This window comes from Rousettus aegyptiacus, unplaced genomic scaffold (assembly GCF_014176215.1).
Source record: "Rousettus aegyptiacus isolate mRouAeg1 unplaced genomic scaffold, mRouAeg1.p scaffold_m13_p_6, whole genome shotgun sequence".
Lineage (NCBI taxonomy): Eukaryota > Metazoa > Chordata > Mammalia > Chiroptera > Pteropodidae > Rousettus > Rousettus aegyptiacus.
Window position 1 is genome coordinate 52,120,179 of NW_023416309.1, and position 72,089 is coordinate 52,192,267.

A 72,089-nucleotide genomic window follows, 5' to 3' on the forward strand; every position below is an offset into this window, starting at 1 on the left:
AGGGTTTGTTAATTTAACGTATCATGAGCTTGAAAGGGTATTTAAAAACACAAACCAATGACTAGTTTTTGGGGGGACCAAGGAATGAATGCAAGCATAATGTATCTCTTTTCCTGGCTCAACAAACATCATTTCGATGTGCTAATGACCCCTAGCAAAGGCAGTAATTTTCAGTTAAATAAAGCAAGCCACTAGTCCAAATGCAAACTGTCCACCAAGATGCAACCTGCTCTTCCCATGAGTCAGCCAGTAATAAACACTAATCCAATATCGTTTGTAAATGAAGAACGTAAAATAAAGTAACATGTGTAATACAAAAGCTCCTGTCCAAAATGTGTGTAATGGAAAATGGAAAAAGTTCAAAAAAAAAAAAAAAAAAAACCCTACTGATTCAGGAACCAGAAGACAAGGATTTGATTCCAGCCTCCAACACCCATTAGCTCTGTGAAATCAGAAAAAAAGGTCAACACTAGAAAACAGCCCATATGGCAACCACAGCCGAGCCTGCCTGCGCTGATCCTCAAGTTTCGCGTCTGTAAAATGGGGCGATGTTCCTTACTGACGACCTCGCAGCACAGTGAGAAATGAGGCTTACCATGAGTAAATTATAAAGCGCTATTTGAAATGCGAAGGCCTTCGATTTTGATAAATTAACCTTCAGGGTGGCGACAGAGATCGATCCGGCCTCTGTGACTGTCCAGGTAAGTATGTGACCTCAAGAGAGAAGAGCCAATTGGGTGAAGGTAAGTGTTAAGTGGGTCTGTGTCACACTGTTTTTTTTTTTTTAATTGCGGCAAAATACACATAACAACAAATTTACCATTTGAACCATTTTAAACTACACAGTTGGGTTGCATTTAGTACACACACAGTGTTGTGCAACCAGTGTCACTATCTAGTTCTGGAACATTCTCATCACCCCAGAAGGAAAGTTTTCATCACTCCTCAAGCAGTTGCCCCCACCCCCTGCCCCCGCTCACCTCTCTCCAGGCCCTGGAAGACTTTAACCTCTTTTCTGCCTTTGCGGAATCGCCTATTCCGAACAGTTCATACTGATGGTATCGTATAATATGTGGTCTTTTTGGGTCCGGCTTCTTTAACTCAGCATAGTGTTTTCGAGGCTCACCCACGTTGTAGCGTGTATCAGTACTCTTCACACAATTTTAAGTTGAGTATTCTTTAAGCTGTATATCCAAAATACACAGCTAATACAAATGTTTTTGAGCACTTACAATTTGCCAAGCATTGGCATGCATGATCTCATACAATCCTTATCAGACAAGCAATATTATTATCTTCATTTTATAGATGAGGAAGCTAAGATTCAGAAAGGTTAAATGTCTTGTCCAGCGTCACACAGCAATTAAATGGCTGTGACTCAAACCCTCGTTCATCAGATTCCAGAGCTCTTGCTTCTCATTGTCATATTTGGTACTTATTTGCACAAGAGGACCAGGCCACAAAGAGCTGGAATATGGCCAGACGGCCAATTATGGGGACTCCGGCAAGCTCTGAGGAGGCCCACAAAGGGAGACATCAAACAAAAAATGTGAATCGCCTCACAGTCTTGCGGGCTCCATCCTGGCTGGCACCAACAGCACTCTGGGAGCCCACCTGTTTGGCAAAGATGCCCCCAGGCACAGCCCTGCGATTGCCAGGCCCTCACGCCATATTCCTGTATTTGAATGTCCTCTCTTTGAATTAGGCATGGCAGAGAGCAGACACCGGACCACTGCAATGCTGTGGTCCTGTTCCCAGTGGTGCCCCTCCGAGGTCCGGGCTTGGCTGAACTAGTAACTCCTTGGTGCTGGGAAAGTGTTCTGTACTCGGCTAATTATCCTGTCAGCTTCATCTTTTGTGTTCTCCAGACACAAACACCACGAATCTCAAGACTACAGAATTAGGCCTCAGTATGTGACTTGAAGGAATACATCGAACCCTAACAGTTGTGGGGATCTTAAGCGCTGCGAGCGGGAACTCAGTCAATGTTCACCAGGACTCTTGGGGTACAAAGAAAGAACATGCTTCACTCCAAAAATAAAATTAACACGAAGTGTTCAGCACTAGAAAAATATCTGTGAACACCTTCCCTTTCATGTGCTAGTCCTGGATTGAGAGGAAAGAGCCCTCATCTTCGGCCTTCATCTTGTTATTCTTTAACTGGCCCAACTTCGATTACTTTAAGTGATATTGACAGAAACATAGATAAATGAAATATAAAGTATAAAGAGCATGGAATTAGGAATAAAAAGATCCTGATTTAAATTCAGGTTCCACCATTAAGTAAGTAAATGTCGCAAGGCCACGGATAATTCCTTTACCTTCTGACAGATGTCTGGCCTTCCAAACTGGCTTGAGGAAGGGGTTCATGACTGTACCCAGTGCCTGTCTTCCAAGACTGTCACAGCCAAGCTTTTAGTGAGGGTGTTCTGCTCCGATGCCTCGCCCTCTGAGTGTCATGATCTGCTGTCAGGGAGGACAGTGGGATGCCTGGGAAGGCACAGCGGTCCTCTACACACTTGCTTGGAGATCCTCAACACGTTAGCTTCTCAACTTCCTGGAGACCCAATTTGTGCATCCATGAAACGGAAATTGTGATTCCTGTGCCCCACCGCCCACCCCACCCGAGCCTTTGGGAAGACAATGCCATGACTTAGCTGTGGGCACCAGTTTCTGCTAGCACTGGTCAAAGTGTAGTTGGAAGATTGGGAGAAAGATGCTCCAGTTTCAGAGACATTTCAATAAATACGTCAACTTCAAGTGGGGGAAAAAGGCTTAAGTGGATGGAATGTTTAGCCTGTCAGATTAAGGCTCACCTCTAGGGCTTATTTATATCTAAGAGCATAATTGATTGAAGGGTATTGATTTAGGAGAAACTGATGTCTGAATTCTGTGGGCATTAAACAAAAATTAAATGTTTAACGTTAAATCATGACGTTAGTGTAATTATCTTTCATTTCGTTTATCTATCTTTGAGTTGCAAGAGAGACACAGACTTTACCTGGGTGACAAATCAGCTCAAAGTTTGGTCACATGTCTAACTTTCATTCTCATCTCCAGGAAATCTGCAGGAAGTCAGGAGAACCTGGAGGAAAGAGGTTGGGATTTGCAGTGAAACCATCTGGGTGTGAATCCCGGCTCCGGACGCTCACTTTCCGTGTGACCTGCGTAAATCACTTAACTGCTCTGAGCCTTAGTTTCTTTATCTGTAAAATGAAGCAATAATAATGCCTTCCAGGGTTATTTTGGGGCTGAAATGAGGGAAGAGATGTCCCATGTTCTGGGTTTAAAGCAGTGTCCACCCCAAGGAGTTTCGGAGCCCACGCCCCCATTTGGAGTCCAAGGCACTCTGCCAGGTGCTGTGGCGGGCAGAGAGACTAGCAGGGAAGGGGAGCAAAAAGCAGAACTTGGCACAGGAGTTTTTCAATTGTCCAGAGATATGGTCTCTTCAGAATTGTTCTCCAGATATGGTATGTCTTGTGTGTGTGTGTGTGTGTGTGTGTGTGTGTGTGTTCTGAAGTGGATGAAATTTGTCAAAAAGTCTTAACTAAAAATGGAACTTTTGCACATCTAATTGCAGAATTTTGCAAAGCAAAACAAAAGATATCTTGCCTGCCTGCAGGCATATCCGAGGGGATTAATTTGTCACTCTTCACAAACAGCTCTGTGGAGGGATACCCTCTTTGATTCTCTGTTCTCACATTAATTAGTAGTAAAAGAATGCAGCACACACTTGGTATAGGAGAAATAAATCCGCTGCCCCTCTCAAGAGGGAGAAACGGGGGAGCGGGAGAGGAGGGCACACAGCACAGCTGACCCCTGGGGAGCTCAGGGCAAGCCTCTCGCGACCGGCCTCCCTTCCAGCCTCTGCCAGGCCAATCAGCCATCAGCATCTGATAGGGAAGCTCTGTACACCGTTTAACACAAGTATTTCTTTTAGATCTAAACCCCAGCGACAAATGCTTTTGAGAGTAAAACGGACACTCGGTTGACTTGTTTTGTGTGTGTGTGTGTGTGTGTGTGTGTGTGTGTGTGTGTGTGGTTTTTTGTTTTATTTTGTTTTTTAGTGATTATATAGGAAGTTGACTATCTTGGAACCACACCCCAAATCAGATACCAGAGTTCGAGATTATTGTGGAGGTCAAGCATCAAATACTATCTGTACTTTGATAACTGCTGCATCGATTTGTCCCCATCAAAGTCTTTATCTGAAAGCATCTTCGTCTCAGATTCATCATTGATTGCGTGATGACATTTTTATGGATTTTTTTTTTTGGAATAACGTTTAGATGTGCTCCTAACATTTTATGTTGTTCAATACAATGTTTCTCCTTTAAAACATTTAACTATGTTCATCAATTTTCATCTTTTGAAAAAAATCAAAGTGATACTCAGGTAGTAGTTTTACTGACTGCATTCTGCCACTAAGTTGGGTACAGAACACCTGGGCAAGGTGGGCGGGTCCCTCCTTCAGTCCCAAGTGAGCAGATCCATGGAAGGCTGGGTGCAGACGCCACATCCTGGTGTCACCCGCTTCTCTGGGGACCAGAGGCTCCAGAAGCAGTCAGTCTCCCTTGTCCACTTATTTAAGTTAATTACAACATGTGTTTCTTCCCCGCTGGCTCTGCTGAGGCAGAAAAATACTTCATCCTTTACTTCAGTCATGAGAATAAAGCAAAAAATCTGGAACATAAACACCACTTTTTCTTTGCATTCAAAGGCCGGGCTCAGGGTGAGTTTCTGAATAATAAACCGAAGTTGGCAATCACGCTAATAACTATGAAGTTGCTGGGGAGAGAACTCCCGCCGGGGCCTGGAGCGGGAGTGGGGACCGGGGTTTTTGTCCCCTTGTTGGTAAATAACAGCCCTTTATTTACATAGAGTTGTTTGAGTTTCAAAAGATATTGAAAGCCCGGCTAGTTTCTGCGGCCACTTTACATGGAAAGGGCTATATCTGTGAATTTTTAAAGAGGTTTCACCCTAATTAAATCGATGCTGCTGGGAGAGAGTCGTAGGTTGCAGGGGAGAAAGGAGGCACACGTGACCAGCAGGCAGGCCAGGGCCGTCGCGGGGCTCGCTTTCAGAGATCAGAGTCCCCCCAGTGAGTCTGCACCCGCAGCCTGGGCTCAGCGCAATCCCAGGCCAGGCGGGCGCCTTTGGGGTTAAGAAGAGAATTTCTCCTCCTCGTGGCTGGGAAACGCATCTGACGTGCGGCATCTCCATTCAAACCCCACAGACTTTAAACACTTCCCGTTTTGAGCTCGTAGCAGTGAATCTGGTAATGAGTTCCCTACCCCCTTCTCCCCCCGCAGAAGTCCTGCATCCAGTTTGTCCGCCGTCAGGGTGAAATGGTTTACAAGTCTGAGAGGGGAAAAATCTAAAGGAATGCTCTGGAGAAGGAATGAAGCGCTATCATTGAAATCTTTATTTATGGGAGGAGAAAGGGCTAAAACATTACCTCAGAATGCTAGATTACAACATCAGTCGGATATAAAGTAAATGTATTCTAGTGGTGAAGCATCAGAAACCCATAATCCTTTCTCAAAGCCCTTTTGTTATTTTAATGTCCAACAAATTATGTTTTAAAAAAAAAAAAAAAGAAGGAAAACACTTAGATTTGAGAGGATTCTTTTGCTTCAGTAAAAGTAATTTCACTGGTTAAAAAGTTTTAATTTTCTGTAACCCAGTCTTCACTGTGCTGCCCACAAGGCTAAGGTAATTTTTAGCTTCAATAGAATTGGACACAGTGACCACCAAATCTGCTTCCAGTTGCTATAGCAACACTGGTCCTAAAAAGTACTTGAGTTAAGCAGGGCATGTTTGGTTGCTAATTTGAAACTTTTGCCTTTATAGTTTTTTTTTTTTTTTAAGTGAATGAGCATGGATGAGCAAATTGCTAGACTTAACTGTATTTTCTCTCTCTTTATGTCAGACTTCTAAATAACTTAAAAAAATAGTAAGAAAAACAAAAATAGTGAAGAAAAGTGGGCACGTGGTAAAAAAACAAACAAACAAACAAACAAAAAAAACTGGAAACTTCTCTCTCTGTAGAAACTCTTTCGTGGGACGTCCTCAAGGAAGTTCACGCGAGGAGGCTGGGCTGGAGAAGGGCTGCGGTGGTTACTGCCGGCCCCGGCTGGGTGCTGGACGTGAAGGTGAGCGAGACGGGGTCCACTCTCCGGGAATGGAAGTGACATGCACACTGACACGCTATCATGTGACAAGTGACGAGGATGAAAACACCTATCACACGCTCTATTTAAAAAATGTACTAACTACAATTTGAACTTTCCTTAATGACTCTGACTTGGAGGTCAACTAACATTTATTGAGCGCCTACTACATGCTCGGGCCACTGGCTCTATCGGGGTGGGGTGGGGGGGAACACCCTTGCACTCATGGAACTTATATTCCGGAGGCAGAAGTCAAACAAAAGTCATAAAAAATGATAGATAGATAATAGAGAGATAGATGACAGGTGATATATAGAGAAGTGGATAGACAGATGACTAATAGTATGTCCAGAAGTGATTAAGTACTATGGGAAAAACATAGAGGAAGCGTTGCAAGAGCTGGGATGGGGGATAACTGAGAACAGGGTGGCAGAGTGCGCCTCAGCTGAGCTTGGGGACATTTGAGCAGAAACCTGAAGCAGCAGAGATCTGGGCAAGAGTGTTCCAGGCAGAAGGAACAGCAAATATAGAGCCCTGGACACGGGAGGTCATTATGAACATTGGTTATTCATCACTCTGCTCTACAGCACCGCGAGCTTCGAGGGTCTACGAAGTTTATGAGGTTGTGCGCTCCTCCACTACGAGACCTCAGACGAATGCAGGCGAGAGAACGAGAGTGTTAAATCAAGCTACATTCAGAGACTGCAGTATACTGATCGGCTCAGCAGCCAGGCTACAGACACCTGCAGAACAAAGGAAGATTTCTGCTGGGATTACTAACCACCCCTTTCCCCACACGGTGAAGAGGAAGCAGGAAAGGCGGAGTCTTTAAGTGGCTGCCCTACACAAACAGAATCGTTTGTTCCCTATGGCTGAAACCATAGAGAACCTGTGGATTAAAGGCTGGGAACTGCCAGCCGGCCTTTCAGGCTACGTGTTCACCTTGTCATGCTACATACTCTTCTCCTTCCTCACTGTACGTCCGTATCAAAGGGAAAAGGTAACCGAAGTCTTTAAACTGCAACTCACGGCAACTAAAGAATGATACATAAACTGAACCCCCTGAACACTGGGGGTGCCCCTCACTGCATTTACTCTCAGTGCCTTGACTCTGTCTCTCTCACTGTCCTCGTCTCTACGGTCCCTGTCCCTCTGAGTCTCCCTTAGGCTCTCTCACTCTGCCTCTGAGAGGAGACCACGCTCTGTCCAGGCAGGGTTACCCCTTCTCGTACAAACGTTCCTTTTGACTCTAACTTTGGCGTGAGTGTTGAATTCTTTCTACACTCCCCACCCAAGAATGCTCTTCTCCTCTCAGTGCAGGGCTTGGCCTCCGCACCCCACCCCACCCACCCCACCCTGTCGGGGGAATTTGCCCTGTCCTGCATGAAGACTTCGGTGCACAAATTCCCGATTCTTCATTTTCTTATCTCTTTCCTTCAAGTCAGGCTCTCTTCTTCATTAAGTCAATTTTCCCTCGCCCCAGAAATAGCCTCTGCCTTCTCCTCATCTATCAGCTCTGAAGTCAGGCGATTTTGGAGAACAGACGACCAAACCTGTTAGACCTGGGTCTAAAGAAGACTGCCGATGCCCGGGGCGAGCGTCTGTACCATGAAAAATCCCGTGACTTTAATACATTCTGCATTTCTCTGTCTTCTATACTGTGGATCTCTTTAAGCCGGAGGCCACATGGTCTCACATCTGTATTCTTCGGTCTCCAGCTTGTACCTGGCACACTGTGCAGTAAGATTAGTAGATGTCCCACACATGCGTGAGTCAACTTGGAGAAATCTATTGCCTATTCAAATGCCTCTTCCCGTCCTTCACGGTTCCCATCGCTGTGGATGCCAGATAAGGAGTGAACGCGAGCACGCATGTTTGGAGCAGTGTTTTCCAGCAGAGCATGTTCAAACCCATTACCTCACTCGATGCTACTAACAACCCTCCGAAGTACAAAGAGAAAGTGCGATCGGCCTCCACTTAGAGATGGGTGGGCAGATGGAAAGCAGCTCAGTGACTCACGCCACAGTGACAGGCAGACCCCATTAGGTCTAGAGGTTTGTCTCCAAGTTCACATGTGTCCAGAATGGACGGTGACATCTGGGACAGCAGAGATTTGGAATTACTCCAGAAGCATGTGAACTGGAGGACAACCTTTGGTGGCAAAGCCACCATCAAAATGCAAATCACAAGCATTAACTTAGAAGTTAACATGATAGGTGTGGAATGTGTGAAAATATGCCCAGAAATGGGTGTGGAGGGCCTTGGAGGGTCTGGGGGTCTTGGCTCAGCTATCAGGCACAGCGGTTCCCTCTCTGAGCTCGTTTCTTAGGTGCTTAGAGGGAAGGACTGTCCTACCCCGCCTTTCTCAGAGTGTGGGGAGCGGGCAGGCGAGGTGCTTTCAGAACCCCTGAGAGAACACAGCACATTAGAGGCAAGTCCTGTGAGTGTGACTCTCTTTTCTGTTTTTACCCCTCTGCTCAGGCACTGAGGGCTCCAGGACTTGGAAGGGCAGCAGTACCTAGCTAAAATCTAGTAACGCCATTTTCACCGAATTTATTTTTTTATTTTCCTTCTATTTATGGCAAATGATGCTGATCTTTCATCTGTAGTAGGAATATCAAGATTCATCTTGGAATTAATGCTTAATTAAATATAGAAAATTATTAAGAGAAAAATGTTAAGTAAATAACATTAGAGCTGGGACACAGATGTCGCAAAGATTATGAAGGTGGTTAAGCTATAGACCCACCTTTCTTTCATCATATCCTCTCTCCTTTCCTTCCATCCTTTCTTCCTTTCTTCCCCTCTTTCCCTCTTTCTTTCCTCCTTCTCTGCCTCTTTTCTAAACCAGGGATAAATAAGTTTTATATCCATGTTTGCTGTTCGCTTCCAAACACAGCAAGTAGATTTCCCCTGACTCCTTCATTTAACAATTCTTGCTTTCTGAGAGGCATTTTCTTTCAGAGGTTGTGGGAGGTTGGTATCAGTTAGCGCTGCTGTGTAACAAACCACCCAAATCTCAGTGGCTTAAAGTCTCAATGATTGATTCATGCTCACGTCTGTGATTCTGCTGAGATTTGGCGGATCTCGGCTGGGCTCCACTGAGGGCCCTGCTGACGGCATCCGGCAGCTCTCACTGCAGGTCTGTTGGTTGGGGCAGCTCTACTCCATACGTCTCTCATCCTTCTTCGACTACCATCTCGACCTCTCATACCTAACGTGGGCATGTTTTTCTTTCAGTGATGGTAAATGTACCAAACGACAAGTGGAAACACGTACTTAGGGTCACAGCTGGCATGCTGTCATTTCACCTGTATATCATCCACCAAAACAAGTCACATGGCCAAGCCCACATTCAAGTAGCTTTCTGCTCATGGAGATAATGGAAGAGCTACAAAGTCACTGGGAAAGGACGGCTATGAGGAGTGGCAAAGACTTGGTAATGCAATTACCAATAATGCAATAATGCAATCACCTTTTGTGGTTCAAAGATAAACAAGAGATCTCTTGACTTGGAGTCTGCATTTAAGAATTCAAGAGTAAAAAACTAAAAAGGAGAAAGGTTGTCAAGGAGAAAAGTTCAAGACCTGAGTGCAAAGCACCTCAACTTAGCCCCTCCACCCTCTCTACTTGCTCAAGGCTTCACCCAGTTCTCTCGGAAACTGCTCAAGCCCACTATCATCAGAGCGTTTCATGGAGCCAGCCCTGTTCCAAACCACCAATTCTCGCTTTCTCCTAGTCTTGCAAGGAAAAACCATGCAAGGTTGATGATGTCCAACCACGCCAGATAGACCCCTCAGTCCGGATGTGGATCTGCCCTTACACGACTGTGCATGTGTCAACTGTGACTTCCTGGAAACGTCATCGTTTCGAATTGCAAGTACAAGTACCAACTGATACACATGAGCAGCTCCCTAATGGGCTTCCTCATGGTAATGAGCAGAACTTATTGTACAGACTAAAAATAGTTTCCCCAAAGGACATTCTGCATTCTGAACACATTCTGTATCCCAAGGACCTGGTCGGTCTCCATTCCTCACTGCCCCTGAGAATGGCACTCTCTGTCTGTTTGGGACACATAGATTTTTTTTGCTGAGTTCTTCAAAGAAAACCACATTTTGTGCATCGTGTGTTCCACCTGATCGGGAAGTCATGGAGGTTTCATGATAGAAAGAAAATTAGAGGTTATCTATTAAACTTCTGTAAAGGACCAGATGGTACATGTTTTAGGTTTCATGGGTCATACAGTCCCGGTTACAACTGCCCAATTCTGCCATTGTGGAACGAAAGCAGATACAGACAGTATGGCAAGAGGGTAGCTGTGCTTCAATAAAACTTTGTTTACAAAACACCTGGCAGGCTGTAAGTGGCTGAACTGTGCTCAAATCTAATCTCTCGTTTTACCTAGGTGGACACTGAGAGCTTGGGCCCCTTTTCCTGTCACCACTGGGTCTTGCGTACATCTACATGGTGGCAATGGGCTTTGGTGTCGCGCTTCTTTGAGGGGCTGTACTCAGCTGGGATGCCCCAGTGTAAGCATGTCGAGTGGTTGGTGCCTCTCTGGCTGTTAGACAATTTAAACGTCGCCCCTGCTCATTTTGTTTGCTTGTTTTTTAAATATTCAAGACTTCCTGTAAGACTAAGAGCAAACGAGGTTGGAGAGCTTGAGTCATTCACCTTGACTCAAGCTGGTGACTTCCTAGCTCAGGCCCTGGTGCATCGGAAGGCACAGTCAAAATAAATAAATGAGGCCCAGAGAAGAGACGTGATTTGACCAACATAATGTGTTGTAATTAGCAGCAGTACAGGGACCAGAATCCAGGTGGTGACGTCACAACCTCTCTGTTAATACAGTAATATCTGCCATTGGTTAAACAGAAGGCTGGCGAAGGGGTTGGAGAACCACAGGCAGGCTGGTTAACCCATCAACAAGGACCTCTCAAAGCCCCTGCAAGTTGGGAGGCCCTGTGCAAAATGCCACAGGAGGGCTTACCTTCGAGGAGGCTGTAGTCCACGGGGAGATGGGTGTGCAAAGAGCTCTAAGCCTGGTGGCTATCCCTATACCAGATAGATTCAGGAAGAATATGGTTAACTTCTCATTTTTACTTCTCTCTGGCTTGGCTCTCCACTGCATGTATAATTACACACACACACACACACACACACACACACACACACGCATGCGCACACACACATACACAACTAGATCATCATTAGAATATAGTGTCTAGTCCAGGGTTCTTGACCTGAATTTCTTAGAATGACTCCTCCCAAACTCCAAACTTTCCGGATCGCCCTTAAATTATATAAACATTTATGTGCATCTTTCTAAAATGGAGTCCATAACTTTTATTTCAGATTATTAAAGGAATCCATGATTCCCAAAAGCTTAACCCTAAGGTGACTTATGTTACAGTCTTTGATTAAGGCTGCTGGTGTGGCTGGGATCTGTTTTAACCCCACTGTTATAGGCAACAAAAGAGTGTATAAATCCCACAAGGGGGTCGGGGGAAGCCTTTTCTTTTACGGTGTTTTCTGATCACTGCCAATCGAGCGTGCCTGTTTTACATCAACTCTTGGGTGTTCGGACTCTGACTTGGAGACCTCTCGCCTGCTTTGGTCACACGGATTGAACACATCTGCAATGTGGTGGCGAAAGCATGAACTTGGACTCCAAACAGGCTGCGGGCTGATCCCAGCTCCCCATTGGCAGTGGTTCTGTAACTTACTGAACCTCTCTTGGTCCCTTTCTCCTTAACATCTCAGTTCACCTAGCTGTAAAAATGGGGGTAAAAATACCTACCCCACAGACTTATTGTGAACGTCAAATAAATGATATATTTTTAAGTGTCTAAAACAGCACATGATAGGTGCTTAGCCAGCTTGGCACATAGTAGGCATCTAGCAAACATGTCTTCTCTTTTCCCCATCCCTCCCCTCCTAGATTTCTCTTATCAACCCCCAATCCCTTCTCCAGCCTCCAAGGGTGCAAAGCAGAGGCTGTTCCCTCTGTGCAGAGCACTCTTCCACCCTTTCTTGTCCTGGTTCCCTCCGCCTTTTCAGAGCTAAGCTCCATTCTCATGCCCTCAGGGAAGTCTCTGGTCACCTTATTACAGCCCCTGCTGGAACTAGTAACTCCCTTATACCATTTACCCCAGGTCTGCTTTTTATCTATCTGGGTGACGCTTGGAAAAGGAAGTCTTTCTCCTGCACTGGCTGTAAGTTACAAGAGGGTAAGTGACTGCAAGAGGGAACACTGCATTCTTTTCTCTTCCTTTACTTTTTTAAAATAAATATTTTATATTTTTAGAGCAGTTTTAGGTTTACAACGAAACTGAGAGGAAGGTACGGAGAGTCCCCATATACCTCCCACCTCCACAGGTGCACAGCCTCCCCCGTTATCAACGTGCCCCCGCCAGTTGTAACATGTGTTACAATTGATGAACCCCCCCCCCCGACACATCATAATCAGCCCAAGTCCGCAGTTTACATAACGGTTCACTGTTGGTGTTGTACGTTCTATGGATTTGGACGAGTACATAATGACATACATCCATCATTATACTATCATTATACAATTGTTCTTTCATGGACGATACCTGGTGCTGTATCTGAAAAGGCTTCCCCATACCCAAGGTCGCCTAGGTTTTCTTTTATGTTATCTTCCAAGAATGTATAGTTTTGCATTTTACATTTAGGTCTACGATCCATTTTCAGTTAATTTTTGTGAAGGGCGTAAGGTCTATATCTAGATTTTCTTTCTCTTTTTTGCACGTGATGTCTAGTTGTCCCAGCACCGTTGGTTGACGAGACTACTTTTGCTCCTTTGTCAAAGACCAGGTGACTATGTTGATGTGGGTTTATTTCTGGGCTCTCTATTCTGTTCCACTGATCGATTTGTCTCTTTTTTCACCAATACCACACTATCTTGACTACTGTAGCTCTATAGTAAGTCTCGAAGTGGGGCAGCATCAGTCTTCCAAATCTGTTCCCCTTCAGCATTGTGTTGGCTGGGTTTCTGCCTCTGCATATAAACCAGTTTATCGATATCCATAAAATAACTTGTCTGGGATTGTACAGTCTCTGGCACATACTGGAACAGCACTAGTATTAAAGGTGGTGGTAACAGCAACAATAATGGTAATGATGTTAACCACCATTTACCATCCATTATATTGCTTGAGTCTCATAAGAGCCCTGACAAAGTACTCATTCTTATACTCACTTACAGATAATGAGCACAGAAAAATTGACCAAGGTTATACAACTAGTGAGCAGGAGAACCAGGCCTGGAACCCGATTAGGTGCATATTTCATTCTCCCAGGTCATACACCCACTCCCATCCCTTTATCCTAGGGTGTGTGGAAGTGAGAGAGCTAACTTCGTATGTGTGGCTTTAAGTGTTTGATGCCCCAGTCCATGGAATCGACCCATCTTTCTTCCCTGAATCGCTTCCTAAACAGGTCCTTAAGCCGGGCAGTAACCCCACTGGGATTTTAAAAACCACAGTGAGTGCACGATACATCACAGACTAACAGTAACTCTGTCCTAATCCTGACCTTACGCCCTCTTGCTGGGTACCTCCTCGTCCTCTTGTTGTAAAAGTCATAAATGTATCTCTAAAACTTGAATGCAAATGGGTTTTTGAATAGACTCATATTTTCTCCTTCCAGGTACTCTCCATTTTTATGTCCCAGAAAGTGTTCCTTAAACAGGTGTGATTCCCACGTGCTGTTCTCAGGTCCGTAAACCACATGCTTTTAGCTGCCTGCAAAGCTGACCAGAGGCAGAACGCCATTTCCCCACCTCTGACAACCATTCCTTGCTGAGAGAGAAACTTGCTTTAGAACAAAATCTAGCTTGGGGTAGGTCACAGCAGAGCGCTGAGAATATTATTTGAGCTGGATTGATGTAGAAATCTTGGCCTCAAGTTTCATAATGTCCAGAGGTTATCATTATGTCTTCGGCATTATTACTTTTGGCATGAAGAAACATGAGGTCAAGTGATGAAATGTTTCAGAGACGAGGTTTCAGTCAACTGTCGCTATCTTTAACATCCCGCCCAAGAGTGATCTAACCTTTGCTAAAGCCTTCACCCCGAATGCATTTTATTGTTAGGTCGCAGGGATAATTCTTTGTTGCGTTACCTTTCCTGTTTAAAATATAAATTAAAACAATCTAAGAAGGCAGATAATGTTTAATGGAAAAGGGAAGCGATGGTCTAATGGTTGCCTAGCAACCACTAGACATTGTTTTGCTGCTTCACTCTAGCGAAGCCAAAATGGCGGCTATAATCCTTCTATAGCCCCCTGGACAGTGTATGTGTGAGTGACAGTTCCCTCTGGGTCCAAATCGTTTTCTTCTTTGTCTTGGACAGTTGATCATTCTTTTTTTAGCTACCAAATGGGGAAAACTCAGTGCCTAATTCTTGAATACTCTAATGCCTACCTACACTTTCATCTTCGCAGAAAACCTATAGCTGAACTTTTCAGGATCTTCCTTTGGGCAGTTCCGCTCATGTGCTTTCATACGGTCCCCATTTCTTCCTTTGAGTTCCCCTGTCAATCAGTTACCAACCCTGGTTAAGCATTTTTTGAGGTCAAGCGAAGCACTTGACACAATTTGGTTTTAGGTCTTCTGTTGTCTTATCCTCCTTTCTGCTTCCAGAAGGGTCTTGTCTGCTCAGTTCCCTAGGGACCCAGGAAAGCTTGGTAGTACTTTAACCACCGGATTTTCTCACAACTAGAGAACAGAGGGGGAGGAGAAATATGCTTATAGAAAGTGTGTTTTCAGGATCATAAACATGAGTAGTAAGACTAAATGAACCTATTTTTACAAATAACATTTCCACTAGCTTATCTCAAAAATCACAAGTCAAATGTAAGGAACCCAAAATACCTCAATAGTTTTATCTTTTGCTACTTCTAATCACAAGTAGATTGGAAGTAGGTCTTGTGTGGCCTTGGCTAGAGGGACGAATTGCCACTGTGTTGTAAATTGTCCACACAGCTTGCTGATTTGGAACAGAAAGGTGCAACATGATTTCCTGGCCTTCATATCTTAGTGGGCTGTGTTCTCTAGAAAGGAAGCATTTAAGCAAGGTCCACTGGATGGGAAGGGTTTAGGGGGTGTGTGAATTGCTGGAATCATGTCAAAAACGGGGTGTGCGGGCTCACATGTGTATCCTTTCAGACAGAGGATCTGTCTGTAGCCTTCCGAAGGTTAAAAGCCAGTGGCAGAGAGAGAGATAAGAAAACAAGGGGCTTATCAAGAATCTTTGGATTTCAGAAAAATATACTGAGGACACAGCAGAGCAGAAATGTCTCTAAAGAATCAATGAAGGAAATAAGAACTAATTAGTTAGTAGGTACTTTTGTTCATGCAGTCAAAAATTTTTATTAAACACCTACTGTGTACCAGTCATTGTGAAAGGCCCCAGGGAGAGTCATGAAAAAGGAATGGTCCATTAAATCATGGTGTTGCAGCTTAGGGGACTGAATAATATTGGCTGAACTCATTATGTGCTAGAAATTTTATACACATTAATAAAATCTTCACAACCACATAAACTTCAAATTATTATATCATATTAAGCCTCAAGTTACATGTGAACGGAGACCTCTCACTGCCGGTATGAACTGTAGAAACTTGAGCAGATTCCTAGATTTCTCTGTATTTTAGTTCTTCTGAAAAAATAGGTATGATAATAGAGCTGTGAAGATTTTTGTTCAGTGCCGTATCCTCAGCACGTAAACAATGGTGCCTGTCACACAGCAAACCTTCAACACGTATTGAAACAATGGGGAAGGAAAATGGGGGACGTCCACTGCCTCCAGATTGTTACCTGCCCTTAACTGTGGAGAAGGCTCTAGCGCCACCCTCGAGTGCTCCCTATGACCTCTAGGCTGGAGCTGTGCTACTTACAAAGCTTTTGACCTCAAGAATTATTGGAGCTGGAGCCACTTCTGGTAATACATGAATTTCATAAAAATGCCTTCCAAGGTACAGAGAAACATCTGAAGACTTTAATTAAGCCCTCTGCCATGGGGAATGGAACTTTCATGCACATGGACTGGATTTTCTCTTTCTTTCTTCATTTTTGAGCACTGCTGGCAAGGAAGCAAATACCGAGCGAGGATTCCAATTGAGTTCTTTGACACGGAACCTTTCTTTTCTTTTTTTTTTTTTTAATGAAAGTGGTTGACTGAGTAGAGCCAGACTGTTTGGGGACCTGAGCATTTATATTAATGGAATTAGACTCAGTATTTATTCTACATGGAACACCTCCCTCTCCACGCTTGCGATAAGGCGTGCGTATTTTGTTGGCTTTTCTCCTTCCCATTCCAGCATCCCCAAGTAGAAAGGAGATGCCACTCCAAGACAATGATTCTTCAACATTCGTACGCATCAATCAGAGGACCTTATTAAATTGCAGAGTCCCAGGCCGCACCCCAGGGGGGAAATCTGAAGTTTACATTTTTAACAAGTGATTCTTCTGTTTGCAGGTAGTGCCTGGATCACACTTTGAGAACTCCAGGAAGAGGGAGAAAGAACAAAGTCCTGGCCTGGGTTCTAATCCTGACCCTTTTATGCTAAATAAATAGCTTCGGAGTTCTTTCTTTATTCTCCCAGCATCTCAGTTTCTTCATCTACAAAATATGTATTGGTTTCACGTGTATGCTGTGTACTGGTTTCCTGAGAGGGATGCTTTCAAGAGCATTGTAGGAGCAGTGTAATGAAAACATTTAGCTTTTCAACCTGTAAACTCTTCCATGATGTATGTAGAATTAAGGTGTCTCTTTAAGGCGAGAGCATATGCAACACTGAAATATCGAAGTGTAATTTTTCAGTAGAACAGTAACGGTTACAAGGCTTATGTTCTCACTCAGTCATGAATACTAATGAGGACATGAAGACCTCAAATGGTTTCACTGGAAGGACTAGGTATGTATCCACCCACTCATCCACCCCATCCACCCATCCACCCATCATCCATCATCCATGTTAAACACTGGCCCGCGATCCTGAGAGGAAAATCACCTGAGAACCTTAGAACAAAACCATTCCAGACCACATGTTCTGATATTCAGTTGGTCTGGGTTGGACTCAGAAATCTGCATAACATAAGGGTTCAGAGGATGTGATTTCCATGCCCTGAGGGCAGATGCTAAAGAAAACAAGGGAGTATGAGGATTTAAGATGAGTCTCAAATGAAGACCGGATTCAGCTGGATGGGGAGGGAGGGGTGGGGCGTTCAGCACTAACAGGAAGGGGGTCTGCATGGAGGCCCTTCCTACACAGGTTCTGGGAGCAAGAGGTGTCGGTCTCAAATGTGGCTATTCCACAGGTATTGTACAGTTGAATTTGTGTTTCCCAGAGTGTTGTGACTAAGTATGTGGATTGTTAATAAACGGTAGGTTGAAAAAAATAAAAATGACCTTATTGTTAAACAAATTTGAGAAGCATTGTGATGAACATAAACGGGGGTTTGTTTACTGACTTCTCGGAGCCCTTGATGTGCTGATGACGTGCAGTCACCTGCAGTCACCGTCACAGGGCGATGACATGCAGTTTTTCGACCACAGCAGCCGGCTTTTCTTAAGGAGATGAGGGTCCATGGAACTTCTTTTGGCAGACACTCCTCTCTATGTTTATATCTACATTTAAGTATCTATATGTAGATATATGTACTTACTTATCTACTTACTTGAGCATATATCCTATGGTAGTAGGTGGTTTGAATTTTTACCCCTTTTCTAGCATCCAAACCCTTGTTCAGCATCTGCTGTATGCAGTTTTAGGTGCTTGTTGAGTTTTTTTCAAAATCTATAAACAGCTCATTAGTTTTCAGACTGTCTCAGGGAGGGTTATCAAAAGGTTCCATTTATTCTTGGAATCAGTTGCCACAAAACTTATGATTTCAAATCCGGCAGGCTTTCATCTAGCACTATCGGTCATATCTATTTCTCATTTCATCATGACATCAGGCAAGGCGTGGATTACTTAAGGCCTTCCGACTTCAAGTCCAGCGCCCGACACTGCTCATCCAAATAACCTCCCCAGATGGCTCTAGGCCCAACAGCCTGCACGGTGCCTGCACACATCCACACTGGCTGTGCCCCCCTCTCCTGGAGGACAGGTCAGCGTGCTATCCTCCAGATGCTGTTTCAGCTGCCAACTGTTCACAGCTGCCCCCTTCCTGGAGCACCGCCCTCCACTGAAGGAGACCACCTTACCCAGGGACGTGGTGCCCTTCCGCCCAGAGGGAGCCCCCAGCCAACCGTCCGACCGAGACGAGGCTCTAAGAGCCTGGCCCCTTTGCTGCAAGGCGGGTTCACAGAGCCAAGACTCTTCCTTGCTAGGCTCCTTCGTTGGCATCACTCTCTCCCTTACAGGGTTTTCCAGAAGCATACGACTCTATAAATCATTTCACAAGTCATCTGACCTAAGACACCATCTATTGTGATCATGACTTGAACCTTCCATTTGGCCAAGATGACCAGGGCCCTCTGATGCTAACTCTTCTCAGCTGTCTTCCCACTGCTATCCTGCTTGACGGCTCAACAGAATTTGCTGTTGACGTTCCACCTTTAAAACCCCTCTCTTCCACCTGTCTCCTACAACAACCCCCCTTCTGACCTCCGGATCTCTATTACACTGTCCAGAAGTTATTCCATAGGTACCTGGACATGGAACGTCTAAGTATGACCCACGTTGCTAATACGGCATCACTAAATGTCTGATTTGACATGACCAAAGACGACTAAATTAGCAAACGTGACCCGCATCACCTGCCCTCTGCTGTCCTCATCCCACGCTGGCATCCGCAGGCGCCCTCCCTGGCCCTCACCAAGTCCCGTGAGGCCTCTCACCTGAACACCTCCGGACTCTCGCTCCCCTCTCCACTCTCGCAGCCTTGGCTCACTTCTCATGGGTCCTTCCCCAGGCGGGATAACCCGGCCAGGCTGTCGTGCTCTGCCTTCCCGCCCACCCTTCCTCACGTGCCAATGGGCGCGCCACCGCCCCCAGTCCACACTCCCCAGCACGTCTCGGAGAGCTGTGTGCAGGTGGGTTCCCGCCGCCCTCTCGTCATCGTCCTGCCGCCCGGACACCCCGCTGCCACGCTCCCCGCTGTGCCTCTAGGGCCATGCTGCTCCTCGGCCTGGGACAGGAAGTCCTCCCGATGACCCGTTATGACTTCCACGGAGCAGCGCCTCTGCCGCGAAGCCCTGTCTGACTCTCCGCAGGTGACAACCACCTTCTCATTCGGGCCTCGCTGAGCATATAATTCTATTTCGGCACTTATCATACACTGCAGATCCTTGGACCGCTACCACGCACATTACTTGGCTGTTTTGATCAGCTCTGTCAACACATCTAAGGAAAAATACCTACATCAAATCATGAACAGCACTTTGTGCTGTTCAACATCATGCCTCAGTAATACCCAGTTATTACTCCAAGGTCACATAAGACCGAGGCAACGGAGCAGGCAATGCCGGCTATTTCCTGAACTTTATTTCCTCTTCTTCCTGGAAACACAGCCAGTATTTCCCAGCCTCGCTCGCGGTCAGGTGCGGTGAAGTAATGAAGTTCTAGCCAGTGCAAAGCGAGCAGAAGTAATGGCTTCCACTTCTAGGCCAGGCCCACAACGCGCCATGAGCGCTCGTCCACACGCCTTTCCCTTCCGGCTGACTGGCCGGCGACGCCCAGGGCTACCAGGGAAAGGTGAGAGCTGCTGTCAGCCTGGGTCTCAGTGCCTGAAGAAAGCAGAGGCCCCTGCTGCCAGGAACATCGTCCCTCATCCCATGACAAGAAATAAACGTCCACTGTGTTTGAGTCGTTATAGCCGGGGATGGGGGCGGGGGGAGACGGGGGCGTGGAAGGGAGAAGTCATGTTTCCCACAGTAGTTAACACGACCCCAACATGGGAAGGCACTGTGGCACGGTCATTCTAACATAACGGACATGCTGATACAGTCTGAGATCAACTTTAGCTTAAAATTAGGAAGTATTGTACAAAACAGTTGTATTCATTCCTGAGTCTCACCCCCTCGATGACCCTCGTCTCTGCGGTGAGCCTAAGAAATAAGGTGGGACTCCGCGTGTCAGACCGGGTGTCAGTCCCCCTCACTGTGAGGCGAGCACATGTGGATCAGCCGCAAGGCGCTGGCAACTGCAGCCAGCTGCCCGCCTAGGACAAACGCATCCTGGAGAGAAGGTAAACCCATGCAAGCAAAATGTTTCAGTCTAGGTTACTTCCTTTCTTACATGTAGAATTATTACTTTGCTTTTAGCAAAGAAAAAGTCACTGCTTTTCTAACAGCCCACCTAAAAATCAAGTTGTCCCCACATGATCCACACTTATGTCCCATCACCCCATGCTCACTCATCGCTGCATCCAGTTTCCTTAGTGTCTGATATAGAGTAGGTATTTTAGTAAATGTTTCTCAGATATAAGGTAGAAAGTAATTCGAAAACATGCAAGGCTTCGTTGTTTCACTATTCCTGTGACATTCATAAATACTTCTCCCAGTATCACCCACATTACAAATGAAAACAGTTTTTATTCTGGGTAGTCGTAACTGTGCATTATCCATCAAACAATAAAATATTATTAGCTGACACACATTCAGCCTGAAGAAGTGACACATTAACTTCTTGATCAAATGCCAGGACTTGCAGATGAATGCGAAACAGACATCAATAATTACAGCTTGTACTCCAGCTGCTGGCTTCTAAACCTTTGAGTTCAATGAACAAGTAATAACTGGACAGACACACCCTTTAGAAATTAGAGGTGGGAAAAGATTACCTCATTCCATACCTGTCACACAGCAGGCCCCCTGCAGCGACTCAGCAAGAGGCAGCCCGCGGGCCCCAGGGGAGGTGGCTGGGGCTTCTAGGAGGATGCCACTGAGCCGGGAGCCTGGCACAGCAGGAAACCTGGCGCCGAGGGACCCAGGAGCGGGGGCTTCCCACAGGGTACCCTCTCCCTCCCCGTTTCGATCCTTTTCTGTGCTTCCTTAAGAAACCAGGTCTGAATAGAAGACGCATATACCTCATTTAAAAATCGGAGGCTTTTCCTACTTAAATCTAAAAAGGGGTGACTAATACTAATAAAAAGATAATTATCCCTCGGCTAATTCTTGATTTTATAAGCACATCTAAAAATGCAGCACACTGCACAGCAATTAATGGACCGCCCCACCAAAAGCCTGTATTTACGTTTCCGGGGATGAAGATCACAAAAGCCTGTGTGGTGGGAGGCTAATCTGACAATACCACCGTATTTGAAGAAGTTCTAGCGAAATGAACACACGTCTCCAGAACACTCACCAGTGCACAGGAGGAGGTACTGCTGAAGACGCCACATACCTCACTTCAACACGAGCGCAATGGTCTGGCTCCTCACTAAGTCTCCGGGAGGCCGTCCTGACCTGCTACAGGCTGCCCGCCATGATCTCGCAGGGAGTCACGACTCCCTTCCCCAGCCAGTCTCTGCGTAGGTCACAGCTACACCACCAAGAGGGCGTGGCGTGGGGGGAGAATAAAATAATAAGGACTAAAGAAGGCAGTTCTGCTCATTTTATCACAATCTACAGAGCACCCCAACCTCCAACATGGAAAATGGGTCTTCCTGTCTCAGCAAGCCACAGAGGTCAAGGCTAGATCCATAGGAACAAAATAACCTTCAGACAGTTTATTGAAATTCACTCGAACACAGGTTCTACTTCCCAGCAGCAGGTCTCCCACTGATTTAAATCTGAACCTAGGAGGTGCTCCGATTACTGCACAACGTGAAGTCATTCCTTGCAACGCGCTGCCTGGGTTTCCGGCGCCTCGGGCTTTTCAGGGTACTTTCCGGTCCATCACCACGTGAGAAGGCACTTATGCCACAAATACCAATCTACATTTGGTTTTGGAAAAAGATTTTCGTGTACATATTTTGTCCAAATATTACTATTTGTTTCATGAAAGTCAGAGCTAAGACTTTAGTAGAGTGTAAATTTTAAGCCAATGAATAAACAGTTGGCTTGAAAAAATATTAAACTGACATGAAAAGCATTTATTGCTCTGCCAGATACTAAAAATAAAAGCAACTTCTGCCAACATGGAAAAACTTGAATTGTTTCAGTTGGTTCTGAATTTGACAAGTAGGTTTCACTGTGTAATTTTTCCAAAATGGAGTCTGACATAATATTACCTTGTTTTCCTAAACTTTATTTCGTAAAAAAATAATATACAATTGGGATCTTACTTAAATATTAACCTGATACAATATTTTTTATAGTTTAGCAGGACATATATTTTTTAAAAACTGGTATCTTTACCCAACACATGGAAATTTGGATAGTTTGAAAATTAATCTTCATATTTTAAGGATTCAAACTTGTCTTAGAGTTAATAATAAGCTTAGTTATTAAAATATTTACAAGATAACGTTCTGAACAAAAAGCATCAGGGAAATAGGGAGATTTTAAATGTGAGGTGCTAATAAGCTGTTACTCAAAGTTCAGGTAACATTTTACTCCAGTCCTTGGCCCGCCCCTCCCTTAGCTGTCTCTCTAAAAAAAATAAGTGTAAAATATGGAGTTTGAGATTTATGACCAGTTGCAGAAACCTGTTTAACTACTGATTTATAGTTTTGGCCAAAGTATTTAACTCTGTCATCAGAACTAATTATAGCAAACCTGAGATTATATACTCAAACTCTCCTTTTGGTGAAAGAAATAGAATGTTCCGTTGAAAATCAGAAACATCCTGAGGGCTCCCACACAAGAATGCACGACCAACTCCACTTCCTTGAACCAGTGCCACGAAGCGCACAATTACCATTCTTTACTAAGTTGTTCTAGCCTGAAGTACTTAATAAATCAGTTACATTAATGCCATACTGACGGCCTGAAACATGTTAATCTCAGTTAACAGTAACTGACACTGATGTTCCTATTCTAATCCAGGCATTCTGGGGGTAGTAAACACACACGTTAAAGCTCCAGGAACTGAAGTTATGACTGATCATAATGCTGTGAGCAGATGGAGAGGACAAATGACTACACTTTTTAGGCAACACGGGCACTCTAAGAATAATGTTCCCATTTTACTGCTTTAACGAGTAAAATGTCTAATTCAAATTAAGGCTGATAAAACCGGTTCCAAATGACATGCCGGCAGAGTGAAACCAAGACAATCAGTCCCTTTCTCTGCTCAAATCCTCTCTACTGCCACCTTCTCCTGTGCCACGTTTCAGAACTTTTCACGGCTCGGGTCCCCAGTGAGTGGGGATCTAATGAGACGTGGCTCCCCTTACCATGAGTCCCCTGCTACAGCTCATTTGGCCATAATGCCTTCTCCTCAGTTAAAATGCTCCCGCCTACACCGAACAGCAGGGCAACGTGGGCCATCGCGGGCACTGGAGCAGATGAACAACGGCCTCCATGGCTGGACTTTGGGTCAGAGGCTCCTGAAACAGCCAGACCTAAAGCTGGTCGCTCTGCCAAGACCTCAGCGTGAGCCAAGCAGCGAGACATGCCTGCAGGGGTCACTAAATGCTCTAAAGTGGATTCTGGAAAGAAAAACAAGGCAGAGGCTGCCATGTGAGTATTCTGCATTACCTGCCTGCTCAAAGATAATACTTCTAATGTTTCAGACAAAGCCACTGAATTGTGTGGTGAATGTTTTAGAAGAAAGGTCCCTATGAGTTTGTATTTGCATATTAGGATTTTAAAATGAGATGTTGCAGGTAAGCAGTACATGACTGTATCTACAGAACACAACAGGGGACAGTAAATCACAAAATATAAGATTTTCCAATATTTAGTCTGGGTACCTGTTCATGATGAATTCTACAGCAGATAAGCAATCTCCTAACATCTTGCCTTCTCCATATTGGCTTTTCTCACCTAAGTGGAAGCAAGATAAAATTTTTGTTCTCTTAAATAGCAACTTAGTTACTCGCTTATTCCAGAACATAGATAAAGTACCAAATATGCCAACATAAATTAGTAAACTTTTGCTAGCATTGTAAGTCTAACAGCAACAAAACAACAGAATTATAATCATGACTCATTTTCTATGCTACTGACTTTATATAATCAAGCCACAGAGCATTCATACCAGGTAGCTGGAAAACCTCTGGTGAAGGTAGAAGAACGAAGGTAAAACCGATGAAAACCATGGCAAGCAGTTCTTTACCTCTTTGAGCACCAAGCAGGGAGGTGCCAAAACACCCAAGGCCTGCCGAAAACCGAAAACCACAGCCGTGGTCCTCTGGCTGGCTGGTTATGTGATTTCTCAAAACCTCTCTAGACACACACATCCAATGACAACGATGTCCCATAACAACAATCCTCTCTTTAGCCTCATTAATTCATTCAATCTTTTAAGGAGTATGGGAAAGAGGAATAAAAACAATCAGACTATGTTCTTAGAAGGTTCAAAGTTATATTGTCTTGAGTTAACAACATTCTAATATAATACCATTTCTCTTCTAAGAATCATCTCAAAATTTTAAAAAATGATATGGCTGAGAGAAATTTTTAGGAAGACGGTTCCAGGCAGAGCTGAATTTAAATCATCCTCCAAACACTATCCTTTGCTTAAATTATAATATTTTATCTGAAGGTACACAAAAATTAATCAATTGTTTTTATTATGGGACTGTGAAGTATCAACTCTACTGCTTCCAATAAAGAACCAATAATTACTTTTATAACATTAAGATAAAGTCATCTGTAAAGACAACAGCGACTGAGACTTTCTTGCACTTATGACTAATCCATTATAAAAAATGCCAATCTTAAAAACACAATTCCAGAATAAGTGCAGTTATACTAAGTACAGATAAGAAAGTACAAGGAGCTCATTGGCTATGCTACACCAAATGGATGAAAAGTAAAATTGATTTTATACTGTAGGTCTAAATAAATAAATAAAGTTCTATTTTTCCCCCTACATATGCTTAGATTCCTTGTACAAATAACAGAACACTCAATTCCATTCACTTCAATAGAATGAACTTCTTAGAAAAAGATTGAAAAGACGTGATAATCGACTCCCAAATTTTATGCTTCTTTTTTCTACCTCTGTCAATTTCCTAACATATATTATTAACACAAGCGGGAAAATCTTTTCGGTAAATTGAGCAACTGAAGACTCAAGTGGGAACTCAAGCAGCGGCGCAGCATCTGGGAGAAGTCTGGCAAGCTACATATATCCCATGTTGCTTTTAGTTTCCCATCTTTTCTTTGCTTCAAATCTAAAATAAAGAACATAAAAACCTCAATTTACTTCTAAAATCCTTTACTAAAGTAACATATTTACTAAATGCCAAAAAAAAAAAATTAAAAATTTTTCATATACTCCATTGATTAAAAGATAAACATCTACCAGGATGAAGAAATGCCTCCTTATTTACGATCTGACATTCAGCACAGATACAAGCATAAAAGGAATAACAATTACACACCAGCTGGATTCATAAAATATCACAGGATTTCTGTAGTTTCTACAAAATTAGAAGAATTACTACCAAATGTCTTAAACTTACCCCCACGCAAGTTTCTTCTTTTTTCGAGTGACCTGTGAATTTTCCGCTTCCTTTTTGGCTTTTACAAAGTTGTGGCAGGCAATTGCTTTGGCAATTTTTACACCAAGCTAAGAATTAGAAAGGAGAAGAGAGGGGAAAAAATAAATTCCCGCTAACATGAGAACACACACGCTTGAGAATCTGTGGGTAAGAAAGCTGTGCCTAGAAATGAGAAACTCTTATGCTTAGGCCCCTCGTACGACTGAAGTACAGAGGCTACGCAGATGTGGCCCATGTTCCCTTACCACCCACCCCCACCCCGGTCCCTGAGCCTAGCTGTTCCAGTCTCCCGGATGGAAACCCTTCCCAAACCGAGGACCCTCGAGGGCCCCCAAAGGTTGCGATAAAGATCTGCACGCTATTTCATTTCAATGTGCCCAACAGGAATTCACCCCGATAAGACTGCACAGACTGACAGAGACATCAAGTTTCTTTGCTCTGGGCTAGAATTACAGCAGCTCAGAATGGTCACACCAGTTATCTCAGGCTGATCAGAAGCTCTGATTGGCAGTCCGAGATGTGATTAATAAAACATGGGAAAGCTAATTACGACTTTGTAAACGCACTTTGTATGATAGGCAACAGCTTTTAATTCACTGACAAAGAAAGAATGCAAGGGGTGCTAAGAGGCGAAAAGGCTGGGCACCAGGGCCACAGGACCTGCCTCCCCTCCGCTGGTCCCTCTGTTCGCCTGAGCTCCTCCTCACACCCATCCGCCAGCCCTACAAGGTCCAACCCAACTAAGCCTCCCAGTCTCCTCTAACTCACCCCGACAGTCTCCGTTTCTGTCTCTCCAGCCCTTCGGCTTCCACACCGTAACCTGCACTCGCACACCCTGCTGTACCCGCCTCTCTGGCTGCAGAGCTGTTCCTCAGCACCTGTCCCCAGGACAGTGGTGATCGGGCTTTAGCAGGCTCTGAATTTAATATGCCTGCCTATATGTGTGGCTCAAAAACACCTGTTAAGAACCCAGGTTAAATAACAAAGGCTGAAAATCTCTTTCTAGTGTTTCTTCCTTTTTCTGTCCTTGTACTCGACCTAATGCACACTAGTGGATGGTAGGCTTGAAGAAGAGAAGAAAGGACCTGGACGCCACTTAAAGTCAGTGTGTCAAAGCCCAGGTTTTAGGAATCTGTTTGCCAAGAGCGCCACACGGCAGGGGGTTACGAGCCCACGTGTGAGGAGAGGAGCTGGGTTAGGGAAGTGAGGGTGGCTGCCTGACATTTCTCCAGCTTATCTTGGAGAACAGTTTCCTTTCAGATGAAACGAATGAGTAGTAATCAAGCACTGACTGGGATTTCTAAATAAGACCAAAAACAGACCCAATTTTTCAGTCTAGGAAAGAGGACATATAAAGAATGAAAGAACCTGACAGTCAAACCAAGGTGCCGGGCCGCTCAACAGCAACAGGAAAGCCACTGAAGAAAGGGTGACCAGTTGTGACTGGAGAGCCCACTCAAGAAAGCAGGCCGATCTCTGTGTCTCCTCAAAACTCAAAACAATACTAGCAGCCCTACTACTGTCATTGTCTTTTGTCACAAGGACAACATTCATTGAACAAATATTATGTGAGCACAAATACATAATACTGACAGGTGTATTCCAGGCACCAAAGACAGAGCACTGAACAAAAGGGCTCGTTTTCAAATTGTGGGGCTGGGAGAAAGGGTTGCCAGTGACATTTTACTGCTTTCAGACTTGTTCTCTTGGTTCTCTTTTCATTTCCAGTTCTTTAGCAGAGAAATATTCATCTGTCAACTAAAAAGGGTCTAGGACACAAAGGGCTGTAGCATCATCATCCTAAGAGAAAATGCTCTCCGGAAGGATGCTGCGATGTAACGTGTCAGGAGGATGGGTTTCCTAGCCACTAAAAAACTCTCCGTTTGTCATAAGCATAAAAAATCAGGTTAGCACCTGTCAGGATAGGCTAGTCAAAACTGCATTATCAAACCGATCCCCAGATCTCACTGGATGAACTTTTACTTCTTGTTTCACTTAACGTCAGCTATGAACCGGCAGGGGTCTCCTCCACCTCATGGTGACGGCATCTCAACACGTGGCTTCCAAGTTCTCTGTAGCAGAGGAAGAGACGGCTGCAGGGTCTCAGACTGGTTCTTAAAAGCTTTAGTCCAGGAGTGACACACATCATTCCTGCCCACGGCCCTCTGGTCAGAAGCACAAGCACGGTTCCACCTAAATGCCAGGCGGCCGGGGACACGGGGCACCGTGCGACGACTCTAGGACGCTAAGTGCACCTAATACTGCGTTCTGTCATAAAACGCAGCTTGCTACCTGTTTTAAGGTGTATGCTAGGTCTCCCCACATTCATGTAGGATATTCAGTCTCTTCCCCGACTTCAATTCCAAAAGGTAAAACAAAAAAATCTGTATTTTCCTACTTAACGATATTCCTATATATTGTGTACCACAGGCGAATTTTGCCAAGTCAGCTCCCCAACAAAAGTACCGCTCCAGCTAGTTTATCTCATATTTAAATTGAGCCTACGAAACAAAAATGACCTGAAACATATTTGCCACATACTATTAATTATGTGACAACATTATTTTCTAAAACTCTTGTAAATGAAGATGTATCTTACGTTTCTAGCTCACTGAAATGTCCCAGCATGGGTTCTCTGGATTTGAGAGAGACAGGTCAAAGAGCATCTCGTGTGTAGACACGTGGTCCATTTGATCATTGAAATGGGCTCTTCATCTCAACAAGGTGACATACTCTACGAATGTAAAAGCTTAGTTTTTTAGTAATGTTAAGGCCAATTCCGGCACAATCCCCAAAACAGTAAAGATTGAGAGCATATGTTCTATAAGATACAGTAAAAATTTATTAAAATAATTCATTATAATGTATGAACCATGTATTATTCATGAGAGGGTTCCATCATTTTGTATACTAAATAACTGGGTGCACAAGCAACACTTTCGAACAGACCTGTCCACATAAAAGGTATATTTTCCATCTGTATTTTGCCTCAGGTTAGGTTAAAAGGCATGTTGTTCAATTAATAAACATTAAAGAAACCTGGTCTATGTATTTTGTAGAAAGAATCTTTTAAGCTTGTAATAATGATGAAAAACCGTTATCAATTTTGTGTCCTTCGTATACTTAAAATAAACGTGTTTCACTTATTCCTGTGGAGAATTAAAAAAGTGGAACTACTTGGAGACGTGAAAGGATAATACTTCTATGGAAGAGCCAGTTGAGAGGAAATACATTTTCCCAGGCAAGATGATTAACCCGAGTTCCAGAAGATAAAAGAATACCGTGCTATGTTTCAGCATTACGAACAAATAATATAGGCCAACAGGAATCCCTCTTCACTTCTCTAAAAAGAAAAATGCATCTTCATGCCCAAGTAAACATCACAAAAGCTTGGTCAATGGTTTTATATTTAAAAACTGTTTTGGGTCATCAGATAACTATAGCAACACAATGCGGGCAGAAATTTTTTTAAATGAATAAAAACATATACAGAATTTCTTGTATGTGTAACCAAAGTATCAGCATTTTCCACATAGAACATCCAATATTTTGCTGCATTTTAATTAAGGTGTCTAAACATTATCACAAAGAACTGCAAATTGGTCAGAGCAAGCGGTAAGGAAAATTAAGCTCTAAAGGCTTTTTATCACCATATTTCAGGAACCAAGGGTGTAAAATGTTCTAATTTGGGATATATTAAAAGCCATAAAAGGTCTTTCAAAAAGATTAATGGTACTTTGCTTGGATTTAAGATAAGGGCTTTAGCTGGTTGGAAAAGCAGGGCCCTGGCTGGACCCTTGAGGCATTCATCTTTACAGCCACTTGGAAGATTTGTAAAAGCGTCTGCATAACCTCAAGCAAATGCTCAGCGACATTTTTTTAATTCCTTTCAATTTTACAGGTTTAGCATGTGTAAATCATACTGGGTTGTAAAATAGATATAATGGCACATCTTGTAACATAGTAGAGATTTTTAAAAGACAAACTTTTAAAATCGAGTTCATTTTTCTTGCTAAACCTTGCCTTTCTAAAGTTTGCTGATAATCATTTGATGCATCTGATTCAGACAGCTTAATCTAGTCCAACTGTAACTTCTCCATTTCATAAAATATTTTACTCATCTCAAAATTACTAGCTTGTAACAGATTTATGAAGTTTTCCTCCCTTTTGAATACTTTCAAGGCACTTATTTAAAAATACCAATTATCATACTTTAACTTTTTTATGGAATAATAGGTCTCTATGAAAAATATTTATGCCATTCTCTTTTGTTCTTTAATTAAATGAAAACAGATGTTTTCTGAAGTAAAGCGGAACCATTACTGGAGTACTTAAAGTGTTAAGGTCTTTAATTTTTATATCAGTTTGGTCGACAATTCCTGATTGTCTTTACTCAAGCTCAACATTAATGTCAAGCAAGTTACCTAGGAGACGAAAGAGATCAAAGAGACAAAAACCCCTCCAATGTCTGATTAATCAAGCCTGCAAACAGCTTATTTCTTTTAGCCTGCATGCAAGTATGAAAATGAGATTCTGGGAGCCGAACATTGTGCAGATTTGTTCATTCTTATCAGAACAAAGCCAGCGGCAGCTTATTTCATGGATCATTGGCACTGTCATCAGTGCTACACAGAACGGGTGACAGCTCCTCATTTTGAGGCTTGAACAAAATTAGCAAAAAGTCGGCACAAATTAGCCTCTCATCTTTTTGGTAATATGACATTATTCATTTACTTTTTATCCAATTTTTAATTTTTTCCTTGTCAGCTATCCCTTTCTAGTGTCTCTTCCATGGCATCATAAAATGCCTTCTTAAAAACAAGCAAAGAAATAGCCAAAGTTGAAATAACATGCGAAGTTCAAAAAGCAAATAAGAAAAAAAAGCATTTCCAATGACTAATAATGCTTTATTCTTTCTAACTTCGAAAACTTTTCTCAGAACACCATGCGGTAAGAGTTTTATAAAACTGGTAATTTATTTCAATAAAGCATAGATGTGGCTAATGTGTTTCATGCAAACCACAACTTAATATGGTGTTTGCTTTGGTAAATTCAGGATGTCTACAACTGGACTGCTACCTTTTTCTCCATGGTCATACCTGAGATGCTCAAGCTCATGACAGCAAATAAGCTATGCCATATCCAGTCATTTATAATGACTTTACATCAAATCATTTTCTATTATAGAAAATAGCCTAAAATGTGCATGCACAGGTTTGCATGTTTGTGTACTACATATATCCCTGATGTAAAATTGCACAAACATGTTTATTTTTATACCTACAACATCTTATCAGTTAAACCCAAATGGTTTTTATTTCAAAATATAACCCAATAAATCCTGCTCTCAAACACATCATAAAGATCTACTTATTATACACAAATATATATTGTGTGTGTGTATATATATATGTATATATACATGATTCATTTTGCAATGTATTTAACAAAATGAATTTGGTCTGAGGTATGAGAAGACATACTTTGATTCATATAATCAATTTTGATTTCATAGAGCAATAGTTTATATAACACCTGTTTTTAATGATGACTATTAAGGCTTCAAATTATATGCAGATTATAGTACTCCAAAGGAGGGAGAAAAGATGTTATACTGTTGAAATTACTCCTGGATATAGGCATTTATATTCAAACAACTTATTCCATTCATAAGGGGGAAAAAGCATGAAAAAATTAACCATAAGCTGTTAGATGCTTTACACAGTCCCCATAAGAAAGACAGTTTTTTAAAAAGAACTGTAGTACTGTTTTCAGCAATTTCTTTATCTCTGTTCTTCTAAGTAAGAAAGCTTATTAACAAGCTTTGAACTTAAAATCACATTTACAATAATGTGCCATCAACAGTTTTATAAGCTAATTAGAAAAAGATTAATTAATGACTGGCTGCTAATAAAATGGCAATCATGAAGAAAGAAACCAAGGGTGCTAAGCTTCAACTACCACCAATTAAGAGCTAATTACAAACAAATTATATATGTGTTTTGCTGTGGGCTTTAATTTACTAAAATGGTTTTAATTAAAAGAGAAAACATGCTGATTAATTGAACTGCAGAAAAAATCTACAGTATAAACTGTGCTTTGTCTGTCTCTTTAATTAGACTTGTAACATCTGAAATCTTTTTTTAAGGTTTGTTAAATGCACAGATAAACATAATTAAAAGAAAGCATAAGGAACAGCATTCTAGGTGATCACCCACTCACGCCCCAAAGGTTAAAAGGAAACATGCTCAACGAAATGAGATCTAAGCAAGCACACCGAATGACCTGAGAGAAAAACCCATCGCTTGGCACTGTTTTTATTTTTCTCATGTTAAAACGCTCCAATTTCAAGGCTACACATAATTTGTTACAGGAATGAACATTATGCTGAACCTCACTATAAAGAAATTTCATGAGGCCTTCCCTTACCTGGATAGCATGGCTTATTTTTCACGCAGGCATTGTGCTAATTGTTCGCCTATAAGGAATAACCAAATTACTTCTAAGAACTAAAGAGAACAAGGCTTCGAAGAATTAAAATCACCATTTAAAAGACCCCCGGACTATGCGCAAACAGCAAAATACATAGCGGAACATTTAAATTAAAAAGGCACTAAGAAGTGACCAAAGTTAATGAGAATGAGTCAGCGAGAGATGATCCTTAACAGACCACATACCCCTAAGGCGGCAGAGATGCCCAACTTGTCCAGGTAGAGCAGGTCAAGCAGCTGAGTAGCAAGAGCCTGTTAAGTGAGGGCGTTTCTCTCCCCAGTGTCCTATATTCCTTCCCATTGCTAATCAGTGAAATATACTGCAAAGAAAATGATCCTAAATGCTACTGTCTAACTGGAAAGAAAAAAAAAAAAATAAAGAAAAAGGACAGAGGCAGAGTGGTAAAATTTCAAAGAACATAAAATGTATTTTGCCAGAGACTTTGCAAAGCATTAGATACTATGTATGCAATAATGTATTCTTCACACCCCTGGCACTATATTAACAAAGTAATCTCTTTTCTATAAAAATAAAATGTTGAAATGGAAATATTTCATTTTAAATTCTTAATATATATAAAAAGTAACATTTAATGCATTTTTACTTTGTTTACCCAATCTTCGGTGGCAAGAAATCATAAAAATTAAGAAAATGAAAAGTACCTGCCATCCTGCAGGGTCACAGGTTCCGAGGAAAAATTCTTGTAATAGCTAATTGGAATCTATGTACACCTTCGTATCTGAATGAATCATTTCACCTTGAAAACATGCGTAAGGTATTTCTACCCAAAGAAAGTATTCACGAAAATGGAAAAATAATTCTGCTCTCTGGATTACAGAAGAAAAGGTTTAAAACCACAAGACTTCATTCACTACAACAAGTCTTTCAATTCAGCTTTTTTCTGTATGTGACGCAAGCACCTTTCCTAAAATATTTGAGCTTTGAAAGCAGCAATGATAAGTAATTTTAAATTTACCAAGTTTGACAGCACCTCTATTTCAAAAATTTAAACAAATGTTTCAATTATGAACTCTAGTTGCAATAATGCTCCAGAAACTTTGATAGGAAAACCTGATAAAATTGTATTTTTTGAGAAAGGTTTTGTAGGGGAAGTACTTCAAACTTATTCCATTAAGACAACCGGCATGTACATCAACATAAAACTAATAACCAAAATAAAAAGGGTAAATTGTAGCCAGAATCCTCTCAAAGAAACTAAAGACTAACAATAAGCCATACTGGAAAAATTGTAAAAGGAGAATAAGTGCTGTAACACCAGGAGCATTTCTCAGGAAGGGTGTTCTTAGAAGTTAACAGAAAATGCAGAAACTATCTCCTCGAATGTATACATACTCCTTTCTAATGAAAACGCCTTCAGATGTTCTAGAAAATTGCTCAAAAACAGTTTATACTACAAATTAGTAAGCTGCCCAATTTTAGACAGCACTTTAGTTAGCTAGGAAAGAATATAACTTGACCAATTCAAACATTTTAAAAAAAAAAACACGCCATTCCTACCTTTGTTTTTAAATATTAACTATTTCAAGATGTTTTGTACGTAAATGCAAAAAAATTACATTGTATTTAATAAATTCAATACAATCAAAATTCTCGATTTAATTCATATTACCAATATAATATTTATATCGATAAAAAGATTAATATTAAAATGGGATACTATTTTATCACTAATACTTGTGATACCTGGATAGTTTCTCAATAAATACTATGCTCAGCAGCACTAAAGGTGGAAGTCATTGCCTTTGACCTGCATTCATAAACTCCAACAAAGAGCTTTAAAATATAAAAACATTTTATATCATTACTCCAAACTAAAGGTTTTGGGCTTTAACAAAGATGGCAGCAGATTATAAACTAAAATACCTCGGGTGTGACTATTAATACCTTGCAAATTGTAAAAAATACTATGACTACTCTTTCTAGGTTACACAAAATGATTATAATGTTACAACATGAAGTACTAATGCTCTCAAGGAATTGAGTTTAGTTGATGTTGCCAAAGATCATCTGAGTCACTTATAAAAAAATTAATCTTTTAGGGCATGAGCTATACAAAGCTCAAATAAAATTCAGGAGCAACTTCTTTTTCCCATTTGTTTCAGCCCTGACACCACGCAAGCACTGAGATCAACCAGAATGATGTATACAGTTAACATAGGTGGGACTCACTTACTGGCAGAAATTCACTGTCTGCTGCCAAAGCTGGTATTTATCTAAAGCAGGCTAACATGAAGATGCCTAGAGAAAAATTCTCTTTCCAAAATGTGAGCTTCAATCTAAGTGCTGACTACTTAATTAAATCTAAGCTTTAGCATTTAATTTTAAAATACTAGTTTTTACTAATTTCCATAAATTGGTATGATATGATCTGGATCATAACAAAGATAATGTGTCAGAAAATGCCAGTACCAAGGATGGCATTTTCAAAGGATCACTATCAATGAATGGAATGTACTTCCAGTTCAGGACTGAGGTTATTTAACAAGCCACAAATATGCGCAAGTACTTAGTTACGTGTGTATAAATAATATTTTTTAAAAAAATATTTTTTAAAATAGTTTCATCAGTATGACACAAATCCAAGTACATTTTTTCACTTCCTCTCTCCTCCAAGATTATTAACAACAAAGAAGCATTTCTTCAATCAACAGGAGGGACAGTCCCACAGCAACCACATCACCACATGGCGAAACCACAGATGAGAGTACAATCCAGGCTTCGAACATGTGAACAAGAGCCGCCCCCGACTCAAACCAGCTTACATGCGTCTTTAATGCCACTGTTAATTTAAGGGAAGACGACTCTGGAAACATGTACCTGCTGTGTCACGACAGTGTACTGACAGACCCATTTTGGCATACCTCTCTTTTTTTTTGAGGAACTGTTTTTAAGGCCCATCCTAGAACATGATTCTACTTCTGGCTTCATTTTTCTCAATACTGATGCTGCCCTATTGGTTTCACAGGCTTATAAATGTTAAACATCAAAAATTAGTTTCACTTATTATGGTTAGAAAAGGCTTTAAGAACTCTGGGATCTGTGCCTTTGAGCAAAGGCTTTATCAGCTGGTCCCAGTCACTGCTTCTTAAAAAAAAAAAAAAAAAGTACTGATTAAAAACCAATATACCTGATTTCCAAAAGGATACCTACCATGGATATGTACACTTAATTCATAAAGAGTTTCTGCCCCAAACTCACAATTAGTTACTTCTCAAAATCCCATCTCTCATTTCCACGGTGACTGGCACCAAAGGGATAAATACGAAAAATTAAATCTTAAACTAAACTATTTATTCGAGAATTCCATCTTGATTACTTTAGTTAGTCTTCATGGGTGCTTAATTAACATGGCATCAGTATCTTTCCAATGTCTGTATGAACAGCAAACACTTTCCAGATGTTTTCCACTTATACAAAGACAAGAATAGAACCCAAATTATTGTTTTCCTTTTAATCAGAATTCTTTAACTCCACACTAAATAAATTTAATTTATTGTACTAGAACAGAACATTACATCTGTATGGAAGTAAAAAGAACACAAGAAAAATGTTTGCTATTCTTACAAGTGCTTAAAATATGTATTTTTAAAGCAATCTCATTTGTCATAAAGTGTGACAGAAAATAAGAACCCTTAAAATGGAAAATACCTAGTCAGTATTATACAACTCCCATTTCTAAAACAGCAGTACGACAGAACAAAACACAAAACAGAAACCTAATCTCCTCAAAGGAAACACATCTGAGGCCTCAAAGGCACTACATCTGTGCATTCTCACAAGCAGCTTCAAAGGGCAGAGAAGGGAAAGCTCACGAGTGCACACGAGGGAGGCGGACAAGGTGGGAGTTACTGTGCAACCACTGGTGGGCACAAGAACACTGGTGACTCATCTCCTCCCAGTACATTATTTAAGCTTAAGAAAAAATAACATAATTTCTGAATCCCCAAGCTTCACTTCGGGACTTGTTTTTTCTGACATCTGATGATGAAAGACTGTAACAGTATTTCCATAGAAGAATTTATTGAAATAGCAATTTCATCGCTAGTCTTAGAAAAAACGCTCACCTACAGGCGAGTAGGAAAGCACAGTACACATGGCCAACAGTTCACACAGAGGACTAAAGGTATTTTGTATGTACTCAGACACCATGGAGTAGTTATAACTTAGGAATGAAATACAAGTAGAGTTATGCTAAAAATGAAAGCTACCGTAGAGCTTTTACCCTAGAGAAAACACAAAAGAATTAGAAAACAACAATAACAACAAAACACATGCCAACGCGAACTCTGTGTGTGACTGCCTAGCGACACCTAGCAGTGATTTCCAATTAGAGGAATGTTTCCCTCAGAAGGTACAAATCGGAATCTTCTGGAAGCCTTGTGTACTTGGAAAAAGAATATTTAATATAGCTACTAACTTGATACTACAGACTATAGGTAAAAATTAACAAGACTGGAGATTCTTTAGGGCTGAGGGAAATGTGCAGAATAGGAAGAAAGCATTTGGGGGAGCAAGGGTTAGGGAAATGCTGAGATGTGACATTAGAATGCACAGAGCCCTCAGGGAGAGTTAAACTGAGCTAAAGATGCAAACGGAAAAAGAAAGCTAGCCTTTTAATCACAACTGCCAAAACGCTCTCTGAAATCTAGGGTTGAATATCAATCATGGATTATTTCTACCACGAGTTTTAAAATAACTTAAAAACATTTAAGACAAAAATAAAACGCTAGCATTTCAAAATAAATGGAAGAATAAGAGGGAAGAAAATGGATGGAAAGAAAAATCTTAGGTCGAATATTTGAATACTGAACTTACACATGATTATAAAAAGAATGTACATTCATTTTAGAAAATCTGGAAATAGAGAAAATGTGCCATCGCTTACCTCTCGGGTAGCTAGCTGGTTGCTGAGTTCCTCAGCCTTCTCGATATTCCACTCTTCCACTGCCTGGTCTATGCTCTTTTCAAGGCCCGACTAGGAAGAAACAAAATGTAAAACTTAAAGGCGAGAAAGAAAGACCAACAAACATTTGCTAGACACAGCTACGGCTCTGGACTATACCAAACACATTATGTACTGAAACCACCTGATTCTCACGATGACCCCATGTGGAGGCTGGTACCACTCTCATTTACTGACAAGGAGAAGGCCACCTGGAGACATTAAATGGCTTATCCGAGGTCATATAACTTCTTAAACTAAGAAAAAGGAGATACAATCCAGATTTTTGTGACTCCAAGGCCTATGTTTTCTCTTAATAACAATAATAAATAACACTGATAACAGTTAGAAATTATAGCATGCTTATTATGTGATAGACCCCTGGCTCGGTACTATAAAAAGCTCATTTCACCTTTACGACAACTCTATAAAATAATATTCTTATCTTGTTTTGAAGGTAAGGAAACAGAGGCTTAGACTTAGATTCTGTTAAGTGGTAAGGTCATGATATGAATCAAGGTTTGCCCAGAGTCTGTATTCTCAACCGTGGTTTTCCTCTGCCTCTCTTCTCTTCTGCCTGTTCCTGTAGCTTGAGACTTCAATCAATAGCAGCTTCTCTTTTTTGACTACGGTATTAAGTTGGATATTAAACATGGGAAGAAAATTATATATAAGAATGCTTTTATTTTCTTATGGACATGTTTGTATTTACTTGAAGATAATTCAGGAAATCATAACTAAACTTTTCATGGGCTCACCGAACATGTAAGACTTATCATATATATTTATGGAAAGATGATTAGGCTTAAATAATTGAGTTTCAGCTTGTGGAAATAGTTAGTACAGAAAATACAAAAATTTTTAAATGGTCTAATATATGCTTCTTACAAGATTGTATCCTAACCATGGCTTATCTAGTATATCCTTTAACATTTTTAGTTAACCAACTTCTCCTCCCTGATCTAATAAAAGAAGTCCTGGGAATGCTTCTCCTATCACTGTATTGCTTGAACATACCCATCAACTAAGCGAAGTGTTGTTCTTATGTACTGCTGAAATGAGACTTTAAAAATAGCCACACATTCAAAACAGAAACAAACTCACAGACACAAAATAAACTGATGGTCGCCAGATGGAAGGGGGAGTTGTGGAGGAATGGGTAAAAAAGGTGAAGGAATTAAGAAGTACAAATTGCCAGCTACAAAAATAGTCATGAGATGTAAAGTACAGCATATGGAATACAGTCAATGATACTATAATAACCGTGTATGGTGTCAGATGGAACTAGACTTAGTGGGATGATCAGTTCATAAGTTACATAAATGTATAATCCCTATGTTGTACACCCGACACTACCATAATATTGCACATCAACTGTAACTGAAAAACAAGCGTTAAAAAAAAAGTACTATTACTTCAGTCTAAGAGAAGCTGTTCATTTCCAGATCACAAACAACTTTCCCTTAGAATTTAATTTATAATTCTATCACAGGTAAATATGAGGTTTTTTTTTTCTCAGATTAACTACTTGTGGCAAAAACTGAATAAAGTTTATACTTCTAAATTAAAAAGAAAATACCCACACATAATTTGCCAAAAAAAATTATGGAAACAAAGACCAGATATCCATGTTAAGTGAGGACTGTTCCTTCTCGAAATCTCTCTATCCACCTAAGGACCTGAAAGGAAGACAAATTTTTTTTACGTGTCCCCAGTGAAAGCTTGAAAGCTTCATTCAAGTGCTCCTCCGAGTCTCCGACCCTAGGCCTTGTGGCACTACTGTCCTTTTCACACTCGAGTCCCGCGATCATCTACCAGCGTCCAGAAATTTCCCTTTCTTGAATATCTGCAGAACACCTCTCCGGCTGGTCTTAAATACCCCGGATTCACCTTTCCACATCCTTCATCCTTAGGGACTCCTAACACCAACCTACCTCAGTAGTCTATATCCTAGGACAGTGCCACTCCAAGTGCGGTCTGCGCACCAGTTCTGGTCTGCAAACAGTGCCACTGCGTGAATGGCACTTGTGCCAGATGCAAACCAACGACATGACTATGCAAGTTTTATTTAGCTGACTTTTTGTTAGGGAAGGAGAGGTAATGAAGAACAACAAGACTTTCTCAAAGAAGGAAACAGTCCCCTGAGTTACCTTCGGGTATGAGTTCATTATGTCTTGGAAGACCAATAATTTGAGTAGGCTTGCTCTAGGCCACGTAACAGAGATCACCTGAAAGTCCCCATCTGGAATGCTCTCAAGCACAAGTTGCTGTCCTCCCACTCCTCTCACGCCTCTGCAGCTAGCAAACCTGCCTGCCTCGTCTTCATTCGGAACCCCACACCCTGGCACCACCACACGGATTCTCACTGTCCTTCAGTCCCTTCCTGGATTCTCTTTCCTGCCTCTCTGGCCTGCAACCCATGATTAACCCTTTCTAACTAGACTGTAAGCCAGCAGCTCTCCAAGTCTGAGTCTGGACCAAAAACATCATTGGCATTACCTGAGAACTTGTTAGAAATGCAACTTTTCTGAATCAGAAACTCTGAAGGTGGAGCCCAACGATCTAAGCATGATAAACCCAAGCAATACCTTCAACTTCCTCCAACACCTTACCGTGTTTTGGCTATTCCCAACCATTTCTTTCTACTACTTTAAGATCTGTGCCTCACCAATCCCACAAAAAATCACTCAATTCACTGGCTTCACTAAAAGCTGTTTTTCAAACTCAGCTAGGTGGGCTCTCAATTCTGCCCTTGAAAGTTTTCATGTTCCTCTAAGAAACTGTTACATTTCTTTTCCATTTTTCCAAATACCCTCAACCCTACCGCCTTCCTTTTCAGCAGATTATAACTCCACCCCCTACTTCATGGGAGGCAGAGGTGGGAGAAGGGAGGTAAGAAAAGAACCAAGGACATGTGTGTCCTTTCTACAATATTCCTCTCATCGAAAGGCGTTATCTGCATTTATCCTTTTCCTCCATCCTGTTTCCATTCACCTCCAAGAAAGACTTAGCTCCCTTGCCAAAACTAACCCCACCACCTGTGCTCATCACAGTCCCGCCTGCTTACATGCTATCTAGAACTCTGCTCTTTAAATTTTCTCTTTTTGTCATCTTTCTCTCACTCTGCAAACGAGCTTGTCCTCCTCGTTCTGGACCAGGGACTAGAGGGGATGACTCGGCCCTCTTTCCTCAAACTGGTGCATGTTAGTACCTCATCTCTCTTCTAAAACACTCCATCAGTTGCCCTCATGCCCTCTCCCTTTCGATCTTCTATTCCTTTTGTCCTCACCGTTCTGAAACTGCTCCTTCTACAATCGTGGCTGACACCATCCGTCGTCCTCCTCCTACTTGATCTTTTGTTAACTAAACCCAGATTCTTAAAACTATCTCCCCAAACATCTATCTTCAATCTCCTTTAAAGCCACTTATCTCCTCTAGTTGTCCCTTAATTACAGCAGTCCTCCAGATTCGGAGATTGACCCCCTTTTCTTCTTACTCTTCAATCGCCCAGTAACTCAATCCTAGGGCTTCGACTGATTTTTATAAGCTGCTTTGTATCTCTAAATAATTCAAAGCATCTGACCTCTCATCTGTACCAAGATCTACATCTCTAGCTACTTGCTAGTTATTTTCAGGCTAAAGGCAGGTACTTCAATTTTTATTAAGTCTAAAAACAAGCCCATCACTGCCTGCCCTGCTCCTCCTTCAGTGCTGACCGCCCACTCAGTCACCCCTCATGGACTCCTCAGTTACCATCGATGCCTCTACTCCTGAGCTCTTATTTTAACTCTCTTTTTGTAGTATTTCTCATTTCTCCCTTCTGTGCTTCTTCAGAGCCTCGTTATTTCTTGTTTGAAAGTTTATAACCACCTCCAAACTGGTAGTCCATCTTTCTAAAACAGATACCGTGTCATTACCCAGTCTAAAACAACAATATCACTTCTTTACTCCTTTTCAACAGCATCCAAATCCCTTCACGAGGGCCCCAAAATCCTTTCTCAGCCCCATCCTGGACAATGCTGCACTCCCTAATCTCGGGCCACATCCACCATTCTCAATGTTCCCTGTGCCTCTGATGTGTTTCCATTTGAAAAACTCTGATTGTCCTGGTAAGTGGCAAGTCAAATGTTACCTTCTCTATGTATGCAGGTGCCCTCATCCCTAAGTACCCCCTGACCCTGCCGCACCCCTCCCAATGCCCAGGACCCAGCTGCTCCTCTGTGCTGTCCCTGTACGTCACGTCTCTCCCCAGCACTGCTGACCTGATACGCTACAGTGAGTTGTGTGCCTGTCTCCCCTCCTGGGTTCTATACTATGTTCAAATTTGTTTATAAGTCTTTTTAAAGGTTTTAAAAAAATTTTTTTTATTTCAACCAAATTTCACTAGATATAACTTTATTTTTTTACCCTCCTCTTTCTTTTTTGGCAATTTACTTAAGTAAAATATAATAGTACCTTTAGGCTCTGAAAAATTTCTGGTTCCATGTGTATACCTAATCTTCCTGCTTCTGTAAGAAGACATTAAGATTCCAAATGCCTACATTAGTACAAAACCAACCTCGGGTAAAACATTGCCATTGCCTTCACACCATAAGTTAACAGCAGTTTATGAAGAGCATGGCTGGTGAGGTCGGACCTGGGTTCCTATTCCAGCTCTACTTACTAGCCAAGTGCCCCTGAGTGAGTGCCTAACCTCTATAGGTTCTAATTATGCCACCTGTAAAATGAGAATACCATATTCTTTGCGAGGTTATAAGGGTCAAAGAAAATATATGTAAAATACGTAGCAAAGTTTTTCAAATATGGTAGTGATGCAATAAATAAGCTGTTCATACATTATATCTAAATATTAGGACACCATTGAAACAAAGAGGCGGCTTCGCTCTACACAGCCACAGCCGCCATCACAGTTCTTCAAGGGCTTAGGCCCCAGCACCAGACCCAGGAATTCAACTTTGAGTCGGCAAGTGGTCTCATAAGTAAGATGTGAGTATTAAGGATTTGAAAAAGCTTTAAGTTGGACCTAAGAGTAACCTTCACTGGAATTACCCAGCATGTATTTCATACAACAGGAGTGGCAGGAGGCATGGGACACTCCTCAGAGCCCCAGTGTGCTTTTAAGATGCCTTTTGGCAGGTGACAGAAAGAAATCTAACTATTGGGCAGTGAACACACAATGCAATATATATATGACATACTGTTGAACTGTACACTTGAAACTTACTGGATTTTGTTGATTAATGACACTCCAATAATTTTTAATAAAAAAAAAAGATGACTCTTGGCAGGAATCAGAATTTGGCTTAAGGTATATCTTAATACAAACTTAGGGATGACGATTTGGCCACAGGTGAAAATGATCCATGGCCAGCCTCTAACTTGTTCCCATGAGGGAATAAGTAACCTCTAATTAACAGTTTTGCTGCAGCTGCCAAGAAGGCAATACTATGAATATCTAAGAAAAGTATGTGTTGAACGTTAGGTTCAACATCAAGATCAACCACCCACATGTGCACACGTAGACTACCTTTCAACATGCAATTAAAACTCTTTATGCCAAACTGCACCATAATAAATATATGTAGTTCTACAGAAATTTGCCACTAAATATTTATTTACTTATATATGTAATATATTCAAATTTTAAAGCTTAATACAAGTGAATTAAGCTTTGATTAGATCTAAATATCTAGAAAAAATATTAAGACAAAGAACACTTTAAAACAGCTTTGGATATCAGAAAGATTACATTTAAGAATATAAGCTTCTCTGCATTGCTGTGGGAACAGGTGACAGCAGTGTGGTAAATACACATCCTCGACCGAGTTTTAGCCTGGCAGTGTTCCAAAAACAGAAAAGGTTAAAAAAAAAAAAAAAAAAAGACTGCACGACAGATATAAGATTAAGACTGTCTTGTTCTACCACTCTTGGGGTCAAGTGAATACAAAATAAAAGGGCCCTCTAAGAGTAAGAGATCAGTCTCTGCTCCAGGAAAATAATGAACTGGAACTCTATGCTTGTCTGTCCATTACCTGCTCTAGATTTCCTGGGTGGCAGCTACCATCTGCTGGACTGACATTTATGCTTAACTTGGCGCCTCCACTATAGATCTTCTTTAATGTCTACTTACTCTGTTGGATTTACAGTAGAGACTAGCATGACAGCAAAAGGGGTGTATGTGAAACAATGATCCCAAACCAAAGAAGGAGTGTGAACCCGCTGGCATACAATTATGCTGAACTGCCAAGAGAAAGCGAAATAATTCCACTTCACTGAATACAGCCTTTTCTTTCATGCTTACATTTATTTATAGAATATTCAGTGCTGGCAAAATCCTGGGCATATATAAGCCTGCCCAGCATCAGTTTCCTTGTTAAAAAGATGACCGTAACTTTCTTAGTCAGATGTCATTCGTACAGAGGAATGTCTACCCTTAAGAAAATCCTAAAATAGATCAATGGGTGATTACAAAAAAATTTATAGCAGTCTTCCCTTAAACGGAACTCTTATTTTCAAAAGGATGTTTGACTTGTAATTTTTTTCTAGAATACATCTAATGTATAATGTGAAACAGAACACTAGTTCCTAAAACTGAGTTGTCTAAAACTTTTGTACAAGGAATCCTAGTATCCTTTATTAAAGTTACTCCATACGAATAACAAATTTTAGACAATGCATAAGTGACCCATATCCAACCAGTATCACAAAGGTACAGTTTTCATGTATGTAGGGTAATAATAAAATTCTAACAGACTGTAAAAATACTCTCAAAATTTCTATTTAAGAATTCAATTTCATGGCTTTAACTTCACTAAGAAACAATTTAGACACTCTAAAGTCAACACAATTAGGAAAAAACATAACAAATAGTGTAAAGAACTGAAGATCAAAGACCATCTAATTCGCAAGTAAAACTTTAAAAAATATTTCCCTATGAGAACCAACATTTAACCATTTCTTCCCTCAAAAGAACAATCCAGTCAGAGGTTAGGACTCTAAGCAGGTATGAGAGAACGGGCCCCTGGACACTGCTGTCAGCACCACCCTCCCCCCTGGCGCTTTAGACCAGGTTTGGTCCAGTTAAGAGCACGACCCCTCCTCCCAGACCACCAGAGTCAAAAGGGTCAAGTGCATGGCAATTACCCTTTACGATGCTAACCAGCCTCCTCAGCAGTGAAGCTAGGAAGCTGAGAATGGTGTAATTAAAACTTGATTTTAGTTTTGCCTCTACCAGTGATCTTTCTTAAGAAATTTAGCATTTCTGCACCTGCTTGAACCTTTGTAAAGAAGAGACTGCTCAGCAGCAGTAATTTAGTCATGGCAGAAAGGGATCCTGGTTCCAGTTCCCCAGTGTTCTAGACATTAAATGACAAGGATACTTAGCAAAGTTGGAACACAAATGTTCACATGCAAAATTCTGTTGTGTCAGTTCCTTAATGCACATGCCCTGCATGACACACCACCACCTAACGATGGCTTCAAAATCAGAAGTTTTTCATGAGAAATACTGATTAATCAGAAAATGGCAGTGGTCTCTATGTATACACAGCAGTCTATAGCAATGACCCATGAAGTGGGCATCTGTCCACACAGGCAAGGTACAATATACTTGGTCTTCAACTAGGCAGGCCCCTGTGGCTCCAGACCTTCCATTCAGGGCTCACTTTCATTCTCCTGGAGTATGTCCACACTCACCTACGTGAATATGTAAGTTGCTCATTCGTTCAAGCCTCGACTCAGAATTACCAGCTCTACACACTGATGACTCCCAAGTGTGTTTCTCAAGCTCAGGCTCTCCTCCAAGCCCCTGCCTCGTTTTACTAGCAGTCTGTTCTACCCCTGCTCGCCAACAGCACCCATGATCCAAACTAACTCCAGAAAGGCCCCGCCCTAAATCTCCCCTTCCAAGCTTTCCCATCTGTGTAGCCAGCATCACTATTCACATCGCTGCTTAAGGTAAAACCCTGAATGGCTCTTTCCTCCTCCTGCCCCCAATGCCCCCACCACCTCACAAGCAATCCAGAAGCAAATGCCATCAGTTCCATTTCTACAGTGTACCTCAAATCCTCCCACTTTTCTCCGTCTTCAGCAGCACCACTCTGGTTTAAGCTGCCATCACCTCACATCTGGAAGAGTCTCCTAACTGTTCTCTTCCCATCTACAGTCCCCCAGTCTTGCCCCACAGTCCGTTCTCCACATGATAGTAGTCTTTTAAACTCAATTTAGATCACATCACTTCCTTAACTTAAAACCCTCGCAGGACTCTCAACTGCACTTGACTAAAACCCAACTCATCACTATGCCCCTAAAGCCTGGCCCCTGCCCGCCTGCCTAGCCAATCTTCTCCTGGGCCGCCCCTCCTCCTCGCTGATTACACTCCAGCCTAGCTGACCTTAGTGACTCAAATGTCCCACAAAGATTCTTTCTCTCCGAGGGCCTTTACCCAGGTTATTATTTCACTAGCATTCTTTATATAGATGGTTCCTTCCCATCCTTCCAGTCTTAATGCAATGGCATCTTCTAAGAAAGCCCTTCCCTGACCACACAAGCTAACGTGGGACCTCCATCTGAATTTTCTGACAATACTTTGCTGTTTCCTTAATAGTTTTTCTCAACGATTTGTATTTACTATATATTTGTTTATATAGCATCTTGTTTGGCACATGGTAAGCCAAACTTTTTCACCGAATTAATGAATAAGGAGAAATGCCTTAGGCAAGGCTAATTACAAACACTTCCTACTGGGTAATATAATATGCAATAAAAAGAAAGCTTACCTTGTCAATTTTTTTCTTTTTAACAGGGGGTTCAAATCTATCATTGACTCCAAAATACTGAGTAAGTTCCTTCCACTGTGTTTGACTTGAGGTCTGTTCACTACAAGCAGACAGACAAAATTTTATACAAAATGTATTCATCTTTATTTTTACTGTTTTTAATTGCTTACTACAGTTGTAACAACCAATTCTTTTGTAGGTTTCAGAAGTAGTTCAACTATTTGTACGAATTCTACAATACTGTTTAAAATAAACAAATATTTTAAATTCTACCTACCTATGAGATTCTTCTTCATTCTTCAATTTACCTGGAAAGAATTCACAAAGTGTTAATACCTAAGTATTTGGTTATTTCAAAATGATGTTTATTAAAAATTATTGAGCTAAGTTAGTCACAGTTTAACATTAGCACTATTGACAATTAACATGAATTAAAACAAAACACCTTTTCTAGAGCGTTTTCTTTTTTTCCTGAATCTTGAAGATGAGATTTTCTGTTCAGAGTGTTTTTTATGCAATTCTTGAAATTTCTATACAAAAAAAAAAGCAAATATATTTTGAAGCAAAGCATACACTCAACATGTTAATAAAAATATTCTAGCATTTATAAACATATAAATTTAATGAAAATAGTTCAGTCTTGAGATGCTCTGTTCTCCAAGATTCTTTCACAACCTGAGGTCTTTATTTCTAATTAAGTCAATTTATTTCTAGATAGATCAATCTAATAATCTGAAAATAAAATTCAAGGACTCATACAGATAACAAAATGATAAAATTAAGATAAAAACTTCTCCTGTATCAGGATAAGCAAAGTAGCTAATCTTACTGTTTTCCTCTTTTATTAAAAAAAAAAAAAAAAAAAAAGCAAGTCTCTGAGTGGCCAATGGATTGACCACAGATCTACAATTAATAAAAGAATTCTGAGTCAATTTTTCCTATCACCTGCCAAGAAAATATACATTCTGACCACAGCACACAGGCACACGAGCATGTACAAACACAAGCTTTCATAAGAATACATTGGAGAAAACCTACGCTCCACATATGTAAGGGAATTCCAGAAGGACACTCTTCATATGCATTTAAATTTGACTCTGCTTCAGTTTTTGGTCCATCTTTAGGGAAATCTGAGAGCTCTGTTTTTGTAATGGTCCCATCTTCTTTATCTTCTTTTAAGTTAAGTCCAGAGTTCTCCAATACGTCATCTTCAGAATTCAACTCAACATCACTTTCATTTAGGCCAGGAGGTAGCAGCCCACTCCACATCTTTCCTTCTAAAGAAGAATGAATTTACACTTAAAATAGACATGCAAAGAATTTTAAAACCATTACAAGATACCCAAGGAGTCTAATAATTATACCAAATGGTTTGGAACAGTCCAAGTAAACTTAAAAAAAAATCTATGTTAAAATAATTAAAATCTTTGTCTTTATAAATTAAAAAAGTGTAACGTAGTTTAAGCAAATTTGTTACAAGACAGACCTACAGATGAATGACTTAAATAGGACCTTGATTCTCTATTATATACATAATTTTGCCTAAGAAGAAAATCCAGTAAAAGAGGCTAACAGTATACAATGCAGGCAACCTAAGAATTACAATACTATAATTCAAGCTATAATAATTAGAGAAGAAAACAAAATAGGATGTTTCAACTGTGCTTGAATGTATAAAACTTTCAAGGGACTTACTATCTAAGGAGCAGGAAAACAATTATTAAAAAGAAAATTTTAAAGCTGTACAACCAGTTTGAAGAAAGTATGGTGGTAAAAGGATGCCCCCCCCCACCCAAAAAAAGAAAAATGGAAAAGGATGTCCTAGTTTAAAATTTCATACTGTTTGCTAAAATAATACTAAATGGAATATAATCCTAACATTTTAACAAAAATATATTGCTCTTTTGACTAAAACTAATGTTAAAATTCGGAATAACATTTAGCATTAGCTATACTGCCCACTGGTAGAGAGAACCATTAACTATTGTTAAGTTTAACAAAAATTATTTTGAAAAATTAGAGTTGTAATCATTTACTAAAACTATGATAACTGAGTACATTTTCACTATTAATCTCCATGGCACAGTCTATTTTAGCATACATACTGAGCCCAGACCAGTATGTTCAAAAGATGCCTAAAATAGAGAAGCTGCTTGTACTGCTCATGATTTATTATCTATGTGAATGAATAAAATGGAAGGATGAAAATTTTTGCTGAGTTTTCTGCCCCCTGTTGTGACTAGCCCAGTAAGAAAACCACCCCATTGTCTCTGAGACAAAGGCATCATGGGCTTTCCCATAACTCTCAATAATGGATTCCGGGTAAATTTAAGGACCTCCTCTCAGGTCCAAAAGATCAGATCTTTGTACCGATCCCTGCTGCTTTGTACCAGACTCATCAGTTGTTAGCTGTCTGAAACCAAAACATTCTCTTAGCTTTTCAGGAGGAAGGACTCTGACATCTAACTGCTCCAACGTAATCCTGACTCTACCACACACTAGTGGCACGTGGGAATCATTTTTAACCTCTCTGACCCTCAGTTTTCCGTCTGGAATATGGGGGTTATTCTGATTAAATAAGGTATGAAAACACTCAACACAGAGTTTGGGAGGTTTTAGGGGCTTGATTATTGCTAAGTTCTTTTCACTGTTATTATTTTTGTGGCCACGTACTACATTTTTATAATATCTATTATGGCTGGCAGCATTCAAAAGGTAGTTTCTAATGTTTGAAATGTATTCACTTAATAATTGATGCAAATTGTTTAGTGAATTTCCATAGTCTGACATGAAGTTTCTATAAAAAATGCTGGTATCTGGTTTTCTGAATAGAGCAACAAAACCCAATGCAAATTACCAGGAAGAAAATGGAGCTTAAGCTTCAAGGCTCCTCATGTGTACAGGTCCTTCCAAAACACGATACCTAATTTTCTATTTAGAATCTGTATTCTTTTTTTTTAAAAGAGGAGAACAAAAATTATGAAAACTCCAGGCTCCATAAAACCTGGATCCATTCCTAAACCTGGCCTGAGGATTTTAAAAGTCAGAAAGCAGGTCATCTTGAGATACTTTGTTGGCAAAAAGGACATCATGTTAAATATGCCAATACTGAAAAACAGATGAGATACTATTAATAAAAATACTTTTACTATCCTGAGGAGCAAGGGGAGGGGAGCAAACTTAAGCTCCAACATGACTTTGACTCTGGCATATAACATACCTTTAGGCTCATTATCCATTTCAGGACTTAAGGATGGTGACAAATATCAGATTTAGTTTCTTAGCATAACTGGACAGTTTCTTTTCCCTGTCCACAGCATCTTCTGCATGCCCACTGTGCCAGGCACATTTTAAGAGATTAGATCAGCAGTATACAAAACAGGCAAAAATGCCTAACCTCATGGACCTGACCTTCTATACACATGACAAGCTTCTGTCCATCAGCAGCCAAGTACCACTCGGCCCTCACTTCAGTTGTGGCTGCTCAGAAAGGCACATTCCTCTCAGACAGGTGCAGTGCTTCAGCTGGCCACCATTTCAGCACCTCCACAGGGGAAGGGAGAAGCATCTGTGCTGTGGACACCCAAATATGCCCCTCAGTTGCCCTGGAGACGGCATGCCGTTCATCAGCCCTCAAGCAGTGATCTATCTTTGAACACTTATTGGACTTTCTCAAAATCATCCGCTTTTAGCTTTTACTGATGTGGCATTAAGATCTGGTTTCAATTTCATAAACTATATAAATGTCTAACCAATGTACTGTATACCTGAAACTAATATAAGTTAATTAATTAATTAATTCATAAGAAGAATTGTCTTCAGTGTGGCATCGGCTGGTACAATTTCTTGTGCTTGCCCACAGAAAAAAGAAAAATTAAAATAAGTTTTTAAAAGTGGACTCCATGTCCAAATTCATAAAATAAGGCAAAATTCAAATAAGGTATGTTTCAGAACTCAATTACAGAACACCTTTAAAGTAATGTGCTGTTCTCCTGTAACTATAAAAAAGAAAAACAAAAACAAATGTAACTCAGTGGCCACTGATAAAGACGGATAAGGAATTAAGGAGGCGGCCAAGTGAAGCTGTCCACATGAGCAGCAGCAGCTTGACCGTAAATCAGCTACTGTGGACTGGCTGCTTTGTGGCATGATTTGGGCTTCATGTTTGAAGACACTGTCTTCCTAGCCACAGCATATACATTCTTTCACACATTTCCAATTGTACTATATTACCAAGTGGAACAATGTTGGGCTACTCTGGAAGTATGATTTTCTATTTCTTTGAAGTCTCTCTCACCTCACACCTTTCAGAGTATATTCCTTTATTTTAAAGCAGATCACTCCAAATTACCCTTTAAATGTGAAAATTACTCAGCCATTCTCAAGAGATGTGATATACCAGAGAAGTTTTTTTAGCATAGTTTCTAGCCAGGTCTACACAATAGCCCATGTATTAATACATACCTTTTCATTTTTTAGCCTGTAACTCAATTTTAATTTAATCACTTTAGTCCCAAAGGGGATAATGATTCAGCATCCCTTTCTTCTCTATGGTTTTGAATATCACCTTCTTCATTTCATAACTCTTTACTTCTAAAGTTAAGATTTTTTTCCCATTCCACAATTATTCTTTTAAAAAATTCTGTGTATACTACACAGAACACATCTTTAGTCCTGGGCTGACGCAATTTACTATGAACTGAAAATGTTTATGTATCATTCTAGTCTGAATGGCTGGATTTTCTTTTGCCCTTGAAAACCAAGCACAGTCACTATTTATTTAGCACACTTGGTCAGATCGCAATGCATGACGAATGACACAGTTCAGCAATTCCTAATCGAAGGTGCTTGCAAAGTTTTACGAAGCTAGTAAATGTAGTTCTCTAAGTTTATTTCAATATTCCAAAAGCTCAACATGTTTTTTACCCTCAATATTGTCTACCTTTAGGTGAGGAGACTTAAATTCAATGAAACATTATTCTTCACCACATACTCATTGATTGGAGGCTCTGATTTTTATTTTTAAAAAAACTAATGAATATACTTTAGTAGACACAATATTTCAAAATATGGCACCCATGGAGATATCAAATTATAATAAAAAAAAAGGCTTTAGGTTGTGAAAGGATTGGGAACAGCTGGTATAGCAGGGAAAAAAAAACAAAAAAACAAAAAAAAAAACATGGTTTTGAAGGTCAGAGGACAGGTTTCTAGCCCTGAGCAACAAAACTGTGGACAAGCCACTGCATTTTTTTCTGGGCCTCCATTCTTAAGCTATAAAATGAAGGTCTGATCGGATGATCTCAGAGATGTCTTGCAGCTCTAAAATGTTTCCTTATGGATCTTTATATTATATGTGCCTAAATACCCACATATAATAGTCACCTCATTCTTTGCTTAACACTCCATTCTCTCCCAATCAGATGCAATAGTGATTAAACCCCAATGCGCTAGTAGATAAGGTTCTCTCCCCAACCTAGCTATTACAGCCAAGATGACTAGTTTTCAGTTAGACTCTGCACTTCACACAGGACACCTGAAAGATGCTCTGGAGAAAGGGAAGGAACCCCCAGTTATGACAGAAGAAACAGAACCAGAAAAAGGGAAAAAAGCAGGTCATTGCTATACATGGTAAACAAACAATGTGACAGCCACTGATTTACCATTAATCTCACAATCAACCTTCCATTAGGAATTACTACCTCTGACAACTAAGGTAACTGACTTGCTTAATGCACTGTAATCCACTTATTTTACAAAAATGGAACTCGATGGCTTCAAATTGTAAACTTTGAGGACAGAATTTTAAGTAGCAATATATTCTTGGATACAAAGATTTGAAAGTGAGTCTGAAGAATGACTGGCCTGTAATCCTAGACTTGTTAAAATTTAAGAAAAAAATTTTCTCACTTTTTAAGTGCAGAAAGCGATGTAAGATGCTATACCAAATGGTATATATGAAAGTCACATTTAGGTAACATTGTCACATTTTCTGGGCAACCAGGCAGCTGCTCATAACTAAAACCCAAAACATATAATCTGAGCAGTTTAATGAGTACTAGTGTCCTGTCTCTAATATTTAAGAATTTCAATTCCATTTTCACCAAGTGAAGCTGTCTTATTTCTCATATTTGGTATCCAATTAGAAATAATCACAGAAATCTGAACCCTTTCTGATATGAATTTAATCTTACTTGTATCATAAACATAAACCACCATCCATCAATCTGAAGATCGTGTTAAATAATTTACACGATAATCCGTTTCTGTGACTTGGAAATAGTCTTAACTAAAATACTTTTAACATGAATCAACATTACTGTAAATATTCTTCTTACTTTCATGAAATAGACGTGTTCCCTCTTCTCAAAAAGGCAAAGTACAACTGAATCACAGATCAACCAATCCGATTACCCAGAGAGACTACGGATTTTGCATGTGTGTTATGTTTTAATTAAAGAGAGTGTCTCTTTCTGTTTAGTCAAGGCCTGGAAAACACTTCCTCAGGTCCAAGAAAGATTTACAGTTAACCAATAAATACTCTGTCAGGCTCATTTTAAATCGGAAGCTGCTGTGAGAATACTTACACGACGTTCAAGACTGCAAAAAGGTGTCTCTAGAAACGTACAGCTTTCCCTGCTTGGTTACACAACCCGGACTCCCTGGCGGCCGTGTCACACTCCAATTCCCAAACGGGAGGCATCCCGTCCCGGGCAAAGAATTAAGTTCACACTCCAATTCCCAAACGGGAGGCATCCCGTCCCGGGCAAAAGAATTAAGTAAGCGCCGAAGGTTCTGGTGCAGGATGTCTAACCTGCTGACATTCCCATGAACTGCAGCTCTTTCCCGGGACACGGCAATTGTAAACAAATTGTAAAGTTTCCCTGATCGACAGCCTCTGCAACCCCCGCACTTTGGCCGGGGTGGGACGGAGAACCCCTCGCCCACCGGCAAGCTGGGGCAGACGCGGCGACGCCCCTTCCGAACAAACCGGAGGCCGGCCCGGCCGACGCTCCCGCGGGCCAGGGCCTTTGTCGGCCCGCGGCGGGGCGGTTCGGTTCAAAGCCTGTGAGGCTGCCTACAATGGCTCCCCGGCTCCCCGCACCGGCCTTCCCCGACCCCTCACGCCGGAGCCCGAGCCTGAGAGGAGCCTGCCCCGCAACCAGCCCTACTCACCGGTTAGAAGCGGGTCGCCCGGCAGCCATCTTAAGACCCTGCCAACATCGCGCCTTCTCATTGGCTCTCGCATCTCAGCCAATGGGATGGGTCCATTCTGGCCTCCGAGTCGTCATGACAACCGGCCCCGTTCAGCTCTGCTTTTAAAGTAGCTGAAGAGAAGTGGCTTGTTTCTTCCTACTTGTTTTTTTCTCACCGTTTTCGCCTTTCTTCTGGTCGTTTCTTAAGGCTTTGTTGTTTCTCCATTCCCTGCCATACGCCGGTGTTGACCTAGACCTTGACCTGAGTTCGTTCCACGGGGAGGGAGAATCGCTGCAGCAGCTCTCTAGGCCCTTCTGGAAACGTTTCCATTCGTTCATCCTTTCCTCCCTCCCTTCCTTGTTTTCTTTCTGCACAGACTTATTACGCAGGCATACTGCCAGGTTCTGTTTAGCAGAAAACGGTCCGACCCCTGCTCTCGTGGAGCTTACCATCTGGTTATCGTCCAAGCTGCTTCACTGGCCAGCTGTGTGGCCTTGGCCAAAAGCTTATTTACTGAACTGCTTTTCCGTGGCAGCCAGTATTTTAGACCCTGAGGAGGGGCTTGGGGAAAGCATAGAAAATAAACAAGGAAAAAACAACAAAGAAAAAAAAAAGTGCTGTGAATAAGACAGAATAATGTGACCATGATGAGAATGGAGCTATTTTAGAAAGGCTTCCATTTTCTGAAATAGTGTTCTGTAATAATAAGAGTAAGTATTTCCTATTTTCTAGTGTCATAACGATTATATAAGAAAATACACGTAAAGCCCTTAACCTATTACCTGGCACACAGTAATTTTCAGTCTTAGCTATTCGTTATTATTAATGTTATCTATAATGCCTTTTTTTGAAACGTTATAAAAATTTTTCGTGGTACTCAATACTATATAGTATAAACACATCTTTAACTTTAGTACTTAACTATCCATTGCCTCACTCCCAATGTCTCCCAGAAGGTGTGCCGAGTTTATGGAATAGTTTTCTATAATCCCAGAATCAGTAAAACCTGAATTGACAAGTTTGGGTGACTAAGGTCCTTCTAACATGCTCACATTCCTTGGTTCTAGAATAGAAGCAGAGCTGAGCGACTTAAAGATCAGTATGAAATTATCTTGGCCAAACGTGCCCAGTTTTTCAATGAAGTTTTCTCTGAATCCCAAATCCTTAAAAAGTTAAGCAGTTAAAGGGTGTGCATAAATGTGCTGTTGTAGCTGCGGAATTGGGCCTCTTACTTGCTGTATTAGTCAGCTTGGGCTGCCGTAACAGAATACCACAGACCAGGCCGCTTAGGCAACAGAAATTTCTTATAGTTCTAGAGTGGGAAGTCCAAGATCAAGACACCAGCAAAGCAGGTTTCTTTCTGAGGCCTCATCTCTTGCCTTGTAAGGCAGCAACCATCGTGCTGTGTGCTCACATCATCTCTTCTGTGTACATATATGTTTACAAAGGAGAAGGAGGGAGAGAGAAGGAGAGAAAGAAAGAAAGAGGGAGAAAGTGGGGGAGAGAGAGGGAGAGAGGAAGAGAGCGCGCTTTCTTAGGAGGAGATTAATGCCGGCAGGGCTCCAAGCTTATGATCTCGTGTGACCTTAATGCCTAGAGTCCCCATCTCCAAATACAGCCACACTGGGGGATAGGGTTTCAACATGAATTTTAGGAATACACAAACATCAGTCCATAAAAATGCTTGTGGTAGAAGTATGACCAGAATGGGGAAAGAGCGCAGAGGGGGGGAAGAACCGAAACACGGAACAGGAAGGAAGTAACGTTGGCCCATTTAAGAACTATCTAGATTGTTTCTGTGTGTATTCCATCAAAGAACACTCATTTTTTTTAGTACACACAAATGTGCAAAAAAAACTATATAAGTACTCCAAAGACTTACAAACACCAGGTTTCACATCAAAGGTTTTTGGTAAGTCCTACTCCAAAATATGTATTTTTAAAAAATTCTCAATGTTGACAATTCTCAAATATCTGATTATTTACTCTATGACATTATTGGATTTCTATAATAAATGTAAATAGCTCAGACTTTTCTTTGACTCTGGTTGTAAGACTTTCACTCTCTGAATATTGTTGTTTTACCAGTTTTCTAGGGGAAATGTCAGTCATTTGATTTATTTTAATCAATAAATTTACCTTCCCTTTAGCAAATTCCTGCCCTGGAAATCTGCCAAAACATGCATTTTGTGAATGAAATACTTGTATTTGTGAGATTTTTATGAAACATAGAATTATTGAATACCATTTACTAAATCATAGTGAATGTGATGCAACTAGTGAATTGAGCTTGAATTGTGTTGCATCTGGCACTAATTTCAAACATGTAAGTTTCATTTAAATTATCAAACATATCACAAAAATCAGAAAGCAGTTTTTCTTTGCCAAGAAATATTATAGTTTATGAATAGTTTTCTCTTGTATTTTATAATTTTTTTGTCGGTATACAGATTACCAGTCACACTCATGTTATAAAAGATTAATTGCGAAGTTCTTTTTGGTGGCTGCTAAATCTCTGATTGATGAAAATTTCCCCAAATATAATGAATTCCTTTAAATATTTCTCAGTTGGAAAAAGTGAATATGTCCTTGTTGAACATATAATAAATCTATTTCTTGCTGAAACTGAGAAATAGAATAATTAATTTCCGTCTGTACAAAATCCCTTATTTTCTGCATTGAAGAAAAAGCTGTCTAGTGACTTACACAAAAGAATAGAAACAAAGGAGTTTTGAATTTTAGGAATTGTGTGACAATTTCTCTATCAGGATTTGTTTTTAAATTTGCAAACCAATGCATCTATAAACAACTGTAGTCTTCCAGACATGTGCTGAACAACTAATGCAATGACATCAGCAAGAGTTAACATTTGAGGAAACAGCATTTCTGTAATATAGGATATTGCCAAAGAAACACAGTTTTTTTAATTGGTCATGTCTAGCGCTTTCCAAATCTTCTGGTCCAATAGGCTGTACATTGGAAGAGAAAGAGAACACGAGAGGAAAGCTTACTGAACTTTCCTGTATGCTAGGTATTTTGCATCTAATGTCATATAATCTTATGAAGTAGTTATTATTGTACCCATTTCACAGATAAGGAAATTAAGGCTTCAGGAGTGTAAGAAACTTGCCTAACTTCACACAGCTAGTAACGAGCAGATCTGGGTGGAGAAGTTTCCCTGGACCCTAAAGGTCATGCTCTTTCCACTGTCACTCACTGTCCCTTTTAAGATAAAGCTCCCAGCACAGTATAGTCAATAAAGTATAGACATTATTACTGCCCAGTGGGAGCTCATAGAAAGAGAGGCTTCAGGAGCAAAATGTATCTTCCCTCTCCAACTCGCTCAGGGCCTAGTGAGTGATCAAACCCCATCAGAGGAAACCTTTTCAATCGTTTCTGCTTTGATACTTGAAGTCTATGTTAGTTTCCCTTTTCCTAATACCTTCATCTTCCAAACAACCCAAAGCCTGATTAATCTCTTTAAAGGAACACATGTAAGCTTTTAGCACAGACCCTGGCATTTATTGACTACTGGTCAATAAATATTAATTTCCTTCCTTTGCACATTAAAACTAAGTGGAGCTTATGTGTGGTGGGGGAGGGGTGGGGATTGAACACATAGAACACAGAGGATTTGGGGGGCAGTGAAAATACTCTGCATGGCAACCACAATGATAAGGGTCACGCCATCGCACATTTGTCCAAGCTCACAGAATATACACCCCCTAAGGTAAATTATGGACTTCAGGTGACTGTGATGTGTCAATATGAGTTCCAGACTACCTTGATGGGAGATATTGATAAGGGGGAGGCTATGCATATGCAGGAGCAGTGAGTGTATAGAAAAATCTCTGCATCTTCCCATCTATTTTGCTGTGAACCTAAAACTACTCTAAAGAAAAAGTCTCTTTGAAAAATCTAAAGAACAATAATTTATTACACATGAAAATTATATGAAATCTAAACTTTAGTGTCCCTAAATAAAGTTCTATCAGAGGACATAGACGGTATAAACTAAGGAGTACGTAAACGTTGATAGATTATCAGATTAATATGTCAACATTTTCGCAGTCCTTACCATTTGCCCAATTTTCAGCACTTTGTTAAGGTTAAAGGACAATACACATGACTATGAACTGGCTCCTGAAAAAGTTTGTAAGACATGTAATATGGTTATAAATAATACATTTATACATTTATATCATAAGTACTAAAATTTTGAGGCCCATGATATAAATACAAACTATAGATCCTAAGCATGGAAGAGCAAGCTAGACAGAATTTAACACAGGCTCTTTCTTTCATTTGCCTGAAATACCTTTCTCTTTTAAACCTTGGAACTGCTTTTCATCCTTTAAAACCTAGATCAAATATTACCTCCTGAATTAAACTCTTCCTGATTAATACAGTTCCTGCCTTTCTTCTGCATACCTTCATAATAGTTGACACACAGCTATTGAAGTACAATTAATTGTCATAGGTCGGTCTATGCTGACCAATACATTGTGAGCTCCTTCGAAGCCACATTCATTTTGAGTTAAGTATGTATCGTGCAAAGTATAAGTCAAGGTTGATTTTTGGGCAATTTGTTGAAACTCCTTCATCCATTAAATTTCATTTGCACCTTTGTCGAAAATCTGATTAACCATACATGTTAACTCTATGTTCTCGATCCTTAGTTCTGTTCCTTTAGTCTATGTGTATATCCTTTCTCGAATAACATACTGTCTTAATTACAGTGGCTGTATAGTAAGTTTTGAAATCAGGTAGTATGAGGCTTTCAGCCACCTTTTTTCCCCCCATCAAAATTGTTTTAACTGTTCTAGTTTGTTTGCTTTTTCATACAAATTAGAATCACTTTGTCAATTTCTACAAAAAAATTACTGCTGAGATTTTAATTGGCAATATATTGAATCTATAGATCAATCTGGAGAGAACCAACATCTTAACATTATTGAGTCTTTTAATCCATGAACAGTTTATCTCCCAATTTATTTAGGTCTTTAAAATCTCTCATGAATATTTTAGGGTTTTCGGGATAGGTCATGTACATATTTAAATTTTTTTCCTAAGTATTCCATGGGTTTTGTGCTATATTGCACATGGTTCTATTTTTAATTTCAATTTTTTCCAACTGTTTAATGCTATTAAATAGAAATACAATTTTTAAATTTTGATCATGCACTTGAAAAGAATGTGGATTTTGCTGCTGTTGTATGGATTGATCTGTAAACATCAATTAGATCAAGTGACAGATAGTATTGTTCAGGTTTTCTATTTCTCTCCTGATTTTCTGTCTACTTGTTCAATTGATTACTGAAGAGGAATGTTGAAATCTCCAGTTATTGTAGATGTGTCTACCTCTCCTTTCATTTTTATCAGTTTGCTTATGGTATTTGAAGCTAGTTTTAGGTGCACATATATTTGAATTTTGTGAGTTTTTTTGTGAATTGACCCTGTTATTATGTAATAGCCTTGAAGCTTTGTTATGAAGTCTCCTTTGCTTAATATTAAGACAGCCACTTCAGTTTTTTTAAAATTAGTATTTATATGACATTTCCCCCCCATTTTTTATTCTTAACATAACAATATACACATGGGTCTTGCTTTTTCATCTTGTCAATCTCTGTTCTTTAATTATTGTATCAGGAATATTTACATTTAATGTAATTAGTCACATGGTCAGACTTAAATCTACTCTCTTTCTAGTTATTTTCCATTTTTCCATATCTTCCTTCTCTCTGTGTTTTTCTCAGGTGAGCCAGTGCTCTCATGTTATCTCTCCCTAATGGGGTCTGTCATTCCTTGGATTTTTAGCTATTTGTTATCCCTGCGAACTTAGTGTTCTGATGGGTTCAAGGAAAGTTATAATTATGTTTTTCATATAGCACTGTCTTATTTTTTAGAGTATGAGCACTAATATTTTCAGCTTTCTACATCCTAGATGGAAGTGGAATTCATTTTCTTTCTTTCTTTCTTTCTTTCTTTCTTTCTTTCTTTCTTTCTTTCTTTCTTTCTTTTGTAAGGATATTTTTGCTGGATATAGAATTTTAGGTTAATGGTTTTTTTCTTTTATTATTTTAAAGCTGCTGTTCCACTGTCTTTTAGACTCTGTTGTTTCTGATAAGATGTTAGAGTTTCCTCAAATATTGTTCCCCAGTATGAAATGTCTCATTTTTCTCTGGCTGCTAGCAAGATTGTTTCTTTCTATTTGATTTTTGGCAGTTTGACTAATGTTTCTAGATACACAGCTGGTATTTTACATATTTTGCTTAAAGCTTGCTGAACTTCTTGAACTAGAAAATTTGTATCTTCAACAAAATTTGGAGAATTTTTAGTCATATTTTTTCTAATTTTTTTTTTTTTGGCCCATTTCTCATTCCATTCCTCAAATAGTAGACATTTTGATATTGGTCTGCTGGACCCTGGGGCTCTGATTATTTATTACAATTTTTTCCTCTCTTCTTCAGACTATATCGTTTATAATGGTTCATAATAGTTCTCTGATTTCCTTTTTTTCATATCCATGCTGTTAAGCCATGCAGTAAGTTATTTTATGTATTTTATATTTCTGTAACATCTATTGAGTTCTTTTTATAGTTCATATGTCTTGTCTGAGATTTCCTATGTTTTTATTTATTATATTTCCCTTTTAATATTTAAGGATAACTATTTTAAAATACTTATCTTTCAATTCCAACATCAAAGCATTTCAGGGTTAATCTCCATTGATTTTTTTTTCTCTTAAAAATAGTTTATGTTTTCCTGTATCTTTTTATGTGACAAGAAACTTTGGCTTTCATCCTAGAAATTATGAATGATATGTTGTAGAAACTCTAGATTCTATTATATTCCTTCAGAGAACGTTCACTTTTTAAAAAAAGAAAAAGCAGGAGTTAATTGCCTGAGCCCAAAGTACTGGGCTTGTGATAAGTGGCAGCTCAAATCCAAGTTCAGCTGTTTTAGTGTTAGCTAGGCTACTTGGAGTCTGTTCTTCACTTGCATGGTTCAAGGGTCATCAAGAGATTAGGACGTAGTTTATATGTAGAATTTTAACCCTTGTTTTGTGTATGAGTGAACTATCAAAAATAAATAAATAAATCAACTAGAATGAGTTGTCTCATGGACCAGGAAAGGAACCTGGATTTTTCACATGGCATTCAACAATTCTACAACTAAAACATCCCTAACCATTTAGAACTTGGGTCTAAGTCATGTAATTTGATGCTCCCTGAGAATGTTTACCTAGTGTCATAGTATTTTTTTTACCTAATTTTATCCCAGTCAAAGTGAAGATAATCCTGGGAAGAAAAACACAGGAAGCTCTACTAGCTAACTACACTACATTGTGACTAAATGAGCAACTGGCTTCAGGACCCAGGACTTTAGCAAGGGGAGGGAGAAGTAGGAGGCTACAGAGCACCCAGGAACAAGGGACAGGGCCAGGTTGGGAGGAGGAAAGGAGAACGGTTGAGGCACAGAAAACCAGCCTCATCTACTGCATGCTTTTCTAGGTTTTGTCTTGCTAGACCAAACTCTCATTTGAAAATCATAAATTGAGATAGGATAATTAGGTGAACACACTGCGTTCCAAAGCAGAAGCTGAATTAAAGTACATTTGGTTTTTATTCACCAAAGAACATGTCAGACTTTCTGTGAGAGTAGATGCTAAGAGCTGTACATCTGGCTCTGCCAAATATTAACTCAGATTAATTACAGGTGATGATCTCAGATTTTAAAATGATAGATTAAATTGTTCCTCTAGGTTGACGTTTCTCCAAAACTATATGTCACATGTCATCTGCCATCCTAACTGCTTGAGTGTGTAAGGCCATCCGTGACCCTGCAGCAAACGAAGCAGCACAAGCAGAGTTGGGAAGGCCTTAGGTTGGGTCCTAATAACACTACGTCCAAATGTCATGTTGAATTAAGTTAATCTGTGGGTATTTTCTTAACTGTAAACTGAAAAATCTCATTTGCAAGAAGTTGTTTTCACTTTCAAGCAGAGGATACTATAAAAGGTAGACTATTATAAACTCTCCTGAAGCAAAATATTTGCTTTATGTAAATAGCCTTCTCAAGTAATAAATAATTAAAACACCTCAAAATAAAATGATGTATGAAGCTCTGAATTTCTAACCAAAGAACTTTCCAAAGATTTGCCTTTGAAAATGATCTCTTTTTAAGGAGAAATACCGAAAACACACGAAGTGCCCTAAGTTCCAAAGTCATAAGTGACAACAATTAAGGGCAAGAATTAAAATGGAGAGCACTTGGTTCTAAGAGTTACAAAGACTTAGGTACAAATTTTTTTCTTCCAGGCAGGTTACTTAACCTTGGACCTTGTATGTTTTCATTACCTGCTCTGCTTTCACAGTGGTTGTGAAGGTCAAGTGCAGAGGCAGTAATGGACGTGAAACAGCGCTCATACCAATGAGACACTTGTGTATAGAAGGTAAGGAGAAGTCTGGCACAAGGACCCAGCCTTCAGGCTGCGCCTGACACCCTTGTACCTTGCTGTGCTATTTATGACAGGCTATTTTGGAAGGTGGGAATTACAGAGTACATTAGAGCTAAAGCGGGGTGAGAACTTGCTTGAATGTGCTGTTAAGGAAAGAGAAGAGGAAGGAGAAAAGGGCCCAGCACCTGAAATTCTGGGAATCACTCAACTCTAGAGGAAAACAGCAAATAACATTCTTAAAATTGGTTAAGTTGGAGACTTAGGGGCAGATGGGGCAGCATCCTAAAAATGGTGGTTGGAAAGGGTTAAAGAATGACATGATAAGACTAGTGATTTTGTCGACATCTTTAGAGGCTATGTAAGTAGAAAACTAGTTTGTAAAATTAGATACTAGACACTAGCAGTGACTCTCACTGGGTGGTGGAACTAATTGGTAAGAATATGCATGACTTTTATTCTTTTTGTTTCTATTTCCTAATTTTTCCACAATAAGAATGTATTATTTCCACAATAAAAATGTTAGGTATATAAAAAGTAAATATCGATTTTAAATTTCATATTAAATATAGGAAAGAGAACCTAATTTGTTTTCTCAGTTACTGGACATATTACTTTATAGGTAGCTTCTTTTAAGATGGAAAATGTGCTGCTTGATCATCAGCAGTCCTTTACGGTGACCAGTCCCTCAACTCTCTCTTGGTAGTTAAAAGGCCCTACTATCTCATACGGGGGCCTGTTCTGCTGAGAAGGGATTCGTTGCGTGAAGGGGTGTGGCACAAATAACCTTTAGGAATATAGGCCACAGAGCTAATGAAGCGCCCCGAGAAAAGGAAGTCTTACCTGTGGGCTATGAATTCTCTCCCCCCATGCCAGAGACCTGAGGGCACATGACCTAGGAATGTGCATCCCAAGATAATACTACTTTCAAGGAACTCTCCTTATAGGTAAGTAACTCTCCTTTATAGGAGGTATCTTTGTGTGGCAGACTGTTTATGGGAGCAATTTGAATTGAACTTTAAATGAAAAAGGCATATCTCTGTAAGTGGTAATAATTTTAGTCATCTCGCTGTGGCTAGGGGTTGTGGAATTCATTAGCACAGATTAACATATAAAGTGGGTGAGATATCTAATAGCAAACGGAGAGGTTTAGGGGCCTTAATTCATCACTGAATGAACAGCGTGTACAGTATTAGGGACTATGAAATTTTTAATTTACACAAAGTGTCCAAGAATATAGGGAATAAATTTAAACCCAAAACAGATAATGGAGCTATGCCCTGCCTGGCTGGCAAGTTGAATTGTTTTTACACTGAGTGAAGAAAGCTAATTATCCCAAGCACAAGGAGACTGCTAAAAATAATAAGATTATAAGGAATAATTTGCTGATATAATTACAACAAAATTGGGTACACACAATCGTCAGATACATGTATTGCTTGACCTGGGTGAGAAAGTGAAATAAATCCTTCTTCTATAGCCTTCGTAAATTTGTTTTTATCATCTCCAAGTGGTGTTTGCACAGGCAGCACAATTTGCATGTGTAATGTGGCTGTACAAATTGACAACAAGTAAATTATTCAAGGAAATAGGCTGGTCGCGGGTCTGAACTATCTCACAAAGCCTATTCATTTTGAAGAATCACTGAGACGTGAAGCTCATACATCAACCGTTTTCTGACAATCCTCAGACTTATTGTCTCCTAAAATGTCATTATGGCTATTATTTATGAAGCTAATTCATTTATTAATATATATTTAACTCTGACTTGTCATGCACCTTAGCAGACATTCTGTGCACTGCATATTTTTGAATAGATGAAAGACTTTTGCATGCTTTAATGATTACTGTAAGCTGCTATAGATTTATAGAATGCAGCTTTATTATCTACTTGCATTAATACCTTTTTATAACTTTTTTTTTTTTTGCTTAAGGCCATCAAATATAAATGGCAAATGACATATTCAAAAGATTGTATGGAATAAGATTTTCCAAGAGTTTGTTGAATTTTAGAACAAAATGGGTTATCTGTCAGTTAAGGCCTAATTCACCTAGAAAGATGGGTATATGCCAATTATGTTGAATTTTCCTGCAAAATATAGGCTGCAATTTTTCACACAAAAAAAGGAAAAGATGCATGATTCATTGAGCTCTCTTTCTCTGAGAAGATGGCCCATCCTTTCATGTGTCAAGGTTGGATGACAGTTCCCAGGGAAGCTGAATTTTAGGTGCTCATCTTTACTTGGGACCTGTGCCATTTACATTATCTCTAATCAATAAATAGCTGTTGCATGAATGATTAAATAGATGAATGACTTTCAGGTTTTCTGATAATCTATGAAATAAATCAGTATAAATAAGCAGTGACCTAGAATACTACTTTATACATTTCCCCTTTCTGCTTCAGCATTTCCAACCACTAGAGAATGTTCTGTGACTCCCGCTATGATTGAGAATAAACCATACATATATGCAATCAAAAAATACATGTTATTTTTATGATGTGCATAAGAATATATCACTACTGGACATGTACTGCTACTTCTGGTTGCCCCTATATAAAGTCTGCTTACTAGCATCTTCCACCATATGCAACCATGGCTACCGTGTGTGTGTGTACATGCACACATTCGCATGCATGTGTGTGTGTGTGTATGTATGTGTCTTTACGTGTTGGTAAGGCAGAAATAACTGGAGAACAAAAAGGAGAAACAGTACAGTTGCTTGAGATAGTCTGCTCTGAGATTGCTTTATACTAACCATGTAAGTATTCACCATTCTTATAACTCAACATTTCCACATTTGTGTAGATGTAGACATAGAACTCTTATAGTACCAACCAAGTAATAGGTCGGCACAGGCAAACGTAATATCACTGAAATCTATCAACAGATTTGAAACTATGGCAAACCAGATACTTGGTTTTTAAAGATAAAAATAAGATAAAGAAAAATGCCATCACCTGAGTATTGTATTAAATGTATTAGCTTTAATAATGTCATTAATCGCTAACATATTTAAATATAATTTGTTTTAAAAAATACTATGTCATGGAGACAAAATAGATTAGTCGTTGCCTAGAGTTGGAGTGAGGCAGAGAGGGTAGGGGGTGACTGCTAATGGGCATGGGGTTTCTTTGGGGGGGGTGACAAAATTGTTTTAAAATTAGATTGTGGTGATGATTGCACAATTCTGTGAATAAACTAAAAACCATTGAATTGTGCACTTCAAATGGGTGAACTGTGTAGTATGTGAATTATATCTCAATAAAGCTGTTTAAGAAGTACTACTCGATATATGCCAAAATTAAATATTTTACTGTAAAGGACCAACATAATGAATTAGGAATAATAGCATAAGGAAATAACTCCTTAGGAAACTAGCTCATGACTAAAACTAGATTGAAATGTAAAATAGGTAATCCATCCACAAAAAGGAAGGAGACCTACCTTTTGAAAATTCAGTCTTCAACAAGAGTGGTGTTTATGTCTCATGATCTGACAAGAGAAAACAAATCCCTGCACTTCAAACACTGACATAAGCCACCAAATGTAGTCAGGAAAAATCTTTAGTAAATGTGTAAGGAAATACTATTTTTTGTTTAGAATACTTGTATAAGACCAACAAAGCATCAAGAATCTATTTTTAAAAGTAATTTTCTTATATCAAGCATTCTCTCAAAATGTCCCATTAGATGTGGAAAGCAAACCACACACACACACACACACACACACACGCACATGCACACACACAGTGTCTTTCTAACTGTATAACCATGGCAGGGAAGGCTGATGACATTTTTATTAGTAATATTAATCACATGCTTAAAGGGAAAAATGTCTCACTTTTCCAGGAACCATAATATTTACCTATTTACACCTTTTAAAATTTCAGTAACTCCAACTTAGAACCCTTAACCCCCATAACCTTCAAAAAAGAAGTAAAATGAAAATTAATAAATGTTCCCTAGTGTGCTATGAGCCATTAATTGTACAGCCTGAAAAGCTTTAGCCTAATAAGAAACATGCCTTCAGCAGAAATGTGAAAGTCATCTGTGATGCTCATGATTTAATGATAAAAATGTGCAGTCAATTTTCAATGAAGTTAAGACCTATAACCCAGGAATATTTTAACTCACAAATTTTTGCAGATACTGGAGGAACTTTAAAAGGTGAACAACTTCAAGAACTGAAATGTTCTCAGCATGAATTAAATGATTCATCTCTAAAGGGTCTTAAGATAGAAGCACTAGAATTTCTAGCAATAGCACCTGATCAGAGATGGGTTTGGCCCACATGCCAAGAAAGTATGGGCATTTCATAAATCTAGCAACAAAACAATTTTATTAGTAAATTGTTAAAGAAGAGTTATATTAGGAATAAAGACATGTTAATAACATCAATGACCATAAATATCACATTATGTTTGAAAATCAGCTCTAGGTTTAGCTATAAAAGTCCTAAGCATAATTTATTTGTTCAAATAAATACTCAGTTCTCACTGTGAACCAAGCCTGGGGTAGACATTCTGGAGCTAAAGTGGGGAGATTCCTGAGGGATATAAAGATGAATAAAACACAGTCCCTGTCCCTAAGGAACGTAAAATCTTGAGAGGAGTGTGATATGTTTGCAAAAATATTGCCATTATTGTTTGAGTTATTTACAATGAGCAATGTTTCATTTTTGTAATCAGAATTGAGAGCATTAAGATGGATTTCTTTTAAAGCACTTAAGTGCTGTCGAATGAGGTGCAAAGTTTTATAGGCATTCATTAGCGAGATCTCTGCCAAGAAAAATGTTCAAGGAAGCATTAGCATGCGAGCTGGGTCTGGAAGGATGGCCCGCAACATGATAGACTGAATTGGAGAAGGCATTCCAGGTGGAAGAGATTGAGTAAGCTAAAGCTAGAAATAAAAGTAATGTAATATGTAATGTACTATGCAATATGGCTGCAGATTAGGGTATATGTAGAAGAGAAAATACTAGAACCTTATGTTGAGGATGAATCACCAGAGGTCTACATTGTCACACTTGGGAATTCAGATTTAATTCATGAGACCATATCTGTAAGGTACTTAGCACACAGTACCAGGTACATTGTAAGTGCTCAGTATATATGAGCCATTGTTATTATTGTCCAAGGACTCAGAAAGAGCTGGGACAGAGCAAGGCTAATGGTTGAATTTAGTGTCTTTTCTATCCCATAGGTAGACTCTAGATGAGTGCTCCCCAATAGGTAGGTCTGTATTGAGGTACAACCCACTTTTAGCTGGCCCCTGATCCATCTCCACGTGATGCTCCTCGTATCCCTCAGAGGCAGGCAGTAACCAGTACCCAAGGAAGTTCCTTCATGCAAAGGCCATGTCCTCTTCCCTATCTTTGTTCCTAGGCTTTATCCCAGAAATGCTTGTTGAACCAACTTCTCTCCTCCATTAGGTGTGAGTACTTCCATATAAATGAATAAGTTGGTACTCCAGACTATGCATCCGAGCATATGGCCTATTAATTTAGTAGTCGAGTTTGTCCTCATAGGACATACTAATGATATCTCATTTCTGGACCTGCCAGGTTCCCAAGAGAGGCCCTGGCCTGCAACCCTCCGGATATTGAACCCTATCAGTTCTCCTCCTCCACCCCCAAAATACCACACTTACCCACACCGGGGTATTATGAGTGAAATAAGGCACATCAGGTGCCTAGCATTGCACCTGATGCATGCTAACATTCGCCAAGCATGCTCTTTCCCTAAACATCAGAATTTCCGACTTATCCACCCATTGGCTCTGATCGATACACCATTTAGAGTACTGTTTTGGAAGTAAAAGAAACAGGAGAAGCTTCATGCACAATTTTCATCTGAATGTCTCCTTCGGATAGATGCAGCCACTCATGTGGACGGTGGCGCACTCTCTTTTTATACGACTGCCTGCAACTCCTTGTGTCTGAGATCAGTTCTTACAAACCCAGTATTACAGATTTCAGAGCTGCAGTGCAAGTCAAGTTTTCCTGTTCTCACAAGGAACTAAGGGTTCGAGGCATAGAGTAGCCAAGGACCGAAGGATAAACACTATTGTGAAGTGGGAAAGAGTAAGAGTTTTCAGTTTTGATCTGAATCTATCATCACAAAGGCCATGGAGCCAGGTGGAGAAGAGTAGGGATAGGTAAACTGCGGCCCGTGTGCAAAATCCTGCCCATCACTTATTTTAATAACGTTTTATTGGAAGAGAGCCATACCCATCATTTACATGTTGTCTCTGGCTGATTTCACGTTACAACGGCACAGTTGAGCAGATGCAGCAGATGCAGAGACCTCGTGGCCCGCAAAGCCTGAAATATTTACTGTCTGGCTCTTTACAGAAAAAAAAGTTTGCTGATCCTGGTTCAAAATAATGGCTTTCTCAGTCAAAACTGAGTTTAAATCCTAGTTCCAACTTGGGTAAGTTAACCCCTATACATCTCAGTTTCCTTACCTATAAAATGGGGGTAATGGCAGTATCTACTTTGCAGGGTTATTGGGAGCATTAAATACCCTAGACTACCTAGCACAGTAACTGTAACTTGGTAAGCTTATTAAATGTGAGTGATGATGATGATGGTGAACATATAGGTAAAATTACCATACAGGGAACACCATACCTTAAAAGGGGTTTAAAAGTGGTTGTTGAAGGCCCCCAATATAATGTAATACACATACACACACACACATGCATACACACATACATATATACACACATAATAAATATGAAAAAGATATAGTAGATATTTATGCAAGTAGAATACACACAAATATACACATATTACATAATACATGTATGAAAAAATGTAAAAGGTATTAACAAAAATAGAATGCATATATATAAACACACACATATGTAAACACACACACACACAAAATTCCTGTGCCCCCCCCCCAAAAAAAAAGGTACTTTCTCGGTTTCTGGAGACAAAACCACTCAGTGATGAATTTACCTGATTGTGTGATTTTTGCATTAAAAGTGGAAGAGAGGTCACATGGAGAATTGAGATCAGGCTGAATTTTGCATTAAACGAACAATAGTTTTTCCTTTGCTGTCTAAACCTTCGCAATTACTCTTTAGCTCCCTTCCTTTTTTTCCCACCCAGTGGTGACATTCAGTCACTGCAGCAACTGCAGCCAAGTGTTAAATTTTTTCCCTTCAGGACACACTACCTATTTCTTAGTTCTGGGAACACAACTCAGACAAGCCGGTGAAGTTGAAGGAAATGAAGATGTTGGAATGCTTGTGATTCCAAAGCGCCAAACTGCTGAATGAGAATGAAGGTGGCCAATTGCCACCTCCTAACAGACTGTCAGGCTTATTCATTATGACTATCGTTCATTGTCTTTATCCTTCTTCATAGTGTTACTTCCCCAAAGGCAGAGATATTTGACTTCTTTGTTTATCGATGTATCCAAAAGGCCTAAAACAAAGCCTTGCGCCTTGTAGACACTCAGTAAATATTTGCCAACTTGAATAAACGCCTTCGGGTCTATAAGACTTATGCTGCTTTGAAGAACATGCTGAAGTGTGGTCTAAGACAAGGTCGTTAACATCCTCATCCCATCTGGCCCCTTGAACTTTATTTGGACCTTTGTGATTAGAAAGACAGGTCTCTTGGAACTGTTTCAGGGAGATTCTGGGCACCAGAATAGCTGCCCAGGGGCCTGGGAGGAGAAAAGCGATGCATAATAAAGAAGAAAAAAAAATGAGGTACCAACAAACTCGAAAAAGAAATGGAATGGGCTTCAGGTAACCCTCCTACAGGTAACAGCTATACATTCTGAATACAATATAAAAAGCAGCTGTCCAAAGATACTAAAGAACAACTGAACAGGCGAATGCAGGAGCGGAGTCTCCATTTGGAAGAAACGAATGGCAATGGGCAAGTTTCCTATTATTAGTGCTCTTTGCTGTAAAAGCAAGACCCAATTCATGCCAAATAGGAATGACTAAAACTTGTATAGAAAACCTGTAGTCTTCCTGGCATGAAGAGCCAGCAGACAGAGTTCAAGGTGCTTATAGTAATTAGAAAATAAAGAGGAATCTTGGAAAGAAGAGAGCTAAAGGGGGGGTGGGCAATGTGTTAATGCATATATAAACTCTGCACATGTCATTGCTGGTACCCCAAGCATGTGAGCAAGCAGCCCAGCACAGGCTAAAGGAACGGGACCCACATTTCTGTTCTGCTCCCTGCAGGGGAGATGGTTCAGAGTTTGAGGTCAGAGTTTGAGGCCTGCTTTTAAAAAATCAGTACTCTTCAGAGGAACACAACAGAATCCAGAAGCTCTACAATATATCACTGACAATTTCTTGGATGTCACCAAAAGAAATGTGAATCAAAAGGCAATCAATGGAGACTGATACTGAGATAATTCAGTGGCTTGAATCAGCAGACGAGGTTTTTAAGTCAGCTTTTGTAACTATGAAAGATAACCGAGAGAATATAAAGTTTAGTTTCTTTTAAAAATATTTACTTGTTATTTTTAATTTATTTTGAAATAGTTTATATATCAAGAAAAACTTGAAATTAATATAGCAAACATTTGTGTACTTTCCTCCTGATTTAAGAAATAAGCCTTACCAAATACTCTTAAATTCTACCATTTAACCATCTCTGAATATATTTCTCTATACACACTCCCAACAGGCCACTATATTGAGTTTTATCATTACCTTGACTTTTTAATATAAGTACACTTATTGTTAAGCATACAGTTTAATTTTGCATGCTTTTTAACTCTAAATAAATTGCATTATACTTAATGCTTTCTTCTGCAACTTATATTCTCAACATTGTGTTTTTTGATATTCATCGAGGTGCACATAGCTGCTATTCATTCACTTTCACCACCCTACAATATTTTATGAACATATTTCCATTTACTTTTTCATTCTCTCTTCCATGAATACTTTTTTGTTGTTGTTTTTGCTATTATCCAAAAATGCTGCTATGAAGATTCTTGTACAAAAATTCATATTTACATGTTTAAGAGTTTCTCCAGAACGGTGGTCCTCAAAGTGTGGTCCTATACCAACAGCATCAGTTTCATCTGGGATCTTGTTAGCAGTGCAAATATTTGGACCCCGCCACAGACCTACCGAATTAGAAACTCTGGGGATGGGGACAGCAATCATTCCAGGAGATTCTGATGCAGAGTCCAGTTTGAAAACTACTGCCGGAAAACTGAATCATAGGAAAGTACATGCAGCCTGATTGGATAACATCAAATAACTATCTAAAGCAATTTTATCAACTTACACTTTCACCCATCATTACATGAGCTTATACTATTTAACATCCTTACTGATACTTCATAGTCTCAGAATTTTTAATTTTTTGACCTATCCGTTTGGTACAAAACAGTACTTACTGTGATCTCATTTTAGTCGTCCTTGAATCTAATGAGATTGAATATCTTTTTATTCACTTTTAGACATTCATACTTCCCTTTCCATGAAATGTCTGTGCCTGTCTTTTGCTCATTTTTCTATTGGATTGTTTGCCTTTTTCTTATTAAGTAGTATACTCATCCTTGTCAGTCAGATGTTTTGCAAATGCCTCTTCCAGTCTCATGCCTTTTCTTTTCACTTTTAAATGGTCTTTTGATAAGCATAGGTCGTTTATTTTATGTAGTCAAATTGATACTTTTTCTATGTAGTTGGTGTTTTTTGTATCTTATTTAAGAAATGCTGCCACATGATGATATCAAGGGGAAAAATGCTTCTCTACTAGTAGATAATAAATATATACTTTTATTTTCTTCTAAAAGTATTGATAATTTGCTTTCACGTTTTATTCTTATATCCACATTGACTTTATTTGGTATGGTGTGAGATAGAAATCCACTTGTTTTCCACATGGATAACCAACTGCCCCAGGTGCATTGAATATATAGATTTTGAGGAAAAGAACTGACATCTTTATGATACCGAATCTTCCAATTCGTGAGAGTAGTAGACCTGGCCATTGATTTAGGTCTTCTTTAATATATTTCTATAAAGTTTCATAATTTTTGGTAAATTTTTTCCTAGATATCTTATACATGTAAGATACTTGCAAATAGTATCTTTGTAAAATGAAATTATAGTGCTCGCTTTGGCAGCACGTATTCTAAAATTGGAATGATAAAATAAAATTGTTTTTCCAAATGGTTGCTATTGAAGTAGAAAAACACTATTGATTTTTGTATGATGGTCTTCTAGCCAGCAACTTTGTTTAATAGCAAAAACCAGACTATCTTTATATTTCTGTACTATAATAATTATCCCAAGTTGCTGGAGTAACATCTATAGTACCCTTGGGAAAAGACTTTGAGACCTTAGAACAGCTAGTCAAGTTGTCACCCATATACAAATGCAAAAGAAAGGGTACTCTCAGATCTACAAAGTCTCGGGCTCTTTCTTTTTTGCATCTTGTT

The 72,089-nt window shown here is 39.9% G+C and overlaps 1 protein-coding gene across 2 annotated transcripts; it reads right to left on the minus strand.

Annotated features, from left to right (window-relative positions):
• Positions 1-20,721: 20,721 nt before the first annotated feature.
• On the minus strand, positions 20,722-53,300 carry FAM204A (family with sequence similarity 204 member A). Of its 2 annotated transcripts, none has more exons than XM_016142518.2 (8): positions 53,174-53,300; positions 47,036-47,274; positions 46,443-46,527; positions 46,275-46,305; positions 45,998-46,097; positions 37,164-37,253; positions 25,727-25,833; positions 20,722-25,435 (listed from the first exon to the last, which is right to left on the minus strand). In XM_016142518.2, exons 1-8 carry the CDS (start codon positions 53,244-53,246, stop codon positions 25,384-25,386), a joined length of 777 nt encoding a protein of 258 aa, XP_015998004.2. In that variant the 5' UTR covers positions 53,247-53,300; the 3' UTR covers positions 20,722-25,383. The 2 variants fall into 2 exon arrangements, with proteins under 2 accessions (XP_015998004.2, XP_015998005.2); XM_016142519.2 differs by lacking the exon at positions 53,174-53,300 and adding an exon at positions 52,585-52,953.
• Between the last annotated feature and the right edge of the window lie 18,789 nt (positions 53,301-72,089).

What these genes read in the sequence shown, in the direction of transcription:
- FAM204A (XM_016142518.2), bottom strand. Translation starts at nt 53,246, where the DNA reads ATGCGAGAGCCAATGAGAAGGCGCGATGTTGGCAGGGTCTTAAGATGG. An exon ending in ACCAGCTAGCTACCCGAGAG is followed by an intron (nt 25,834 to 37,163) that starts GTAAGCGATGGC and finishes TCTAATTCTTAG; the next exon opens with CTTGGTGTAAAAATTGCCAA. An exon ending in AAGAAGAAACTTGCGTGGGG is followed by an intron (nt 25,436 to 25,726) that starts GTAAGTTTAAGA and finishes TCTTTATTTTAG; the next exon opens with ATTTGAAGCAAAGAAAAGAT.